The 71,499-nt window shown below is 55.8% G+C and overlaps 1 protein-coding gene across 1 annotated transcript; it reads left to right on the top strand.

The window, feature by feature from the left end:
• Positions 1–18,650: 18,650 nt before the first annotated feature.
• On the top strand, positions 18,651–65,438 carry LOC144735875 (type II inositol 1,4,5-trisphosphate 5-phosphatase-like). Its single transcript, XM_078618438.1, has 19 exons — positions 18,651–18,901; positions 25,588–25,658; positions 26,939–27,127; positions 27,567–27,668; positions 33,763–33,877; positions 37,893–38,009; positions 42,887–43,074; positions 43,665–43,776; positions 44,204–44,313; positions 44,687–44,822; positions 45,418–45,528; positions 46,766–46,931; positions 47,071–47,306; positions 49,704–49,733; positions 61,392–61,514; positions 61,701–61,785; positions 62,996–63,123; positions 64,347–64,458; positions 65,108–65,438. Exons 2-19 carry the CDS (start codon positions 25,606–25,608, stop codon positions 65,224–65,226), a joined length of 2,232 nt encoding a protein of 743 aa, XP_078474564.1. The 5' UTR covers positions 18,651–18,901; positions 25,588–25,605; the 3' UTR covers positions 65,227–65,438.
• The last annotated feature ends 6,061 nt before the right edge of the window (positions 65,439–71,499 follow it).

Genomic DNA, 71,499 nt, shown 5'->3' with positions numbered 1-71,499 from the left:
AGGATGAGGAGCGGTATTTGGTTTCACTGTTACCCAGGTGTAGTAACGCTTATGACTCGTTCACACCGGAGTTGGAGGCACACTTGTTTATTTAACACCAACGTTGTGACATACACATTTGAGGGGGTATCGGCCCCCTCACCCGTCTATCTGAGGACACACCTCTTAGCTAACCCTAGCCTGCCTCTGAGTCCTCCACTAATGGGCTAGGGGAGGCTATCTTGGCCCGACACTGGTCAGTCGGGCCCGGTACCCAGAGTCCAGACCAGCACTGGCTCTGGCTCTGGTACCACGCCACTGGCTCGAGCCTGCGCGGTCCTGATAAGGACGGCGTACCAGGGGGAGACCAGGGCTCTATCTAAGACGTCTTCCGTCTTCTCTTCTTAGCTAACACATCACTCCCGAGCCCCCCGATACATTCCCCTTTTATACTCCCCCCTCCCTGAGGGGTGGGGCCCCGGGGGATCGTAACGTCCGAATCGGCCCCCCAGGGTGCCTGGCGCGGACGTCGTAGAGGGCACCTGCCCGTGCACTCACGTAGCCCCGCCCACTGTGTTTGTTTACCATAGGCTGCCATGCATAACGGGCTCTCTCTCTAACACCCCTACATCACTCCCCCCCGCATAGCATGCAGCCGTCCCGGCTGCCAACATACAAAAATTTGACAATAAAGGTGCCTTCACCCCCTGACCGCGCGTGTGCCTCACTATTTTTGAACAATAACAGGAACCAGAACAAGAACGCAACAGCAAAATGAGAAAACAACCCGTCGCACCCCCCCCGAATAAATACGAATTCCGTAAAAAAAACAGCCTATATACAATCAGCAGGGAACCCACCACGCACACACAACACACGGTGAACCCAACATATGTACATCCGAGGAGCGGGGAACACACCACCCACACAACACCCAATGAACACAACAGCTATGTACACATTTTCCGGCCTCACAACAGTTTGCGCATTTTAGCGCGCGTCCTTGCAGCGGGCCCCTCACACGGGGTAACCGCGCGTGGCGGACCATCAGGTGGCAATTGTCCGTCTTGGGGTGAGCATTCATCCGACTCCGCGTGACCCTCGGTATCCGCAGGAGGGGTGATCGGGCGTGAGCCCGTCACTCCTGATGCACCTGAAGGTGGCACAGCCGGCAAGGCATTAGGTGAGAGCGACGGAGACGGACCCAGCGAGTCGGCCGACCCCCCACATGTTTGGCCACGCGCGTGTGAAGTGGAATTGTGTACCGCAGAGAAGGGTTTTAACCTCGAGGGGTGCACGAACCATCGCTGCTTCCCCCACTTGATGCGCACGCACTGCGGTCATAACACCTCCACCACTTCCACAGGGCCCCGCCACGGCCGCACCAGTTTAGAGGAGGTTGCCAGTGGCACCTGGGGGCAGTGCAGCCATGCCTTGTCCCCCGGCTTCCACTGCAGCATGTGCGCTCGACTCGATCTGAGGCACTCATTCGCCTTCTGACGGAGGTCAGAGTTTTGCATTGCAGCATCCCGTGCCTCGGTCAATTTGTCCAGATTAAATTTTACATGGTCAGCCAGATTAGTTTTTCCCTGCGGCACGGGGATCTGCAACTGGGCACGAACAGGCGGGTCTGGTTCTCGGCCGTACATGAGGTAAAAGGGAGAAAAGCCCGTAGCTGCATGGGGTGCCATCCGGTACGCCGCCAAGACCCCCTGAATTTGTAGGTCCCAATCCGTTTGCGAGTCCGAAACTTGTTGTGATAACATGGACGTGATGGTGCGATGCAACCGTTCGACCATCCCGTCAGTTTGTGGGTGATATGGGGAGGTCCGAATTTTCTTTGTGCCCAGGAGATCACAGACTTGTCTGAGTAGTTTACCGGAAAAATTTCTGCCCTGGTCGGTCAGCAGCCTCTCCGGAGCACCTTTGTCCAGGACATAACCCTGAACAAAGGCCTCCACGATGGCTGCTGCCGACTGGTTGGCCAGAGGCCAGGCCATAGGCCAGTGTGTAAAATACTCGACACCAGTCAACAAATATCTATTCCCCCTGGGGGTGGCGGGGAACGGTCCCAAAATGTCCAGAGCGACCAGCTCGTTTATCCTGGACACTTTGATCGATTGCAAGGGCGGGTTAAACTCCCGTGCCGGCGGTTTGCGTTGTGCACATTGAGGGCATGATCCCAACAAATCCCCAACATCCCTCGTCATGCCAGGCCAATAAAAATCAAGTTGCAGCAAGGCGAGAGTCTTTTGGGTCCCCAGGTGTAGGAGGCGCTCATGAGCGGCCCATACCACCCTGCCCCGCAACCCAGTAGGGACCACCAGCCGATGTCGACGTGACTTCCCGTCCCAATGCATCAGCAGACCTTGGCACATTTCCCATGCGTCAGAACCACCTCTTTTTCCCCCCGCCGCACCCCCAACGCGACGTCGCCACCCGAGGAGGGAGACATCCTCCATCTGGAGGCGCCCCCATTCAATGACGGGCAACCCCAACAGGGAATCTTTGCCCTGTTGTTCGATGGAATTAGTAACTACTGTATCGTCGTCGTTGGCGGCCGCCAAGACAGGAACCGATGTGTCCCCTGGAGGTCTGCAACGTCCAGACCCCAGGAGGCATGCACACTCGGAGGTGGTTGGCAAGCGCGACAGAGCGTCCGCGTTGGTGTGGCGAACGCCCTTACGGTATGTGGTTTGGAAATCGTAATCCTGGAGGACCTCCAACCATCGGGACAATTGTCCCGATGGCTGTTGAACCCTCAGGGCGTACTGCAGTGCCGCATGATCTGTGCGGACGGTGAAATGCCGACCGTACAGATATGGGCGATACTGTTGGATGAAATGGACAATTGCCAACAGTTCCCTACGGGTGACACAATATCGTTGCTCCGCTGGAGACAACACCCGACTGCCGTACGCAACCACACGTTCCACGCCGTCAACCACCTGGGAGAGCACGCCTCCAATACCCGTGTTGCTCGCATCGGTGTCGAGCAAGAATGGTTTTGAAAAATCAGGATAAATCAGGGGAGGAGCGTTTACCAAAGCGTCCCGAAGGGATCAAAAAGCAGCTTCCTCCTCCTGACCCCAGCAGAACCGAACCCCTTTTGATGTTAAAGCGTGTAGGGGTTTTGCTATAGTCGCAAAATTAGCGACGAAGCGTCTATAATACGACGCAAACCCAATAAAACTCCTAACCTCTCCCACTGAGGTGGGAGTCGGCCAGGAGCTTACACACTGCGTTTTGGCGGGATCGGTAGAAATACCTGAGCGCCCCACGATGTGCCCCAAATAACGCACCGACTCGCGTAACAAATGGCATTTTTGTGGCTTAAATTTCAAATTAGCAGCCCGCATCTTTAGGAAAACCGCCCGCAACCTCTGGAGATGTTCCTCAAAAGTTTTGCCAAAGACAATGACATCATCCAAATAAATCAGGCACGACTCCCATTGCAATCCAGCCAAAACCAATTCCATCAACCGCTGGAAAGTTGCCGGCGCTGAGTGTAAGCCCATCGGCAACCGGTTGAATTGAAACAGGCCATGCGGAGTACGGAAAGCAGTTTTAGGCTTTGAATCATCGTCCAGAGGAAGCTGCCAGAATCCCGAAAGTAAGTCCAATGTGGAGAAGAATCGCGCTCCCGCCAAGGCGTCAAGCAATTCGTCCATCCGTGGGAGTGGGTATGCGTCGGCAACCGTAATTTTATTAAGGCGCCGAAAGTCAACGCAAAACCGTAACGAACCGTCCTGCTTCTTAACCAGGACGATCGGCGCTCCCCAAGGGCTGTTGGAGGGAGAAATGATGTCGGCGGCTAGCATGTCATCAACAGCCGATTTGACATGGTCCTTTTCGGCGGGACTCAACCGAAAAGGATTCTGGCGTATTGGCGCGCTGTCACCCGTATCAATATGGTGACGCAGCAGATGAGTGCAGCCCAAATCGTATTTATCCCGACTGAAAACGTCGGAAAATTCCCTCAGTAGTGTCTTAAGACGTTGGCGCTCTAAATTTGACAGGTCCGTCGATCCCGCGCAAAGCGCCTCGAGCCACCCTTCATCGCTGTCCGAATGTGGTCGCGGTGCAGGGACAGCGCCGACATGACTCGCGACGGGTTCCTCACAGGGCACCGGCGTTGCGTGAGCAAGCACGGTCCCCTGTGGGACCACCACCGTCTGCGAGCCCACATTGAGGACCGCGATGAAGGGTTCTCCTTCCCCTCTCACTATGGTCTGGGCCGGGAGTAAATTAGGTCCACTGACCCCGGCCCTAGACGGTCCCAGCAGAACCCCTTGAGCCCCAATGCCCTTAGCGAAGGGCCGCCGAAGTTTCAAGGGAATCAACATTTGCGCCCCCGGAGGAACGCGCACCGTTCTATCTACGAACGCCGGCACCGTCGCGAACGCCGTCCGGCTCGTAGCGGGGGATGGCAGAAACGCCATGCGTCGGCCCGATGGGAGCTCAATGCATCCCTGGTCGATTAATATCCTAATCGGCATTTTGGCCAGGAAGTCCGTCCCTAGCAGGCACGGAACCGCCAGCGAGGAGGAAACAAAAATCGGCCCAGATAATTTAATATCCCCGACACAAATCTGGGCTCGAATTTGTCCGATGATGCCAAGTGAACCCCCGTTAGCAGCAAAGAATGGCACATTAACAGGCATCAAAGGATGGCTCTGGGCAGGGAGAATGTTATAAATCAACTCCGAAATAATGGTCGCCGATGCTCCTGTATCGACCAGGATGCGCACCTCGACCCCATCGATGTGACCCACAACGGCCGACGACCCCGACGACGCGGCTACAACCCGATGGGCCAACACGGACCACTGGCTGGGTTCAATGTGAGTACCCAGAGCGGTGCGTGTTGGTGCCATGGTACGCGATATTGGCCCCCCCTTCGCTGCGGTGTTTGAGTGTGTGACGGGCGTGTGCGTGGGCCAAACATGAGGGGTGCCGCGACTCGCCGGATTATGATGGTGGAGCTTGTGACGAGGGCCGGCGTCCCGTTGAGGTGTCGTCCCGCGCTGCCGAGGAGAGCGGCACCCCGAGGCGACGTGGCCCCGGATGCCGCAGTTGTAGCAGCGTGGAAGCGCTGGTGGCGACGATGGATGTTGTAGACGGCTTGAACCGGCCCGGTTCTCCCGCACTCCCGCTCCGTGCTGCCGTCGATGGTCGATGGCGCAAACCTCTTCCGCCGGGAGGGTGGCCGCAGCGACGGCACGCCCGCTCGCCGCCTTGCTGGCCTTCCGTCGTTGAGAGGACAGGTTTGCGTGGAGGAGACGGGCCGCTTGGAGGGAGCACATCTCTGCATCGTCCTGTGCGACAATGACGATGTCTAAATCGTCCGCCAGCAAAAGTATCTTTTCTGTCACCATGGCGTCGACACCCTCGTCGTCCATTCGTGGAAAGGCCTCCTTTGCCAGCGCCAGGAGGCTTGTGCGGTACGCCAGGGGCGACTCCTTCGTCCCCCGCTGGCGATCGTAAAAGAGTTGTCGACAGTCCGATGGTGGGCCATACACAGCAGACAGCACCTGCATCGCCTTCCGCAGCGTGGAACGCCTCTCCTTCGGCGCCGATGTTAGTGTGGCAAGGGCGTCGCTGTCGAGGAGTGCTGGCAGTGCTCGGAAAGCCTCGGCGTCTGTCCACTGTGCCATCTCCTGGTGAGCGAGGAAGCGCCGCTGGAAGCCGCCCCAGTCGCCATCCTCGCCCACAAATTCCTTGAGCGGAGGCAGTCGCTGATGTAAGGCAGCGGCTGCAGAGGACGATCGCGCTCCCTCGTCACCCTCACTCGACTCAGCGTCGGCCCGAAGCAGCGATGGCATCGCCGGTCGCACCCGTGGTGACGTTCCGCCCGTTGGTGGTGACGCGGCAGGTACTGTACTCCCGCCGTTGGACGCGATGCTTAGAGCGGCCACGCCCTCAACAGCAGCTGCGGCGATGGCGGGAGTTTCAAAATGTTGCTCCGTTGAAATGGCGGGAAGGCGCTGTGGTCGTTGGCTGCTGTCGCCCCGTGGCGGTCCCGCAGCCCCCAGCCGCGTGATGTTGTCGAGCATGGCGGCTGCGGCGTACAGCAGCTCGGCCAGCTTCGCGTGCGCCTGCCTCAGCCCCTCCGTCGACGGCTCCCCTTCCTCCAGCTGCTGTGGCGTGGATGCACCCAGCCCCGGCTGCTCGATGGCATCTTCAGCCGTCTCGGGCTCTCCAACTGCAGCGGTGTCCTCCGCCCCTGGTACTCCGACTCGAGTCGTCCGGCGTGTATCCATGTTCGTACTTTGTTTCACTTTTGACGCCAGATGTAGTAACGCTTATGACTCGTTCACACTGGAGTTGGAGGCACACTTGTTTATTTAACACCAACGTTGTGACATACACATTTGAGGGGGTATCGGCCCCCTCACCCGTCTATCTGAGGACACACCTCTTAGCTAACCCTAGCCTGCCTCTGAGTCCTCCACTAATGGGCTAGGGGAGGCTATCTTGGCCCGACACTGGTCAGTCGGGCCCGGTACCCAGAGTCCAGACCAGCACTGGCTCTGGCTCTGGTACCACGCCACTGGCTCGAGCCTGCGCGGTCCTGATAAGGACGGCGTACCAGGGGGAGACCAGGGCTCTATCTAAGACGTCTTCCGTCTTCTCTTCTTAGCTAACACATCACTCCCGAGCCCCCCGATACATTCCCCTTTTATACTCCCCCCTCCCTGAGGGGTGGGGCCCCGGGGGATCGTAACGTCCGAATCGGCCCCCCAGGGTGCCTGGCGCGGACGTCGTAGAGGGCACCTGCCCGTGCACTCACGTAGCCCCGCCCACTGTGTTTGTTTACCATAGGCTGCCATGCATAACGGGCTCTCTCTCTAACACCCCTACACAGGTAAGCGTCACTGAGACTACATAATCTTGGTTCTTTCGGTAAAGTCACGTAGATAAAAAAGACATTTAAATAAAAAACATTTTTAAATAAAAAATAAAAGCAAAAAACCACGACATTTCGATCGCAACACAAGCGGTCTTCATCAGGCGCTTGTGTTGCGATCGAAACGTCGTGGTTTTTGCGTTTATTTTGTTATTTATTAGTTGTATTTTCTATCTACGTGACTTTACCGAAAAAACCAAGAATATGAATTCCTGCAGTCACGAAAGTTTTAAGTCAAAAATTGAGGCTCTGGCTGTTTGAGGATGGTCCTGTCAAGTTTATTTCCCAGTAGGGGGATGATTGTTGTCCTTCCCTCGCACTTGGCTACGTACGGTGCGAAAGAAGTTCAACATATCAAACCACAATTGAAACAATATATGTTTTTAATTTGACCAGGTAAGGTCCCCACTGAGCTATGCGGCTCTTTGTCAGAAGCGGCCTGGCCACAAATGATGGCTCAACGAAGTGGCTTATCTCGTCGAAATGTAGAGCAGCCAAAATAGTCTAACACACATCTTTATACATGTGTAGTGGTGATACGCGCTGGGTGTATATGTCGTGTGCCAGCGCGTATGTACGGGTGTGTGTGTGGTGACGCGCGCTGACGGGGAGGAGCAGGCGTCAGTGCGCGGGTGGGGGTAGTGCTGCTGATTGGCTGTGTGCCGGTGACGCGCCCAGAGGGAGTGATCGGGTAGCAGCGCGGTGTGATTGGTCGGGGAGTGGAAACACGCGCTGAGCGGAACCGGATCGTAGGGATAGCGCGTGGGGATTGGGTAACTGAGGAGCGGTGCCGACGTTGAGGTCCGCATCCGCTCCGTCTCCCGGGAAGAAGAGGTATATAAGGTGATGCACAGAGGAGCAGGGGGCAGAAGTGGAACCATCTAAGAATGAAGACGAAGGTGCAGAGATAGAGCCCGGAGAGGAGAGTAAGGGAGAGTAGAGGAGAGTAATGGAGAGTAGAGGAGAGTAATGGAGAATAGAGGAGAGTAAGGTATAAGTGTGTAGCCAGCGAGAGAGAACGGTCTACACGAGCTGAGTAATGTATAGTGTGTAGCCAGCGAGAGAGAACGGTCTACACGAGCTGAGTAATGTATAGTGTGTAGCCAGCGAGAGAGAACGGTCTACACGAGCTGAGTAATGTATAGTGTGTAGCCAGAGAGAGAGAACGGTCTACACGAGCCGAGTATGCATACGGTGTAGCCAGAGAGAGAGGAAGGTCTACACGAGCCGAGTATGCATACGGTGTAGCCAGAGAGAGAGATGCAAAGTCTACACGAGGCGAGTGGAGAGTGTAGCAGAGGCGCAGAGTCTACACGAGGCGAGAGAAGAGTGTAGCCGAGGCGCGGAGTCTACACGAGGCACAGAGAGCCAGCAGCACAGAATCCAGAGAGTCAAGAGAAGCGTAGGGTGAAGAAGAAGAGGTCACGAGTTGTACCGTTGTATGGTGACCGCATTGTGAAGAAGAGAGGCCACGCGTTGTATTGTTACAAGTCAAGATTTAATATAAGAAGTGTGTTCCCGTCAAGGAGTTTCCTGCCGTCATTTTCCAATACTTCATCTGGCGTCAGAAGTGAAACGGGCTTCCAAGTATGGAGACAAGGAAGACCCGTAGGACCCACGGGATTGACCGCGAGGAAGACCTGGACGACTCGGGGCCGCTGGTGGCGGGGGGTGAGGAAGAGGACTTGCCCACGCTACAGGGTCCGTCGACGGCGCCGGCCGAGCGACCGGGGACCGACGCCGGGCTTCGTGAGGCGCACTCCCAACTGGCGGAGCTGCTGCTCGCCGCCGCGTCCATCTTGGCGGAGATCAGCTCGTCGGGAGGAGCGGGGACGGTGGGGGACATTTTACAAGGTCGCCCCGCAGATTCCCGCCAAAACGAATGGGGGATTCCCGCCATTGCGCCTGGGCCTACTTTTGGCGGGAACGGCGAGCGCCACGTGGTGGTGGGTTCCCAAGCGCGCGCATCGACGTCATCAGCGCGAGAGGGGGTCCGCCATCTTACGTCTGCTGCTGGAGCCGCCATCTTAGACACCGACGGACAGGCGGAGAGGAACCACGAGGCGGATGACTTCATTTTTCAGCAGCGCCTGCCCACGTTGTCAGCCTTCAAGGCGGAAGGCGGAGACTGGGGCCAATTTCAGCGAAGGTTTTTGGCGCATCAAGAGATGTCAGCGTGGTCCGATGCTACGGCGCTGCGGGCATTGCCCGCCATGCTGGATGACGATGCGCTCGCGGCCTTCAGGGCTGCACGGAAGTTGGACCGCTCCACGCTGAAGGATGCGCTGGGTTTGTTGGCCAGGGTCTACGGACCTCCCTCTACGTGCCGCCATCAGTTCTACGCAAGACGGAAAGCGGCCACGGAGACCGCGCTGGCCTATCGCACGGCGTTGCTGGCTCTTGCTGATGCTGCGTTCCCTCGGATGGACGAGGAGGGCCAAGACGCGATGGTTTTGGAGCAGCTGCTCAAGTTGGCGCAGGACCTGGGGGTCCCTATCAACACAGCTGACGAGATTGATATTTCTTCTTTGAGAGTCGCCACGAGTATTCAAGCGCACGAGGCCTTACAACGGAAGCAAGGCGTTGGTTGCAACGCTGCTGTCGTCGCAGCCCCGGGTTTGGTGGTCGCCGAACCCCAAGTCGTCAGCCCACGAGAGGAGGCGTTCGCCACGGGACGACCAGGGGACTGGAGGCCGGGGGCCCGGTCGCCTCTGCGATCGGGCCGAAAGTCGGAGCAACCAAGATCTACTCCGACCCTCGTCACGTGCTATAACTGCGGCCTCCGGGGCCACGTGGCGTCCGGGTGCCGCGCTCCGCGGCAGCGCGCCATGGGAGCTCGGCTGGACGACGACCGAGAGCCCAAGCCATCTCTACAATCCCCGGCAAGTCGCGGCACCTCACACGCTCGGCCTGTTTATTCGGCACACATGGGACGCCGCGTTGCGGCGGAGGAGGGCCGGTTAAGGTTCGGGGATTCGGTTCGGCGAGGGGGGTTCGGCCGGGACCAGGGAGACATTGAATGGGCGGAATTGGGGCATAGAATTGTGGCTGCTTCGGCGGGTTCGTCCGTTGTTACGGGATCTATTGATGGGGTTGAGATTAGGGTGTTAGTGGACACGGGGGCATCGGCAACTATTATATCGGACCTCATTTATAATATTCTTCCAGTCCAATGTCGTCCGCTGCTTCCAGTGGATGTGCCATTTTACGCCGCTAATGGGGGATCGTTGGGCATTATCGGTCAGGTTAGGGCGTCCATTTGCATTGGAGATATCAAATTGTCGGGACCCGTTTTCGTTTCGTCTTCTTTGGCTGTTCCGTGTCTTTTGGGCACTGATTTTTTGGCTAAAATGCCTATTAAAATTCTTATCGATCAACGATGCATTGAACTGCCATCGGGTCGCCGGATTTCATTTTTGACGGGCCCTACTGACATTCGGACGGCGTGCGCTACGATACAAGCGGTGGCGACGCAGACAGTGCAAGTGCCCCCGGGTTCACAGATGTTGATTCCCCTCCGGTTGCGGAAACCATGGGTGAGGGAGGCTTCGGGACAGAGTATGCTTTTGGGTCCTTCTAACAAGGCTGTCGGGGGTCTTGATTTATCGGTGGCTCACACTTTGGTGCGGGCTGACAGGGATCCGTTTGTGATGGTTTTGAACGCGGGGTCGCGACCAGCTGTCATTCCGCAGGGCACCGTGCTGGCTCACGCGGCGCAGGTCCCTGGGGATGATGGGTTGGTTGCGCAGGTGGGCTCGAGCCCCGCGCGGAACGTTGAGCCAAGGGAAGACCTCGAGTGGGTCCATTCGCTATGTGCCGCCTCGGACGATTTGTCGGCGGCGCAGTTGGGTGCGCTGCGCGAGTTGCTCATTGAATTCTCTGATGTATTCAGTAAACATAAGTATGACATTGGGTGCACGGATTTGTTGCACCATCACATTGAAACGGGCGATGCGGCGCCGGTCAGGCTAAATCCCTTCCGACTGAGTCCCGTGGAGAAGGAACATGTTCAGTCGGCTGTTAACGATATGCTAGAAGCCGATATTATTTCGCCCTCCTCTAGCCCGTGGGGAGCGCCTATTGTGCTGGTTAAGAAGCAGGACGGGTCCCTGCGATTCTGCGTTGATTTCCGTCGCCTGAATAAGATCTCTGTGGCTGACGCGTATCCGCTCCCCAGGATGGATGAGTCCCTCGATGCATTGTCTGGTGCGCGATATTTTTCGACTCTTGATTTGTTATCGGGGTTTTGGCAGTTGCCGCTCGACGAAGAGTCGAAACTTAAGACAGCATTTCGGACTCCAGGGGGGCTGTTCCAGTTTAACCGGTTACCCATGGGACTTCACTCCTCTCCAGCGACGTTTCAGCGACTTATGGAGCTGGTTTTGTCGGGCTTGCAGTGGGATACATGCTTGATTTATATGGACGATGTCATTGTTTTCAGTAAAACGTTTGAAGAACACCTCCGGCGATTGAGAGGGGTGTTCTTGCGAATGCGATCGGCTAAGTTGAAATTTAAACCGGCCAAATGTCACCTCCTTCGTAGGTCCGTTAGATACTTGGGTCACATTGTCGATTCTTCGGGGATCTCCACCGATCCCGCGAAGACGGATTGTGTCGGTTCGTGGCCGACACCTACGTCCGTTTCCGACGTGCGTAGTTTCATCGGGTTTGCTTCTTATTATCGGCGGTTCGTTGAGCACTTCGCCACTATTGCAAAACCCTTGCACGCTCTAACGGCGAAGGGAGTGAAGTTCAAATGGAGACCGGAGGAGGAGGCCGCGTTTCGCTCCCTCCGGGACGCCTTGGTGGGTGCCCCACCCTTGTGTTATCCCGATTTTGCCAGTCCCTTTTTGCTGGACACGGATGCTAGCAACACGGGCATTGGGGGGGTGCTATCCCAAGTCGTTGGGGGGGTCGAAAGAGTTGTCGCCTACGGTAGTAGGGTGTTGTCCCCGGCGGAGCAGCGCTACTGTGTCACCCGTCGCGAGCTGCTTGCCATTGTTTTTTTTGTGCAGCAGTTTAGGCCATATCTCTATGGTCGTCACTTTACAGTCCGAACGGACCACGCGGCGCTACATTATTCATTGAGGGTCGCCCAGCCCTCGGGCCAGTTGTCGCGTTGGTTGGAAGTCCTCCAGGACTATCAGTTTACGACTACGTACCGTAAGGGGTTGCGACACACGAATGCCGATTGCTTGTCGCGGTTGTTGCCTTGTGATGAATGCGCGTGTTTGTCGGGATCGGCGTGCTGTAAACCGACGCTTGCGGGGGAGATGGGGGCACTGGCTGCGACAGCGGGCGCACCGATCGGGGATGATTCCACTGCCTCTCAGGGTCGGGACTCGCTGCTCTCGCTGTCGCTCAGCGAATGGGGCCGCCTCCAGATGGCGGACAGCTCGCTGCTAGCATTGCGCCGCAAGGTTGGGGGTCCCGAGGGGGACCAGGAGCGTACCGGCTCCTATGTACTTGAGCAGGGCGTGTTATTGAGATGGGACAGTTTGTCCCGGCGGAACGCACTCGTGGTGCCTTCTGCTGTGAGGGGGAGGGTTGTCTTGGCGGCACACGAACGCCTCTTGCACTTGGGAGTTAACAAGACGCTTGCCCTGCTTCAGCGTGACTATTACTGGCCGGGAATGGGAAGTGATGTGGTACATATTCTGAAGGGGTGCGTTGAGTGCGCCAGGCGTAAACCACCGGCCGTGGCAGCTAATCCACCGCTGCAATCTATTCAGGTCTCGCGTACCAACGAGCTCGTTGCACTCGATATTTTGGGGCCCTTCCCAGTCACGCCGAGAGGGAATAAATATTTGTTAGTGGGGGTCGAATACTTTACCCGATGGCCTATGGCGTGGCCTCTCGCTAACCAGTCGGCAGCGGCTGTGACGGATGCCTTCGTCCAGGGCTATGTCCTGGACAAGGGGGCTCCCGAACGCCTGCTGACCGACCAAGGTAAAATTTTTTCGAGTAAATTGTTGCAAGAGGTGTGCGATCTGTTGGGTACCAAGAAGGTGCGTACCTCCCCGTACCACCCGCAGACTGACGGGATGGTGGAGAGACTCCACAGAACTTTGACTTCCATGCTGTGCCAGCAGGTGTGCGAGGCACATGTAGATTGGGACCTGCAGGTCCCGGGAGTCCTTGCCGCGTATAGAATGGCCCCCCATGCAGCTACGGGGTTTTCCCCATTCTATTTGATGTACGGTCGGGAAGCTGACCCGCCAATGGAAACGCAACTTGGCCTGTCCGCTCCACGAACTAATTCTAATTTGGCAGAACATATTAAGTTTAATATTCACAAGCTGACAGAGGCGAGGGAGGCCGCACGGCTTAATTCGCGGGCTCGCCAAATTGCTAATGAAAGGTTGCGGGCACGGAAGGTGTCCATGCACGAATGGAAACCAGGTGACAGGGCCTGGCTGCATTGCCCTCAGGCACCCTTGGCTACGTCGCCTAAATTGTTGAGACCGTGGAGGGGACCCGTGGAGGTCGTGCGCGTTGCACGGCCCCAGTGCGTTCAGATAAAGTGGGGAAAGCGCCGTTGGTACGTTCACCCCTCCCGACTGAAACCGTTCTCGCCTCCATATGGCCTCCCCTTGTGTCGTGATGGCCGGGCGTGTGACGTGACCGGCGACCCAGAGGGGGAAATGTCTCTGCCTGATCCACACGTATTTTCGCCTGATCTGCTCCCAGGTGTCTCGGAACTGACAGCTGCCGATCACCGGCGGCCGGATCTCCGCGGCGGGGCCGGCCCTTTCAGGCCCGTTCCGCGCCGTCTGGAGCAGCCGGAACCGCCGGACGGTCGTCAGTGTCCCGCCCCATACGATGGACCAGCCAGACGGACTCGCGCCAGGTCGTGCTACTTTGCATGACCTGCCTCGTGAGGAGTCGGGGCAGTTGGAGCGCCTCGTCACTGCGTGTAGTCGCAGGGACGTGGGGCGCGTTCGTTTTCAAATTTGCTCGTATCGTGTTATTGTTGACTTTTCGTGTTCATTGTCAATCTGTACATAGTTATTCTTGTTGTTGTTGTTGTTGTGTTATGTTACGGGGCACACTCGGGGGGTTACGGGGTTTTTTTTTGTTGGTTGTCGTTTTATCGTCGCGGTTGGTTGTTGTTAGCAGCCGGGCCGGCTGCGAGCTATGTGGGAGGGGGTGATGTAGTGGTGATACGCGCTGGGTGTATATGTCGTGTGCCAGCGCGTATGTACGGGTGTGTGTGTGGTGACGCGCGCTGACGGGGAGGAGCAGGCGTCAGTGCGCGGGTGGGGGTAGTGCTGCTGATTGGCTGTGTGCCGGTGACGCGCCCAGAGGGAGTGATCGGGTAGCAGCGCGGTGTGATTGGTCGGGGAGTGGAAACACGCGCTGAGCGGAACCGGATCGTAGGGATAGCGCGTGGGGATTGGGTAACTGAGGAGCGGTGCCGACGTTGAGGTCCGCATCCGCTCCGTCTCCCGGGAAGAAGAGGTATATAAGGTGATGCACAGAGGAGCAGGGGGCAGAAGTGGAACCATCTAAGAATGAAGACGAAGGTGCAGAGATAGAGCCCGGAGAGGAGAGTAAGGGAGAGTAGAGGAGAGTAATGGAGAGTAGAGGAGAGTAATGGAGAATAGAGGAGAGTAAGGTATAAGTGTGTAGCCAGCGAGAGAGAACGGTCTACACGAGCTGAGTAATGTATAGTGTGTAGCCAGCGAGAGAGAACGGTCTACACGAGCTGAGTAATGTATAGTGTGTAGCCAGCGAGAGAGAACGGTCTACACGAGCTGAGTAATGTATAGTGTGTAGCCAGAGAGAGAGAACGGTCTACACGAGCCGAGTATGCATACGGTGTAGCCAGAGAGAGAGGAAGGTCTACACGAGCCGAGTATGCATACGGTGTAGCCAGAGAGAGAGATGCAAAGTCTACACGAGGCGAGTGGAGAGTGTAGCAGAGGCGCAGAGTCTACACGAGGCGAGAGAAGAGTGTAGCCGAGGCGCGGAGTCTACACGAGGCACAGAGAGCCAGCAGCACAGAATCCAGAGAGTCAAGAGAAGCGTAGGGTGAAGAAGAAGAGGTCACGAGTTGTACCGTTGTACGGTGACCGCATTGTGAAGAAGAGAGGCCACGCGTTGTATTGTTACAAGTCAAGATTTAATAAAAGAAGTGTGTTCCCGTCAAGGAGTTTCCTGCCGTCATTTTCCAATACTTCACATGTGAAGGGGAAACCCGGAGGACGCGGATAAACTTCAGCGTTCAGTGCGCTAACCGCTGCACCACCAACTCTCCAACGAGTGACATCGTCGTTGTATTTCTCTGTTGGGGAGGGCAGCGTGTCGGTGAAACATGTGAAGAGTTGTGGTTGTGGTTCTGAACAACTGTTTTTGATTCGTACACCAAACCATGCGTGGGTTTGGTCTTCACTTGTTGTTTTTGCTCCTTGCGAGTCGACTACACATTCCATCCACCCTGCGACGGTCTTGGCCTGCGGTCTGTGCGTCTCTGTAACTGGATGGATCTATGTGTAACTCTGTGCATCTCTGTGTAACTCTATGGATCTCGGTGTAACTCTGTGAGTCTCTGTGTAACTCTATGGATCTCCATGAGTCTAACTCTATGGATCTCCGAGTAACTCTATGGATCTCTGTGTAACTCTGTGAGTCTCTGTGTATCTCTATGGATCTCCGAGTAACTCTATGGATCTCCGAGTAACTCTATGGATCTCTGTGTAACTCTATGGATCTCGGTGTAACTCTGTGCGTCTCTGTGTAACTCTATGGATCTCTGTGTAACTCTATGGATCTCGGTGTAACTCTGTGCGTCTCTGTGTAACTCTATGGATCTCCATGAGTCTAACTCTATGTATCTCTGTGTAACTCTATGGATCTCTGTGTAACTCTGTGAGTCTCTTTGTAACTCTATGGATCTCCATGAGTCTAACTCTATGGATCTCTGTGTAACTCTATGGATCTCTGTGTAACTCTATGATCTCCATGAGTCTAACTCTATGTATCTCTGTGTAACTCTATGGATCTCTGTGTAACTCTGTGAGTCTCTTTGTAACTCTATGGATCTCCATGAGTCTAACTCTATGGATCTCTGAGTAACTCTATGGATCTCTGTGTAACTCTATGGATCTCCATGAGTCTAACTCTATGGATCTCTGAGTAACTCTATGGATCTCTGTGTAACTCTATGGATCTCGGTGTAACTCTGTGCGTCTCTGTGTAACTCTATGGATCTCGGTGTAACTCTATGGATCTCTGTGTAACTCTGTGAGTCTCTGTGTAACTCTATGGATCTCTGTGTAACTCTGTGAGTCTCTGTGTAACTCGATGGATCTCTGTGTAACTCTGTGGATCTCCATGAGTCTAACTCTATGGATCTCTGCGTAGATGTGTGTCACTGCGTTGTCCTGTGACTGCCGTCACTGTCTTGTGCCCTTGTGAAATGGCTGCTCAACTCAATGGCGGCCCTCCCAGCTGAAATAATAAAGTCTGAATTCATATTTAACCCTACGTGCCTCCATGTAACTCTGTGTGTCTCCATGTAACTCTATGGATCTCCATGTAAATTTGAGTGAATGTGTCGGTGTGACCTGCAGTGTGGTGGCTGAGCGGATAGAAAGGTGAGTTAGATAAGTGAATACGTGGGTGAGTAGTTGGGTGAATGGCTGAGTGTGTCGGGGAGTGGGTGTGTGAGCGGGTGAGTGAGTGCGAGTGTTATGACCTGCAGTGGCGTTTGAGTGAGTCGGTGTGGAAAGATATGTGAGTGTATGGGTAAGGTGGGTGAGTGGATAAGTGTGGTGGGTGAGTGGATGAGTGAGTATTGTTGTGAACACACTTTGGGATTAGGCAAAACAAAGACAATTGGCCAACACCACGCCAGCTACAAACCACGTGACGGACATCGACTACGTTACATGCGATTAGACTATTTAGAATAGTATTCTGCTATAAATTTCGAAATGATAATCCACTTTATTGAGCGGTCATTTGTGGCCAGGTCGCTTCTGAAAAATGAGCTATGGGGCCGTCCATAAATGACGTCATTCGATTTTGGACGATTTTTGACCCCCCCCCCCACCTCGTCACACGGCGTCACAAAAAGTCAGAGCCCCCCCCCCCTCAAATATGACGTCACAAAGCTCTGCCCTCCCCCAAAAATAAAACCTGCTTCAAATCGCTTTAAACTATTGTCATTGTAGTGCGTATTCAATGTGGCGCTGCACTCTGATGTTGTAGGAGAAAACATTTATTAAAAAGTATATTTAATTAAGTAGAACGTGTTGTCTATATTTATTTAAAGTTGCGCATTTTGATGTGACGTCACATTTCTCAACCCCCTCCCCCCCTCGTCACAAATGTCTAACCCCTAGGTGCGTGACGTCATTTATGGACGGCCCCTTAATACTTTAGTGGGCTTTGCCTGGTAGTATGTGGATGGTTTCGTGTTGTATTTGTTTGTGTGTTGGGTGATTTGTTGACCTTTCTTGGACGTTGCACCCCTATCGTGTTTGTGTCTTTAGTGTTTGTTGTTGTGACGTCCTTACCCCGTGTCCCTACCGCAATCTGTGAAAAGGAGCTTCATAGCTCATCGGATTATCCCAATATAATAAATATTCGGATTCTGAGAACTGTTTACATCACTGTATCGTACAACAGCAACAATGTCAACTTATAAGGGAGCGCCACTCTGTCTTCGCTCGTTCTCGACGAGGACGACTCAGAGGCACCGGGAGGCAGAACCCGAGGCGAGCGGGAATGCAGCAGCAGCAGCACCAAAGCTACCAACGTTTGCCTAAGCTCTGCAGACCTCTATTTATTAACATTCATCCAATGAACGAGTGGTTTATACGTGTTATTGACAAATGTAATAATAGGGGGTTTCCCCTTTTTCTGGCGACAAAACTGAAACCTTTTGCAAGGAATCATGTTTACATTAACCACAATACTTGCAGCCAAAATGCAAACAAAAAACAACACTCATAATTAATGCATTGTCCTTGAAACTGATTGGTCCACACAATGCATTAATTATCAGAGTGTTGTTTTTTGTTTGCATTTTGACTGCAAGTATTGTGGTTAATGTAAACATGATTCCCTTGCAAAAGGTTTCAGTTTTGTCACCATAAAAAAGCGGAAAACACCCTATTATCATATTTTGACACTGGCAAAGGAGGCATCATGATGATGATTGACAAATGTGTTCAGCTTTTGTTTGTCCATTGTGCCTGTACAGCCACTGCCAACGCAGCAACAGCATCCCCAAATAACGAGTTGCTTGTTTACCCAGAGGAAGGACGCTATAACAGAGTGCTTAAAAAACATGTTCTAACACTTCCGAGAATTTGCAACAATACCACAAAAAGTGCCTCCTGGCTCTGGAGACCACCTGGAAAAGATTCCAGGCACGTGTTGAAGCTGCTAAATACGTTTGTTTTCAAGTTCCAGTGTATTATCCATTATTTTCCCATTAAAAACGATAGTTCCATGTAAATGTTAACATCTTTTTGAAACAGCCTGCAATTCTCAGGCGACAAGTTTCCGCCATCTTCCCCCCTGAGTAAGATGGCAGCACGCTTCCCCTAGGCAAGATGGCGGCGAGCAATTCCGCTGTGACGTCACCCAACCCCCCCCACGCCCCCCCCACAGGGCCAGTGACGTCACAGGGCAGCTTTAACATTCCGCAGCGCACACACGCGCAGCGGCGGTGGGGGGGGTGTGAGCTCGCACGCGGATTGGTCACGAGTAGGCGGAGCTCTCGGCGCCGACCAATGGGAGCGGTGCCCGGGCGGCCGGACGCGCCTGTCCGAGCTGGGGAATCCGAAGCGGGCGTCGGGCCCAGAGAGAGACAGGAGCCCGGGGCACTCCACAAATCCGCGACCGCCGCCGCCGGGTTCGCGGCCACCCGCCAGGGGCAGCGGCAACAGCAGCAACAACAACAGCAACAACAGCAGCAGCAGCAGGGGACGCCGTGGCCGGTCCGCGCGATGTCGCCAGCCTGAGAGACAGCGGCCACCGGTGACCAGGAGTCGCAGGGTACCCCGAGCACTCGACACACCACCCCACACCACATCACCCCACATCACCCCACACCACCCCACACCACCCCACACACACCACCCCACCCCACACACCACACCACCCCACACACCCCACACAACATCACACCACCCCACACCACCCCACACCACCCCACACACCACCCCACACCACCCCACATCACCCCACACACCCCACACCACAGCACCCCACACCACCCCACACCACCCCACACACCACCCCACACCACCCCACATCACCCCACACACCCCACACCAAAGCACCCCACACCACCCCACACAACACCACCCCACACCACCCCACACCACCCCACATCACCCCACACCACCCCACCCCACACCACCCCACACACCTCACACCACCCCACACCACACCACCCCACACCACCCCACACCACCCAGCGCGGTGCCCGGCTCGGGCTCCTCGCTCGCGGGGGGAGGCTGTGGGTCTCCGTGTGAGTCAATGGGTCACTGTGTCGGTGTGGGTCTCTGAATCCATGGGTCTCTGAGAATCCACAAGTCTTCGTATGATTCCATGGGTTTAGTTGTGAGTCTCTGGGTATCCGTCTTAGTCAATGGGTCTCTGTGTGAGACTTTGGGTCTCTGTGTGATACTATGGGTCTCTGTGTGATACTATGGGTCTTCCGTGCAAGTCTGCGGGTATCCGTGTTAGTCTATGGTCCTCTGTGTGAGTGTGGGTCTCTGTGAATCCACGGTCTTCGTATGAGTCCATGGGTTTATGTGCGAGTCTCTGGGTATCCGTGTTAGTCTATGGGTCTCTGTGTGAGTGTGGGTCTCTGTGAATCCACGCGTCTCTGAATCCATGGGTCTTCGTATGCGTCCCTGGGTTTATGTGCGAGTCTCTGTGTGTCTCGATGTGAGACTTCTGGTCCCTCAATCTATTTGATCTCTGTGTGAGTACTGGGTCACTTGAGTCCACGGGGTCTTCCGTGTGAGGCTTTGGGGGCTCGGTGTGAGTCCATGGGTCTCTGTAAACCCGTGGGTTTCTGTGCAAGGCCATGCGTCTGTATATGAGTTTTCGAGTCTTTGAAGTCAGAAACCTCAACGAGACTCAGGACTCGCTCTCAAGAGGGTCCTGCCACACAGAGAGGATTTGGCTTCGTGTTGGAGAAAACTATTAAACACATTTTTTTGTTTTACCAGGTAAGGCCCATTGAGCTATACAGTTCTTTTTTTCTTTCCAGAAGCGATCTGGCCACAAATGATGGCACAAATAAAGTGACTTATCGTGTCGAAATGTGTCGCAGTCAAATACTCTAAACGCACGATTCTAAATGTAGAGGTAAATCGGAGGATCTGGAGAAACATCCACGTGGCCACGAGGAGAAGAGACACGCCAACTCCAACCATGCATCGTCAGGGTCGGGATCGAACCCACGACCTCCTGTATACCAGACGATGGACCTAACATCTCGCCAGAGAAATCCCAGCACTGCCACCTCTTGGCCACCTCTTGGCCACAACACCTTGGCAAGCCCTGGTGGTGCAGGTGGTCACCCATCCACTAACTCGCTTTGGCTTCCCAGATGCGGCCGTGCCCATCACTCTGACGCGTGTCCCACGTCTGTCACAATCGCGTGCAGTGCTCACTCGGGGTCCCTCGCGACGTTTCTCCTCGCGTTATGTTACCACCGATGGGTTTTAGGAACCAATTTGTTCGATTTCTTGAAAAAAATTTTTTACAAAAAAAACTGTAAAAAAATGTACAGAATTTATATACATTTTTATGGCAGATGATTATTTATTTAGGATGTTAGCGTTTGCCTTTCTTGAATACAGGGAACGCAATTATTTTGGTGATTATTTATATTTGTCTGTCTCTGCTCTGATCTCTGTCTGTCTGTCTTTGCTCTGATCTCTATCTGTCTGTCTGTCTCTGATCTCTGTCTGCCTGTCTCTGCTCTGATCTCTATCTGTCTGTCTCTGCTCTGATCTCTATCTGTCTGTCTCTGCTTTGATCTCTGTCTGTCTGTCTCTGCTCTGATCTCTGTCTGTCTGTCTCTGCTCTGATCTATGTCTGCCTGTCTCTGCTCTGATCTATGTCTGCCTGTCTCTGCTCTGATCTATGTCTGCCTGTCTCTGCTCTGATCTCTGTCTGTCTGTCTCTGGTCTGATCTCTGTCTGTCTGTCTCTGGTCTGATCTCTATTTGCTCCGTCGTTATGTACTTAGTTTCTATGCTTTTGTCATTTGGCTGACTCAGCTCCCTCTTGCAAACGAGACCATGCTGTCCATAATAGTTGTTTTTGGGTTAGATCGTGTAAATATAAATATAAACCCGCCACCACCCGACACAGACAATTCGTAAGGTTTGTAACGTAAACAAAACACGCCAATTCTTTACTAGTTCAGCACACCGGTGTGTTGGAGAGTAAACCCACTTCAACATTTACAATTCGACTACGACTTTTTGCCAGTAATTACAACCAGCATCATCAGGTGACAACTCTGGCTGTCGACAACTCTGGCGATCGCCTGGTGATGCTGGTTGTAATTCCAGGCGAAACATCACGCTACTTGAATTGTAAATGCTGCAGTGGGTTTACTCTCCAACACAGTGGTGCACTGCACTATTAACTAACTGGCACGTTCTGTTTACGTGACAAACCTTACTAATTTGCTGTGTCAGGTGGTGGCGGGTCTAACGACACATTTATATTTACGCGATCTAACTGAGACCCTGCTATCTTGAGTGGTTAACACTTGAGTGGTTAAAACTAAATGAATTTAAACTTTTGTTGAAGGGCCAGTCACGTCCTGCTTTGTCACAATCCCTCCCACCGCTGCACACGGCCTGATAGCGGCGTTGCTCCATATCCGCAGGGGTTTGTTTCCCTCTTGGGTCATGTCCCTTCCCGTGACGTCTTCCTGCATAATTATCGCGCCCCACTGACGTTGCCTTCACGGTCTCAGCGGTGTGATACATCACGTGTTCTCCGATGCAGGTGTTCCTCTCCCAGTCTCTCGGTGTCAGTCCCTGCGTGGCGTCTCTCTCTCTCGACGCTTTCTGTGCGGAACTTCTCAGTTGTTTTTGTCCGTTTTCTTGGCTGCTGACCATTTGTCCGATGAGTTTGTCTTAGCAGGAAATGCGCACCAATTTCACTCTTTTATCATCGTCATCAGCCGTGATCTATTCCCTGCTGGATGAAGGCCTCCCAAGCCACCTCTCACAATCCTGCGATGCAATAACGATCTACCGGGCACCTGCTCCATGACACACGAGCTCACGTCATCGCTCCATCTCTTCCGCCTGGACGCGTTCCGTTTCCTCGGCTGCCACTCCTCGATCGTTCTCGGCCATCGTCCGTCCCTTCTCGCGCGTCATGCGTCCGGCCGTAGCAAAGCCCAAATGTTTCTGTTCCAAACCAGTCAACACAAGCTCGCATTGGGTCTGTCATCTGCATTGGGTCTGTAATCTGCATTGTTCCGCTTTTTGTCGCGTCGTCAGCGTGAGACCAATTACACGTCGACCGCCATGAATTTCCACTGCAACTTTTTTGGTTTGCGTTCCGTTTTCTTTGTGGGTTTCCGTTGCATCCGACCCGTCACTTCACAACAGGAAAGCACATACTGATTGGAAACTCGCTCCGTTCGACGCGCTGCGATGTTGCTATCCAGCGTCAGATTATCGATGTGCTCCGAGCTGCTATGGCTCACCTTTTAACTCCTGTCTCTTTGTTCCGTGTTTAATGTCTGTTATGCAAACTGCCTCTCTCACGGAGGCGGCGGAGAGAGTGGGAAAGTGGGGGGGGGAAAGTGGGGGGAGGGAGTTTTGAGAAACTTGTTTCAATTGCCATGCCGACAGATGTAATGGAACCGGCGACCTCCGGATCGCAAGCCCAGTGCAACGCCGACCACCAGCACTGTGGCAGCTGCTGTCTTGTGATTCTCGGTTCGCGAGGTTAACACCGTACGACACGAGGGTGGCTAAAATCATTCTCGTTTTTGCATTCGGTGCTGCAACAGTGTAGTGGTCAAGTGTCGCACTGGACTTGTGATCCCGAGATCGCCGGCGCACAGAGGTTTGGGTGAGACCCGTGCGATTTGGTGTGATGCGTGGCATTTGGTGAGACCCGTGGGATTTGGTGTGATGCGTGGCATTTGGTATGATCCGTGGGATTTGGTGGAACCCTTGGCATTTGGTAAGACCCGTGGCATTTGGTGTGATGTGTGAAGTTACGTAAGACCCATGGGATTTGGTGGGACGCATGGAGTTTGGTGAGACGCGTGGGGTTTTGGTGGGGCACGTGGGTCTCTGCGTGTGGAATGTGGAGCTTCTACGCTCGGGTCCGTTCCAATCTCCCCCCCCCCCAACCCTCCACTGGCCCTAGTGTAGACCCCGATCCGGCCTCTGCCGCCGCAAGTTGGCACGGGCTTGGCAAATTCACGCCAGGGAGGAGTTCACGCGGCTCGTTTACCGTTCGCACCGAGGTGGCGGCGAGAGTTTAATTAGCGGAGGGATGTTTTGACGTGGTCTCGAGAGGCCACCGGGCCGGGTCGCAGAGGGACGCGGTGCGGCTGTAGCGGCGATCCGCGGGGTTTGTCTCGGTCCCCTCGGTGTGATTATATTCTTTGTTGTGTATTCGAGAGTTTTGCGTCAAACTTTGGACCCATATCTGACAAGGCCCTTGACTATACACATCTGGCAGTCGATCAGCATTGGTTCGAGCGAGCCTGGCTCTGCTGGTGAGACACTGAATGTTGAAACCGGTCCAGCGTTTGCTTGTGCTGAATCAATATATGCAAGGCTTGAAATCAGTCCAGAGTTTGCTTGCTTTGAACCTGCGTTGAACCAATATAGGCAAGCCTGACTCTGCTGATCAGGACCCATAGACTTGCATAGGAACCCACAGGCTCGTACAGAGACCCATAGACTCACACAGGAAATCCATAGACTTGCACGTAGAATCCTTGGACTCCAAAAGAGACCCATAGACAAACAGAGACTCGTAGACTTGCACAGAGACTCGCACAGAGAGGTGACCTGCAGTGTGGTAATTGAGTGGTTGCGATTTTTTTGAGTTGGTGAGTGTTGTTGCGACCTGCAGTACGGTGGTGGCTGTTGAACACAGCGTGGGGTACAGACAAGGGGTGAAGTTCACGGGAACGGCCCCCGTGATGGTGGTGGCAGTCGTAGCGATGGAAGAGTGTTTTGGAGGCAACAGACCCATTGCCTCTATAAATAACTACACAAAGTTGGTTGTGCGACAACGTGACCGGGCTGGGTTAGTCTGAGTGGTTTTCGCGTGTATTTATGAGCTGCCCCGCTGGTGTTGAGACTTTGGAATCCAGGGGGTCGCCGGTCCGATTCCGTCTCCCACCGCAGGGGGATGAAGAGGTGGGGGCTGGTTTTGTAAATCCTCACGCCGCTCTCTGCGCGTGCAGTGGCGGTGGTGTAATCGTGTTGCTCGTGAGAGCTCGGATGTAAGGCACCATGCTGGTGGGGTGGGGGATTAGTACTCGGTGGCTAGGAGATGTTAACTACCTCGCCTGGTATGCAGGAGGTCGTGGGGTTCGATCCCGACCTCAACGCCTGAATATTTGGAGTTTGCACGTACTCCCCATGGTGGCGTGGATTTTTCTCCAGGTCCTCCGGTTTTTCCCTCCTCATTTAGAATCAACCTGCGTTTAGCGTACTTGGTTGCTATGAATTTTCACGTGATAAGCCACTTAGTTGAGCTGTCCTTTGTGGCCAGGTCGCTTCTGAAAAAGAGCTACATAGCTCAGTGGGCCTGACCTGGTAAGAAAAAAGAAATGTGTAGTTTTTTTTAGTGGGAGATGCGACTCAGCGACAGCGTGTCCGCTGCTTGTTGAAGGGGCTTCGCAGTTCGAATCTAGCAGGCTGCCCTGGTTAATACTGCAGTGTGTGTCGACCACGAAATACTGCCGACTGCGTACTACGCGCCGTCTGCTTCACTTACAATAAAGATCCCGCAACGCCATTCAGAGCGAGTAGGAGGCCCCAGCGTCACAAATCCAACTTTTAAGAAAAATTATGCCGCAAAGTCGTCCGTTGAGGTTACGCAGCAGCAGCAGCGGCAGTAGCGGTCATCGCCACGCACTGCAAAACGCCGGCCGGCTGCAGCAGCAGCAGCAGCAGTAGCGGCGCCCTCCTGCGTGGCGATCGCCCTGCAGCCCCATGGGAGCCACAGTGCCCACAGCGGCCGCGCGCTCCTCGGCTACCGCTGCTGACGACGTTGGGCAGACCGAGTCGCCCGGGGGGACAACGGAACCTGGTCTGGGGCTTTGAGCCGTCGCCTCCTCCGAGACCGCGTGTCCTCGCGTGGCAGACCGGCACCCGGATTTTCCATTACCTGGTTTTAAGTCGTGTTTGGTAAGATTCGGTTTGCGTGGCTCACTGAATGTAGTGTAAACGCCGGGTGGCTGGTCAGCGCTGGAGCGAGTGGCTTGCAATCGGAAGGTCGTGGGTTCAGTTCCTGTTTGCGGGGGTGGGGGGGTTGGGGACTTCGAGGTCGATAAAATCGCTAGTGCTTTCTGGGGTTGTCCTAGACGGAGAGACTCGTAGACCCTACCATAAGAATGTGGAATTTGCACCACTGGCTCAGGGCTGCAGAGAGGCGAAGTGTTACCAATGCTACAATGCCCCCATGTGTCTCTGCGTCCCGTGTGTCCCGCACCTTCAGGAATGGCCAGCCGGTGAGATGGACGGGAAGAGCAACGGGGACTTGCGTGGACAGCGCAGAACGCACAGACGGTGAGAGTGAGTCGGAGCGATGGGCCAGTTGTGGAGGGAGTTCCCCTACCCGAGTGCTTATGGCCAGCTCCGGTTCGACAGCGGAGGTCTCACTCCGGATTAGTCCAGCGGCATTATCTTTTCATTTGCTGCGTAGTCCTGCTGTGCGGAAGCTACCTGGTGTGTCGCTCCACACGAAGCTCCGGGTCTTTTTGACCACGGGAAATGCCTTCCCGTCTCTGTGCTCGTGAAGCGTGCAGCCCTTTTAAAGGTTCAACACATTCAGGCGGGCCTCCCTACTGTCCATCCTGGGTTTAACCAGGCTGACATTTTGTAAGGCGCTCACAGATGTAGACACGGCGCCATAAGTGAGCTCCTTTGGCAGGTGGGGCAGTGCTGGCTCGGTCATGTAGCCTGCATGCCCAGCCACTATGTGCCCAAGCAGTTTGCTCAAGCAGTTTGGTCGGATCGAGGGAGCTAAATGGGCACGGCAGGGGCTGGAGAAGATATTGGCTGATGTGGTACGGGAGGATATGGAGCTGAGTAGACTTGCCGATGACCGGTACCGGCTGTGTCAAGATCGGCCTCTGTGAATGAGGAGGCTCGTGAAGGATGCAGTCGCCCTCCAACGACAGCAGAGGGCAGAGGAGCGACGCTCGCAACAACGAGCGTAGTCACCGGGCGGAAATAAAACGCTGCGAGGTGGCACAGTGGGGAGCACGGGTGGTTCTTCGGTCATCTCGGTCAACCCATGGCACCTGGGTCTCGCCCGTGAGCTGTCGGTGAGCCCGCCGCACTTGACGTGGCCTCGAGGTGCAACTAGCCCTGGCACAAGCGCCGTGGTGACGTCACCGTCACTCATTGGCGAACGGTGCTTCTTTTGTTGTACACCTGTGTGTGTGCGTGTGTGCGTGCGTGTGTGTATGTGTGATCGTGTATATATGGTGAGCAATAGTACAGCGGTTAGCACGCTGCGCTACAAACCCGGCAACCCGAGTTCGACTCCCCGCTCATGGCCAACACCAGGGAAGATTATTTGAACCAGTCCTGGGCCTCCCCTAGGTGGACTCTGCCTTAAATGAGTTCCTGGTGCGGTCTGTAAAACATCGCCACTGGCGAGACAAAGGTGGCCGGGCGTGATGCTGGCCACCCGCTTCCTCGTGCGCCGTGCCGGCTTTTGTAGGTGCTCACTAACAGCACTTGCCCCAACAGTCTGTCAAGGCTATACAGGAGATCTGTCTTTGTATCTTGTATGTACACGTGTGCGTGTGGGTGCGTGCGTGTGCGTTCATTGAGCGCAGCCCCCCGCCCGTGCCAGGCGAGGGGGGGGCGTTGAAGGCGTCTGCCGCGGGGGGCGCGCCGCCCCCCCACATGGAGCCCCCCGTGCGCTCGCAGCTCTTCTCCATCCAGCAGTTCGGGGCTCGTGACAACCTCGTCAAGTGCCTCCTGCTGAGCCGCGAGAGGGAGTACACCACCCCCCGAGACTTCCGGTGAGCGGGGGCCACGCACGAGGGTGGAGGGGGGGGGGCACGGGGGGCCACGCACGAGGGTGGAGGGGGGGGGGCACGGGGAGTTACGGGGGGTCACGCACGTGTACCCCGACTCCTGAACGTTGAACCCTGACCCTTGATGTGTGAACTTCGAACTCTTGACCGTGAATCTGTGCGTCTTGACTGTTTCACTTTCTTGCGACTGTTCTGACAGATCCCCGTGTCCCCCCTGCGTCACTTCGTCCCCGCTTCTCCATGTCACCCCGTGACTCCCCCGTGACCCCCGTGACCCCCCCGTGACCCCCCCGTGACCCCCCCGTGACCCCGCCGTGACCCCCCGTGACCCCCCGTGTCCCCTCTTGCCCCCGTATCCCCCCCGCGTCACCGCGTCTCCTCGCCTTAATGCCCCCGCTTCCTCATGTGACCCCCCCCCGTGCAGGTTCCACGTGGGCACGTACAACGTGAACGGGCAGTCGCCGGGCGAGGCGCTCGGCCCGTGGCTCGCAGGCGACCCCGAGCCGCCTGACGTCTACTGCGTGGGGTAAAGGTGGCCTCGCAATCCATCCGTGCGGCTCCGCGCGCGTGCGCTTAGTTCCGTGCGGCTCCCCCCAGTGTCTCCGCATCCCGTGTCTCCCGTGTCCCCATGTCTCCACTGTCCCCGTGTTTCCCTGTGTCTCCCCCGTCTCTTCGCGGTGTCTCCACTGTGTCTCATACCTGGATCTCCTCGCTGTTTCCCTTGACCCGTGTCTCCTCCCCGTGTGCCTACGTCCCCGTGTCTCTGCCCTAGGTCTCAACGTGAGCTGAGTGGGTTTTCAAGCACTGTGATATCATCAATAGGCCAGGGCTCTGTGAATGAGTGTTTGAGTGAGTGTTTTGGCTCGTGTGTGTGTGTGTGTGTCGGCAATTGCCTGAGTCAGTGTGTGTGTGTGTGTGTTAGTGGGAGAGTGTGTGTGTTCGTGTGAGAGTGAGTGTGTTAGCATGAGTCAGTGTGTGTATGTTAGTGTGAGAGTGAGTGTGTTAGCGTGAGTCAGTGTGTGTGTGTTAGTGGGAGAGTGAGTGTGTTAACGTGAGTGTGTATGTTAGTGTGAGAGTGAGTGTATTAGCATGAGTCAGTGTGTGTGTGTTAGTGGGAGAGTGAGTGTGTTAGCGTGAGTCAGTGTGTGTGTGTGTTAGTGGGAGAGTGAGTGTGTTAGCGTGAGTCAGTGTGTGTGTGTGTGTTAGTGGGAGAGTGAGTGTGTTAGCGTGAGTGTGTATGTTAGTGTGAGAGTGAGTGTATTAGCATGAGTCAGTGTGTGTGTGTTAGTGGGAGAGTGAGTGTGTTAGCGTGAGTGTGTATGTTAGTGGGAGTGTGTTAGCGTGAGTCAGTGTGTGTGTGCGTTACTGAGAAAATGAGCGTGTTCGCGTGAGTGTGTGTGTTAGTTGGAGAGTGAGTGTGTTAGCGTGAGTCAGTGTGTGTGTGCGTTAGTGGGAGAGTGAGTGTGTTAGCGTGAGTCAGTGTGTGTGTGTGTTAGCGTGAGTGTGTTAGCGTGAGTGTGTGTTAGTGGGAGTGTATTAGTGTGAGTCAGTGTGTGTGTGTGTTAGTAGGAGAGTGAGTGTGTTAGCGTGAGTGTGTTAGCGTGAGTGTGTGTTAGTGGGAGTGTGTTAGCGTGAGTGTGTTAGCGTGAGTGTGTTAGTGTGAGTGTATTAGTGTGAGTCAGTGTGTGAGTGTGTTAGCGTGAGTGTGTGTGTGTGTGTGTTAGTGTGAGTGTGTCAGCGTGAGTCAGTGTGTGTGTTAGCGTGAGTCAGTGTGTGTGTGTGTGTGTGTTAGTGTGAGTGGGTTAGCATGAGTCAGTGTGTGTGTGTGTTAGTGTGAGTGTGTTAGCGTGAGTGTGTGTTAGTGGGAGTGTGTTAGCGTGAGTGTATTAGTGTGAGTCAGTGTGTGAGTGTGTTAGCGTGAGTGTGTGTGTTAGTGTGAGTGTGTTAGCGTGAGTCAGTGTGTGTGTGTGTGTGTTAGTGTGAGTGTGTCAGCATGAGTCAGTGTGTGTGTGTGTTAGTGTGAGTGAGTTAGCGTGAGTGTGTGTGTGTGTGTGTTAGTGTGAGTGTGTTAGCGTGAGTCAGTGTGTGTGTGTTAGCGTGAGTGTGTGTGTGTTAGTGTGAGTGGGTTAGCGTGAGTCAGTGTATGTGTGTGTTAGTGTGAGTGTGTTAGCGTGACAAAACAACCTCCTACCTCCTCGCGGTGCCGGACGGGCAACACTGTCGTGGGCAGTGCTGTGGGGGGAGGGCCAATGCCCATTGGCCTCTCCCCTCATGGCGTCTGTGACCACCACAGTGGCTAAACGGGGGCTCTGGACGGGTGCGAGGGGCTGGTAACCCCTCCACCTTCAATTAACCACCACTAAACTACGAATTAAACATGAACCTGTAATTAATAAGCTTGTGCCGGAGGCCCCGGGGGGTCAGGCTTTTATGACGTCTCCTGGCCAAACCCCATTTGGCGGAGCCAGGAGATTGAATTTTAACCCTCGGGGCTCCTCCAGAAACAACGAAAAACCATTGCGGATGGCCACGTGGAATGTTCGAACGCTCACTGCGGAGGAGAGGCTGCCACTCCTCTGTCGGGAGCTGGACCGGTACCGCCTGGATCTCTGTGGCATTCAGGAGGTCCGGTGGACCGGTTCTGGCTCCTGCCACCATGAGGGGTGGACAGTCCTCTACTCGGGGCAGGAGACTGCCAAACAACAGGGTGTGGCTCTTCTTCTGAACAAAAGAATGAAGGGGGCGTGGGAGCGTGGCGGTGAGGTGTGGGAAGCTGTAAGCCCCAGGATACTTTGGGCTCGCCTTCCCATCAACCAGAGGCGAGGAGTGGTGGTCGTGGTTACTTATGCCCCCACCGAAGACGAACATCCGTGGAGGGATGCAGGCAAAGCCGATGAGTCGGACGCTTTCTATGACCTCCTGTCACAGGTGCTGGCTAAAGTGGCCACTCGGGACAGAGTCATCTTGTTGGGTGACTTCAATGCCCGAGTTGGTCATGATGCTGGCACCTGGTCTGGAGTGATTGGAAGGCATGGGCCAGATCAGCTCAATAATAACGGTAGGAGGCTGCTAGATTTTTGTGCAGCCCATGGGCTTGTAATTACCAACACGCTCTTCCGGCATCGGCGCATCCACACAACATCATGGATGCATGCCGGGTCCAAGCAAGAACATCTGCTGGACTACGTAGTGACGGACCAGCGGATGCGAGCCCATGTCCTTGACACCAGGACCTACCGTGGAGCTGATCTGCCCTCTGACCATCGACTAGTCATCTGTAAGATGCGCCTGCCATTCTTCCACTCCGGTGGTGGGTGTACACCCAGGATCCCATTCCAACCAAAAGTGGCCTGGTCTAAGTTAGCTGATGAAAGTTGCAAGCGAGAATTTCATCAGCGCTTGCAGCTGGGGTTGGCATCGTCCCCCACTCCACCTGATGTCGAGGGTAAATGGGCGAGGTTTAAGACTGTGACTCATGCAGCTGCAATGGCTGCTTTGGGTACGCGGTCCAGACCTCCCCGGGAACCCTGGCTGACGGAGGAGGTGTTCAGGTTAATTGAGAAAAAGCGACAGGCCCACTCTCATCGCCTACAGCATCCCACGTCAGAGAATGAGGAGGTTTACCGCAGTCTTCGCTCGGAGGTTCGGAGAGCCGTGAGGCGCTGTAAGGATGGGTGGTGGTCGCGGGTTGCTGAGGAGATGGAGTCTGCCTCAGTAGCCCGCGATCACAAATCACTATTTAACTCCATCAAAAAAGTAACCTGTAGCGCCACACCTATTACCATCATTAGAGGAAAAAACGGTGATCCAATCTCCGACCCCCAGGAACAGGTTTGCAGATTTGCTGAGCATTTCTGTGAGGTCCTGGGGGAGGGAAAATCTCTCAGCCAGGAAAACATCATGGCACAAAGTGGGGATAACCCTGCTGAGGCTGCGGTGCCTCAAATATTGGAAGAGGTCACCCCCTGTGAGTGGCTGGCTGAGGTACCAGCTGTTGAGGAAGTACTGAGGGCGATCCGGAGTCTGAGACCAGGGAAGGCACCGGGCAGAGATGATCTCCCAGGCGAAATGCTGAGGGAGGGTGGCGTTTGTGCACAGACTGCCCTATATGACATCATAACAACAGTCTGGACCACTGGACGGGTTCCGCAGGACTGGAAGGATGCCCTGGTGGTCCCCCTCTTTAAGAAGGGGGACCGTACCGACTGTAACAACTACAGGGGCATCTCACTCCTCAGTGTGCCGGGTAAGGTCCTGGCAAGGATTATTCAACATCGCCTTGCTAGGCATGCTGAGGAGAGGCTTGCGGAGCCCCAATGTGGTTTCAGGAAAGGGCGGTCCTGCACAGATGCCATATTTTCTGTCCGTCTGCTACAGCAGAGGTGTAGGGAATTCCAAAAAGACCTACATCTCTGCTTTATTGACCTGGTCAAGGCCTATGATACCATCAGTAGGACTGGGCTCTGGGTTGTTCTTCGTGCTTTCGGAGTCCCTGACCCTCTGCTCACGATCATTAAGGACCTTCATGATGGTGAGCGGGCCCGGGTAAAACTACGTGGCCGGGAGTCGGAGCCTTTCCCTGTACACCTTGGGGTGCGACAGGGATGTCCTCTGGCTCCCACATTATTTAACATCTATTTCGACTGCGTAGTTCGTGAAGCCTTCAATAGCTGTACCGGGGGAATTACCATTTGGTACAGATATAATGGGAGGCTGATCGACGCCCGGGTGCGATCAAGGGATGGCTCCCTATTGGTCAACCACGTTATGTATGCCGATGATTTGGTAATAGCTGCTCATTCAGAAGAGGAGTTGGAGACGCTGCTGCTGAGACTGGAGTGTGCCACTAAGAGGTGGGGCCTTACCATCAGCCCCACCAAAACTAAGCACCTGCCTGGGTATTTTGTACCATCGGGCACTCCGCCCCCACAACTCCCAATCGGTGATGGGGCAGTTGTGGAGAGAGTAGAGAGTTTCCCATACCTGGGCAGTGTGCTCATGACCGGCTCCAGTTTATCAGCAGAGGTCTCACTCCGAATCAGTCGAGCGGCAATATCTTTTCATCGGTTGCGTAACGCTGTGTGGAAGCTACCTGGTCTGTCGCTCCGCACGAAGCTTCAGGTCTTCTCGGCCACGGTCATTCCCTCCCTTCTCTACGCTTGCGAAACGTGGACCCCCCTAGTGGAGCATCTTCGCCGGTTGGAAACATTTAGGCTGGCCTGCCTACGATCCATCCTGGGTTTAACCAGGCTGGATTGTGTGAGGAGCTCACAAGTCCTTGAAAGATCTGGGCAAAGTCCCATCAGTGAGCTCCTCCGGCAGGCAAGGCTGCGTTGGCTGGGTCATGTAGCCCGCATGCCCAGCCACCGCATGCCTAAACAGCTTTTGTTTGGCCGGATCGAGGGGGCTAAACGGGCGCGGCACGGGCTAGAGAAGAGATGGAGTGATGTGGTACAGGAGGACGTGGAGCTGAGTGGACTTGCCGATGACTGGTACCAGCGGTGTCAAGATCGGCCTCAGTGGAGGAGGCTCGTGAAGGACGCTACTGGGCAGTTGGAGGCAGTCGCCCTCCGACAACAACGGAGGGCGGAGGAGCGACGCTCACAACAACGAGCGGAGCGCCGGGTGGCTAAAGCACAGCAAGTTGGCACAGTAGGGGGCACAGGTGGTGCATCAGCCAGTCATCTCGGTCATCTCGGTCAGTCGACCCGTGGCACCTGGGTCTGCCCCGTGACCTCCTGCCAGCGGGCGTTCGACACTTCACGTGGCCTCAGGGTGCACATGGCCTGGCACAAGCGTCGTGGTGACGTCACCGCCACTTAGTGGCGAATGGCGGTTGTTATTGTTGTTGTGTTAGCGTGAGTGTGTGTGTTAGTGTGAGTGTGTTAGCATGAGTCAGTGTGTGTGTGTGTTAGTGGGAGAGTGAGTGTGTCAGCGTGAGTGTGTGTGTTAGTGTGAGTGTGTTAGCGTGAGTCAGTGTGTGTGTGTGTGTTAGTGTGAGTGGGTTAGCGTGAGTCAGTGTGTGTGTGTGTGTTAGTGTGAGTGGGTTAGTGTGAGTCAGTGTGTGTGTGTGTGAGTGTGTTAGCGTGAGTCAGTGTGTGTGTGTTAGTGTGAGTGTGAGTGTGTTAGCATGAGCGAGTTGATGCGTGGGAAAGTGACCGGCGCCTTGCCAAGTGCGTCACCTCAACTCTGGAGCTCGTTGGCCCTTCGAGGCAAGGAGACCTGCGAGGCTGCTCCACATCTTCACTTCTCCACGAAAAACGCCTGTGTTTGAAATGGCTTTGTTTCTCTCTTCAGTTATTTTCAAACCTCTCTCTCTCACTTCTTGCCATGCATAGCGCAATTTATGATTTTAAGTTATAATTATGAATTATTATAAGTGGGTGAGTGAGTGAACTGTTGGGAGAGGGTTGTAACGTGGAAGTGTGGTGGATGAGATGAAACTCTCTTGCTGGTAGAGCAGGTGATCTGGGATTGAGCAGCAGCAGCAGCAGGATCTGGCCGAGGGAAGGAAGCCGTGGTGGTGGTGGTGGTGTTGGTGGCGCAGACGGCATTGGAAGTCGCGGTGAGCCGACGACCCGTTGACCCGATGTGCGCGACCTCTGCGTGTGGTGCCGCAGGTTCCAGGAGCTGGACCTGAGCAAGGAGGCGTTTGTGTTCAGCGACTCCCCCAAGGAGGAGGAGTGGCTCCGCGCCGTTACCGAGAGCCTGCACACTGGGGCGCGATACGTCAAGGTGCTCGCCCAGCCGCTCGCCCACACGCTCACCCGCTCAGCCAATCACCCAGCCACTCACCTACACACTCACCCGCTCAGCCAATCACTCAGCCACTCACCCACACACTCAGCCACTCACTCAGTCGCTCACCCACACACTCACCCGCTCAGCCACTCACCCAGCCGCTCACCCACTCACTCACCCGCTCAGACACTCCCTCAGCCGCTCACCCACACACTCACCCGCTCAGCCACTCACTCAGCCGCTCGCCCACACACTCACCCGCTCAGCCACTCACTCAGCCGCTCACCCACACACTCACCCGCCCAGCCACTCAATCAGCCGCTCACCCACACACTCACCCGCTCAGCCAATCACTCAGCCGCTCACCCACACACTCACCCGCTCAGCCAATCACCCAGCCGCTCACCCACTCACTCACCCGCTCAGCCACTCACTCAGCCGCTCACCCACTCACTCACCCGCTCAGCCAATCACCCAGCCGCTCACCTACACACTCACCTGCTCAGCCAATCACCCAGCCGCTCACCTACACACTCACCCGCTCAGCCAATCACTCATCCGCTCACCCACTCACTCACCCGCTCAGCCAATCACTCAGCCGCTCACCCACTCACTCACCCGCTCAGCCAATCACCCAGCCGCTCACCTACACACTCACCCGCTCAGACACTCCCTCAGCCGCTCACCCAAACACTCACCCGCTCAGCCACTCACTCAGCCGCTCACCCACTCACTCAGCCGCTCACCTACACACTCACCCGCTCAGCCACTCACTCAGCCGCTCAGCCAATCACCCAGCCGCTCACCTACACACTCACCCGCTCAGCCACTCACTCAGCCACTCACCCACACACTCACCCGCTCAGCCACTCACTCAGCCGCTCACCCACACACTCACCCGCTCAGCCACTCACTCAGCCGCTCACCCACACACTCACCCGCTCAGCCACTCACTCAGCCGCTCACCCACACACTCACCCGCTCAGCCACTCACTCAGCCGCTCACCCACACACTCACCCGCTCAGCCACTCACTCAGCCACTCACCCACACACTCACCCGCTCAGCAACTCACTCAGCCGCTCACCCACACACTCACCCGCTCAGCCAATCACTCAGCCGCTCACCCACACACTCACCCGCTCAGCCACTCACTCAGCCGCTCGCCCACACACTCACCCACTCAGCCACTCACTCAGCCACTCACCCACACACTCACTCGCTCAGCAACTCACTCAGCCACTCACCCACACACTCACCCGCTCAGCCACTCACTCAGCCACTCACCCACACACTCACTCGCTCAGCCACTCACTCAGCCGCTCACCCACACACTCACCCGCTCAGCCACTCACTCAGCCACTCACCCACACACTCACTCGCTCAGCAACTCACTCAGCCACTCACCCACACACTCACCCGCTCAGCCAATCACTCAGCTGCTCACCCACACACTCACCCGCTCACCCACTCACTCACCCGCTCAGCCAATCACTCACCCGCTCAGCCACTCACTCAGCCGCTCACCCACACACTCACCCGCTGAGCCAATCACTCAGCCGCTCACCCACACACTCACCCGCTTAGCCAATCACTCAGCCACTCACCCAGCCACTCACCCACACACTCACCCGCTCAGCCACTCACTCACCCGCTCGCCCACACACTCACCCGCTCACTCACTCACCCGCTCAGCCAATCACTCAGCCGCTCACCCACTTGCCCAGCCACTTGCTCAGCAGCTCACCCTCAGCTCGCCTGGACGTCCGCTGTGCCCGCCCTCGCATCTCTCGGCTCTCATTCCGCTTCTCTGCTTTGCTTCGGCTCCCCTTGGCGCGCGGTTCATCTGCTTATCCATCTTGTGGTGCACAGCGCATCAAGTAGCTTTTCGAAAGGCGCTGTGTACATGTGACTATTATTATTACTACCTGCCTGTGTGCACCGTGACAGTCTTCATAGGTGCTCGCTAACATCACTTGCCCCAACAGTCTGTTACAGGCTATACAGGGGATCTTTGTCTTTGTGTGTGTGGGCATCTTCTTTGTGCGTGTGCTGGCCACGCTGAGCGTGAAAATGCGTTTACGGAGTTGATGGTCCCCATGAAACGCTCATTCATGTGACCTGGCAGTCAGCCCCAACTCCACCCACCCCCACTCACCATCTCTCCCTCTCTCTCTCATGGCCTAGCGGTCAGCCCCAACCCCCCCCCCACTCACCATCTCTCCCTCCCTCTCTCATGGCCTAGCAGTCACCCCCAGCTCCCCCACTCACCATCTCTCTCCCTCTCTCATGGCCTGGCAGTCAACCCCAGCTCCCCCACTCACCATCTCTCTCTCTCAAGGCCGAGCAGTCAGCCCCAGCTCCCCTACTCACCATCTCTCTCTCTCTCATGGCCTGGCAGTCAGCCCCAGCTCCCCTACTCACCATCTCTCTCTCTCTCATGGCCTGGCAGTCACCCCCAGCTCCCCCAGTCACCATCTCCCTCTCATGGCCTAGCAGTCAGCCCCAGCTCCCCCACTCACCATCTCTCCCTCTCTCATGGCCTGGCAGTCATCCCCAGCTCCCCCACTCACCATCTCTCTCTCTCTCTCATGGCCTAGCAGTCAGCCCCAGCTCCCCCACTCACCATCTCTCCCTCTCTCATGGCCTGGCAGTCATCCCCAGCTCCCCCACTCACCATCTCCCTCTCTCTCATGGCCTGGCAGTCATCCCCAGCTCCCCCACTCACCATCTCTCTCTCTCTCTCATGGCCTAGCAGTCACCCCCAGCTCCCCCACTCACCATCTCTCCCTCTCTCATGGCCTGGCAGTCATCCCCAGCTCCCCCACTCACCATCTCCCTCTCTCTCATGGCCTAGCAGTCAGCCCCAGCTCCCCCACTCACCATCTCTCCCTCTCTCATGGCCTGGCAGTCATCCCCAGCTCCCCCACTCACCATCTCTCTCTCTCTCTCATGGCCTAGCAGTCAGCCCCAGCTCCCCCACTCACCATCTCTCTCTCTCTCTCTCATGGCCTGGCAGTCACCCCCAGCTCCCCCACTCACCATCTCTCCCTCTCTCTCATGGCCTGGCAGTCACCCCCAGCTCCCCCACTCACCATCTCTCCCTCTCTCTCATGGCCTGGCAGTCAGCCCCAGCTTCCCCACTCACCATCTCTCTCTCTCTCTCATGGCCTGGCAGTCACCCCCAGCTCCCCCACTTACCATCTCTCCCTCTCTCTCATGGCCTAGCAGTCACCCCCAGCTTCCCCACTCACCATCTCTCCCTCTCTCTCATGGCCTGGCAGTCAGCCCCAGCTCCCCCACTCACCATCTCTCTCTCTCTCTCAAGGCCTGGCAGTCAGCCCCAGCTTCCCCACTCACCATCTCTCCCTCTCTCTCATGGCCTAGCAGTCACCCCCAGCTTCCCCACTCACCATCTCTCTCTCTCTCTCTCAAGGCCTGGCAGTCAGCCCCAGCTCCCCCACTCACCATCTCTCTCTCTCTCTCATGGCCTAGCAGTCAGCCCCAGCTCCCCCACTCACCATCTCTCCCTCTCTCTCAAGGCCTGGCAGTCAGCCCCAGCTCCCCCACTCACCATCTCTCCCTCTCTCTCAAGGCCTAGCAGTCACCCCCAGCTCCCCCACTCACCATCCCTCTCTCTCTCTCATGGCCTAGCAGTCAGCCCCAGCTCCCCCACTCACAATCTCTCTCTCTTTCATGGACATCGTTGGGCGAGTTGAAAATTCGTAAGCAACATCTGTACTCGGAGGTCCATAATTGCCGTGTCAGACGTTGAGACAGCGCCGCTGAGATGCTGCTGGGTATGATTCTGTGTTTGGGTATGATGCTCATGCACTGCTGCGTGCAGTCGACGCTGGTGGGGGATGACGCTGGTATGATTCTGTGTGTAAGGTGAGGCTGGTGCGGCTGGTGTGACGATTCTGATGGTTTCATGTCAGGAGTAGGTGAGCCGTGAAACTGGTTGGTGTGATGCTGTGTGTGGTATGACGCCTGCACGACGCCATGTGCAGGTGAGGCTGGTGAGGCTGGTGGGGATGATGCTGCTGGTGTTCGCTCGGGAGGAGCACGCCCCGTTCATCTCCGAGGTGGAGGCGGAGACCGTGGGGACCGGAATCATGGGCAAGATGGTGAGGGCGCTCACCACTCTCACCACACTCACCACACTCACCACACTCACCACACTCCCTACACTCACCACACTCTCCACACTCACCCTGCTCACCACACTCACCACACTCACCACACTCACCACGCTCACCACGCTCACCGCACTCATCACACTCACCACACAAACCACCACACTCACCACACTCACCTTGCTCACCACACTCACCACACTCACCTTGCTCACCACACTCACCTTGCTCACCACACTCACCACGCTCACCACGCTCACCACGCTCACCCTGCTCACCACACTCACCACACTCACCACGCTCACCACGCTCACCACGCTCACCGCACTCATCACACTCACCACACAAACCACCACACTCACCACACTCACCTTGCTCACCACACTCACCACGCTCACCACACTCTCCACACTCACCCTGCTCACCACACTCACCACACTCACCACGCTCACCACGCTCACCGCACTCATCACACTCACCACGCTCACCACACTCTCCACACTCACCCTGCTCACCACACTCACCACACTCACCACACTCACCACACTCTCCACACTCACCCTGCTCACCACACTCACCACACTCACCACGCTCACCGCACTCATCACACTCACCACACTCACCTTGCTCACCACACTCACCTTGCTCACCACACTCTCCACACTCTCCACACTCACTACGCTCACCACACTCACCACACTCACCACACTCACCACGCTCACCACACTCACCACGCTCACCATGCTCACCACGCTCACCACACTCACCACGCTCACCACGCTCACCACGCTCACCACGCTCACTACACTCACCTTGCTCACCACACTCACCACGCTCACCACGCTCACCACGCTCACCACACTCACCACGCTCACCACGCTCACCACACTCACCTTGCTCACCACACTCACCACGCTCACCACACTCACCACGCTCACCACACTCACCACGCTCACCACACTCACCTTGCTCACCACACTCACCACACTCACCACGCTCACTACACTCACCACGCTCACCACACTCACCACGCTCACCACGCTCACCACACTCACTACGCTCACCACGCTCACCAGGCTCACTACACTCACCATGCTCACCACACTCACCACGCTCACCACACTCACCACACTCACCTTGCTCACCACGCTCACCACGCTCACCACACTCACCTTGCTCACCACACTCACCACGCTCACCACGCTCACCACACTCGCCACGCTCACTACACTCACCTTGCTCACCACGCTCACTACACTCACCACGCTCACCACACTCACCACACTCACCTTGCTCACCACGCTCACCACACTCACCACGCTCACCACACTCACCACGCTCACCACACTCACCACGCTCACCACACTCACCACGCTCACCACACTCACCTTGCTCACCACACTCACCACACTCACCACGCTCACTACACTCACCACGCTCACCACACTCACCACGCTCACCACACTCACCACGCTCACCACGCTCACCAGGCTCACTACACTCACCATGCTCACCACACTCACCACGCTCACCACACTCACCACACTCACCTTGCTCACCACGCTCACCACGCTCACCACACTCACCTTGCTCACCACACTCACCACGCTCACCACGCTCACCACACTCACCACGCTCACTACACTCACCTTGCTCACCACGCTCACCACACTCACCACGCTCACCACACTCACCACACTCACCTTGCTCACCACGCTCACCACGCTCACCACGCTCACCACACTCACCTTGCTCACCACGCTCACCACACTCACCACGCTCACCACGCTCACCACGCTCACCACGCTCACTACACTCACCTTGCTCACCACACTCACCACACTCACCTTGCTCACCACGCTCACCACGCTCACCACACTCACCACGCTCACCACGCTCACCACGCTCACCACGCTCACCACGCTCACCACGCTCACCACACTCACCTTACTCACCACGCTCACCACGCTCACCACGCTCACCACGCTCACCACACTCACCACACTCACCTTGCTCACCACGCTCACCACGCTCACCACACTCACCACGCTCACCACGCTCACCACGCTCACCACACTCACCACACTCACCTTGCTCACCACGCTCACCACGCTCACTACACTCACCACGCTCACCACACTCACCACGCTCACCACACTCACCACACTCACCTTGCTCACCACACTCACCACGCTCACCACGCTCACCACGCTCACTACACTCACCACGCTCACCACGCTCACCACACTCACCACACTCACCACGCTCACCACGCTCACCACACTCACCTTGCTCACCACACTCACCACGCTCACCACACTCACCACGCTCACCACACTCACCACGCTCACCACACTCACCTTGCTCACCACACTCACCACACTCACCACGCTCACTACACTCACCACGCTCACCACACTCACCACGCTCACCAGGCTCACTACACTCACCATGCTCACCACACTCACCACGCTCACCACACTCACCACACTCACCTTGCTCACCACGCTCACCACGCTCACCACACTCACCTTGCTCACCACACTCACCACGCTCACCACGCTCACCACACTCACCACACTCACCACACTCGCCACGCTCACCACACTCACCACGCTCACTACACTCACCTTGCTCACCACGCTCACCACACTCACCACACTCACCTTGCTCACCACGCTCACCACGCTCACCACGCTCACCACACTCACCACACTCACCTTGCTCACCACGCTCACCACACTCACCACGCTCACCACGCTCACCACGCTCACCACGCTCACTACACTCACCTTGCTCACCACACTCACCACACTCACCTTGCTCACCACGCTCACCACGCTCACCACGCTCACCACGCTCACCACGCTCACCACGCTCACCACGCTCACCACACTCACCTTACTCACCACGCTCACCACGCTCACCACGCTCACCACGCTCACCACACTCACCTTGCTCACCACGCTCACCACGCTCACCACACTCACCACGCTCACCACGCTCACCACGCTCACCACACTCACCACACTCACCTTGCTCACCACGCTCACCACGCTCACTACACTCACCACGCTCACCACACTCACCACGCTCACCACACTCACCACACTCACCTTGCTCACCACACTCACCACACTCGCCACGCTCACCACGCTCACTACACTCACCACGCTCACCACACTCACCACACTCACCACACTCACCTTGCTCACCACACTCACCACGCTCACCACGCTCACTACACTCACCACACTCACCACGCTCACCACACTCACCACACTCACCTTGCTCACCACACTCACCACACTCACCACGCTCACCACACTCACCACACTCACTACACTCACCACGCTCACCACGCTCACCACACTCACCACGCTCACTACACTCACCACGCTCACCACACTCACCACACTCACCACACTCACCATACTCACCTTGCTCACTACACTCACCACGCTCACCACACTCACCACACTCACCTTGCTCACCACACTCACCACGCTCACCACGCTCACCACACTCACCACACTCACTACACTCACCTTGCTCACCACGCTCACCACGCTCACCACGCTCACCACACTCACCACGCTCACCACGCTCACCACGCTCACCACGCTCACTACGCTCACCACACTCACCACACTCACCACGCTCACCACACTCACCACACTCACCACGCTCACCACACTCACCACACTCACCACACTCACCACGCTCACCACGCTCACCACGCTCACCACGCTCACTACGCTCACCACGCTCACCACGCTCACCACGCTCACCACGCTCACCACGCTCACCACGCTCACCACGCTCACCACGCTCACCACGCTCACCTTACTCACCACACTCACCACGCTCACCACGCTCACCACACTCACCACACTCACCACGCTCACCTTACTCACCACACTCACCACACTCACCACGCTCACCACACTCACCACACTCACCACGCTCACCTTACTCACCACACTCACCACGCTCACCACACTCACCACACTCACCACACTCACCACACTCACCACGCTCACCACGCTCACCACACTCACCTTGCTCACCACACTCACCACGCTCACCACGCTCACCACGCTCACCACGCTCACCACACTCACCACGCTCACCACGCTCACCTTACTCACCACACTCACCACACTCACCACGCTCACCACACTCACCACGCTCACCACGCTCACCTTACTCACCACACTCACCACGCTCACCACACTCACCACGCTCACCACGCTCACCACACTCACCACGCTCACCACTCTCACCACGCTCACCACGCTCACCACTCTCACCACGCTCACCACGCTCACCACGCTCACCTTACTCACCACACTCACCACACTCACCACTCTCACCACGCTCACCACTCTCACCACGCTCACCACTCTCACCACGCTCACCACACTTACCTTGCTCACCACACTCGCCACACTCACCACACTCACCTCACTCACCACACTCACCACGCTCACCACACTTACCTTGCTCACCACACTCACCACACTCGCCACACTCACCACACTCGCCACACTCACCACACTCACCTCACTCACCACACTCACCACGCTCACCACACTTACCTTGCTCACCACACTCGCCACACTCGCCACACTCGCCACACTCGCCACACTCGCCACACTCGCCACACTCACGCTTGCCACACTCGCACTCAATCGCCTAAAACACTCACCAAACTCGCGCTCACCATGTTCACCATGCTCATTCACCGCACTCGACACTCGACACGCTCACGCTCACCAACACCCGCCGTCCGCCACTAAATGATGGTGACGTCACCACACTCGCTCACGTCTGTCTTGGCGTGCGCGTCGCTGTGCGTGCGGCAGGGCAACAAGGGCGGCGTGGCGGTGCGCTTCCTGCTGCACAGCTCGGCGCTGTGCGTGGTGAACGCTCACCTCGCCGCACACACCGAGGAGGTGGAGCGCCGCAACCAGGACTACCGCGACATCGTCTCACGCCTCTCCTTCCCGCAGATCGACGCCACCCTGCCGCGCCTCTCCATCCCCAACCACGAGTGAGTGGGCCACCCTGCGGGGGTCCGCCCCGGCCACGCGCGACAATCTGACCCGGCGTGGCCCAGCGGCAGGGGGAGTTGTTCGCCGCTCGTTGCAGAATTGGGTGGTTCGAATTCCGGCAGGCCGCCCTGGTTAATGCTGCGTTGCGTATCGACCGCGAATGACTCCCGCTCACCTTGGCATCTTCGCTCCCGGTGGCCCGTCGTGGGCGGCCGCCTAACAGTTCAGAAATTTGCCCATTTATGGAAGAAAGTGGGCGTGGCGTTGGCTGAAGGGCTGTGTCTTTGAGGATCGTTAAACGCGATTAATTGTATCGATTCTGCTCCATAGTAAACAAACATCAAAAAGAGTGGGTTAATCGTAATTTGCGGGTTAATCACCGTGCCGATTCATTGCCAATTGATCCGTGGATCGAGTGATGATGTGACACGCCCCCATTCATTGATTGCCTAATATTGGCGAGATCGGTGATTCCGTCGCAGTCCGGTTTTATTGTTACCGCAGCGCCGAGCCGACCTGCAGCCTGAGTGGGCTCCGCGGGGGAGGGGGGGGGGTAGCAAGTGTCACTTGGCCTTTGTCTCCCGGGCAGCATCATCCTGTGGCTGGGCGACCTCAACTACCGGCTGACTGAGGTGGACGTGGAGAAGGTGAAGCTGCTCATCGAGGACCAGGACTTCCAGACGCTGCAGCAGCATGACCAGGTTGGGGGGCGGGGGGGGTCGCCCAGAGCCGGCCATTGTGTGTCGAGCCTCAGCCGAGTCCACGCCTGAGCGATCGGTTACGCAACTCGGGTGTGCGTGTGTCTGTGGCCGTACGTGTGTGAGTTTGTGTGGCTGGCCGTGCGTGTGTGTGTATGCGTGTGCGTGCGTGTGCGTGCGTGCGTGTGTGTGTGTGCGTGTGTGCGTGCCTGTGTGTGTGCGTGCGTGTGTGTGTGTGTGTGCGTGCGTGCGTGCGTGTGTGTGCGTGTGTGTGTGCGTGCGTGTGTGCGTGCGTGTGCGTGCGTGTGCGTGTGCGTGCGTGCGTGTGTGTGTGTGCGTGTGTGTGTGCGTGCGTGTGTGCGTGTGCGTGCCTGTGTGTGTGTGTGTGCGTGCGACGGAGGGGCAACCTTTGTCTGGTGCGGCGTGCCAGCTGAGCCAGCAGAAGGGGAAGAAGGCGGCGTTCTCGGGCTACTCGGAGGGAGCCGTCACCTTCCAGCCCACGTACAAGTACGACACGGGCTCCAGCAAGTGGGACACGAGGTGCGGGGGGGGCGCGAGACACGCTGCACACTCGCCATGCAGTCGCTGCACAACGCTGTCCATTGCTGTCGCTGACTATGCTGATGACGTCACTCACTGCCTCTGACGATGCTGATGACGTCACTCACTGCCTCTGACGATGCTGATGACGTCACTCACTGCCTCTGACGATGCTGATGACGTCACTCACTGCCTCTGACGATGGTGATGACGTCACTCACTGCCTCTGACGATGCTGATGACGTCACTCACTGCCTCTGACGATGGTGATGACAATGCTGATGACGTCACTCACTGCCTCTGACGATGGTGATGACGTCACTCACTGCCTCTGACGATGGTGATTGCCGCTGTGCCCCCCGTGCGTGGCCAGCGAGAAGTGCCGGGTGCCGGCGTGGTGCGACCGCGTGCTGTGGAAGGGCCCCGGCGTGCAGCTGCGGCGCTACGGCAGCCACATGGAGCTGTGCGTGAGCGACCACAAGCCCGTCAGCGCCGTCTTCGACATCGCGGTGCGCGGGGGGCGGGCAAGGGGGGGAGGGGAGAGGGGGGCAAGGGGGGGAGGGGCAAAGTGGGTTAGGGGAAAGGGGGGCGGGCACCTGGTGGACGTGGTTGTGGTGGAGGTGGTGGTGGACATGGTGGTGGTCGACATGGTGGTGGACATGGTGGTGGTGCACGCAGTGATGGTTGACATGGTGGTGGACATGGTGGTGGTTGACATGGTGGTAGTGTACACAGTGATGGTTGACATGGTGGTGGTGGACATGGTGGTGGTTGACATGGTGGTGGACGCGGTGGTGGTCGACATGGTGGTTAACATGGTGGTGGTGCACGCAGTGATGGTTGACATGGTGGTGGTTGACATGGTGGTGGTTGACATGGTGGTTGACATGGTGGTGATGGAGGTGGTGGTGGACGCGGTTAACGTGGTGGACGTAGCGGTGGGCATGGTGATGTACGACGTGGTGGACGTGGTGATGGGCTTTGTGATGGACGTGGTGGTGTGCACTGTGGTTGTGGACGTGGTGGTGTACACTGTGGTTGACGTGGTGGTGGTGGTGGTGGTGTGCACTGTGGTTGACGTGGTGGTGGTGGTGGTGGACGCAGGTGAGCGTGCTCGACACGGGGCTCTACAAGCGCGTGTTTGAGGACGTCGTCAAGACCATGGACAAGATGGAGAACGAGTGCCTCCCCTCGGTGACGCTCAGCCAGCGCGAGGTGACGGCGAGTGCGTGTGCGTGTACACGCGTGTGCGTGTACACGCGTGTGCGTGTACACGCGTGTGCGTGTACACGCGTGTGTGTGCGTGTACACGTGTGTGTGTGCGTGTACACGTGTGTGTGTGCGTGTACACGTGTGTGTGTGCGTGTACACGTGTGTGTGTGCGTGTACGCGCGCGTGTGTGTGTGCGTGTACGCGCGTGTGTGTGTGCGTGTACGCGCGTGTGTGTGTGCGTGTACGCGCTTGTGTGTGTACGTGTACGCGCGTGTGTGTGTACGTGCGTATACACGCGTGTGTGCATGTACGCGCGTGTGTGTGTGTGGGTGTACGCGCGTGTGTGTGTACGTACGTGCGTGTACGCGCGTGTGTGTGTACGTACGTGCGTGTACGTGTGTGCGTGTACGCGCGTGTGTGTGTACGCGCGTGTGTGTGTACGTGTGTGCGTGAACGCGCGTGTGTGTGCGTGTATGCGTGTGTGCGTGCGTGTATGCGTGTGTGCGTGTACGCGTGTGTGTGTACGTGCGTGTACGCGCGTGTGTGTACGTGCGTGTACGCGCGTGTGTGTACGTGCGTGTACGCGCGTGTGTGTGTACGTGCGTGTACGCGCGTGTGTGTGTACGTGCGTGTACGCGCGTGTGTGTGTACGTGCGTGTACGCGCGTGTGTGTGTACGTGCGTGTACGCGCGTGTGTGTGTACGTGCGTGTACGTGCGTGTGTGTGTACGTGCGTGTACGTGTACGTGCGTGTACGCGCGCGTGTGTGTGTGTACGTGCGTGTACGTGTACGTGCGTGTACGTGCGTGTACGCGCGTGTGTGTGTGTGTACGTGCGTGTACGTGAGTGTGTGTGCGTGCGTGTACACGCGTGTGTGTGTGTACAAGTGGGACGATTATCTGAACCGGTCCTGGGCCTCCCCTAGGTCGATTCAGCCTCAAATGAGTACCTGGTGCGGTGTGTAAACATCGCCACTAGGGAGACAAAGGCGGCCGGGCGTTGTACTGGCCGCCGTGTGCCGTGCCGGCCTTCATAGGTGCTCGCTAACAGCATCAGTCAGTTAAGGCTACACAGGGGATCTTTTTGTAAACCTCAGCGTAGTTGTATACCATGTGTGTGTGCCGTGTATGTGTGGGGGTTGTTGTACCATGTGTGATACTGTGTGTGTGTGTGCCGGGGTGTAACGTGCGTTTGCGGAGTTTAATGAATGTGTGTGTGTGTGTGCTGCCTGTGTGCCCCAGTTTGTGTTCCCGGAGGTGAAGTTCCTGCAGCTGCAGGTGCAGTCGCTGTTCATCACCAACGACGGGCAGGGCCCGTGCCAGTTCGAGTTCATCTGCAAACTCGACGAGACCTCCTACTGCAAGGAGTGGCTCAGCGCCTCGCCCAGCAAGGCCATCATCAAGCCCGGTGAGTTCCCGGTGACGTCTAGCGGTGCCCGGCGAGTTTCCGTATCGATGCGGCTCCTCCTCGTGCGGGACTCGGGGGACACGGTCCCCGACTTCTCTCCTGCACCGCCCCGCTCCCCCCTCCCCCCTCCCCCTCTCAGGAGGCACTATGGAGGTGGAGCTGGAGGTCTACGTGAACAAGTCGACCGCCCCCCGCCTCAACTCGGGCGACGACCGCGTGGAGGACATCCTGGTGTTGCACCTGGCGGGCGGCAAGGACTACTTTGTGACCGTGAGCGGCTCCTACCTGCCCAGCTGCTTCGGCTCCTCGCTGCAGGCGCTGTGCCGCATGCGCGAGCCGGTGCGGGAGGTGCGGCCCGGCGTGCTGCTCGCGCTGGTGAGGCCACGCGGCGGCAACGGCAACGCCGCCACCGCCACCTACACCAAGTAACTCCACCGCCACCAGCAGCAGTTTCAACATGCAGCAGCAGCAGCAGCAGTTTCAGCAGTAGCAGTACCAGCACCATACACTTGTAGTGTAGTTAGAAGAACAGCCACCATCCCATAGAGACCCACAGCCTCACACAGAGACCCACAGACTCACACAGAGACACACAGGCTCGCACAGAGACACACAGACTCGCACAGAGACTCACAGACTCACACAGAGACCCACAGACTCACAGAAACACACAGACTCACACAGAGACACACAGGCTCACACAGAGACCCACAGGCTCGCACAGAGACCCACACAGACACACAGACCCACACAGAGACCCACAGGCTCACACAGAGACCCACAGACTCACGCGGAGACCCACAGACTGACACAAAAACCCACAGACTCACACAGAGACCCACAGACTCACACAGAGACCCACAGACTCACACAGAGACCCACAGACTCACACAGAGACCCACAGACTCACACAGAGACCCACAGACTCACACAGAGACCCACAGACTCACACAGAGACCCACAGACTCACACAGAGACCTGACTTGTCTCGGAAGCGGCTGTGGAGGGCGGCTCCTCATCAGCCAACCCGTGGCACTGAAGCTGCGAGTCGGCCGACTCCCGTCTGCGGCTGTGAGCTGCATGCGGTGTCTGCCGTTGCACGCGCATTGCATGTGTTGAATACTAACGTAACGGCTCGTAGCATGCAACTCCCACACCACCTGTGCGTGCAACAGTGTGAAGGACACACACACAAGCTATATCACACGAACACTGACCATCACACACAACAACAAAAACAACAACCGCCATTCGCTACTAAGTGGCGGTGACGTCACCACGACGCTTGTGCCAGGCTATGTGCACCTTGAGGCCACGTGAAGTGTCGAACGCCCGCTGGCAGCAGGTCACGGGGCAGACCAGGTGCCACGGGTCGACTGACCGAGACGACTGGCTGATGCACCACCTGTGCCTCAACCATCCCGAACACCTCCACTGTCAGGGTCTTTGGGGAGGTCTGGACTGTGTACCCAATGCAGCCATTGCAGCTGCATGAGTCAGTACTAAACCTCGCCCATTTACCCTCGACATCAGGAGGAGTGGGGGACGATGCCAATCCCAGCCGCAAGCAATGATGAAATTCTCGCTTGCAACTTTCATCAGCTAGCTGAGACCAGGCCACCTGGTCACAGGTTGGAGTGGAAGAATGGCAGGCGCATCTTACAGATGACAAGTCGATGGTCAGAGGGCAGATCAGCTTCACGGTAGGTTCTGGTGTCAAGGACATTGTCCCGTCACTATGTAGTCCAGCAGATGTTCTTATTTGGACCTGGCATGCATCCATGATGTTGTGTGGATGCGCCGATGCCGGACCAGCGTGTCGGTAATTACAAGCCCATGGGCTGCACAAAAATCTAGCAGCCTCCTTCCGTTGTTATTGAGCTGATCTGGCCCATGCCTTCCAATCACTCCAGACCAGGTGCCAGCATCATGACCAACTCGGGCATTGAAGTCACCCAACAAGATGACTCTATCCCGAGGGGCCACTTAAGCCAGAACCTGTGACAGGAGGTCATAGAAGGGATCTGACTCATCGGCCTTGCCTGCATCCCTCCACGGATGTTCGTCTTCGGTGGGGGCATAAGTAACCACGACCACCAAGGCGAGCTCAAAGTAGCCTGGGGCTTACAGCTTCCCACACCTCACCGCCACGCTCCCACACCCCCTTCATTATTTTGTTCAGAAGAAGAGCCACACCCTGTTGTTTGGCAGTCTCCTGCCCCGAGTAGAGGACTGTCCACCCCTCATGGTGGTAGGAGCCAGAGCCGGTCCACCGGACCTCCTGAATACCACAGAGATTCAGGCAGTACCGGTCCAGCTCCCAACAGAGGAGTGGCAGCCTCTCGTCCGCAGTGAGCGTTCGAACATTCCACGTGGCCACGCGTAGTGGCTTTTTGTTGTTTCCGGAGGAGCCCCGAGGGTAAAGATTCAATCTCCTGGCTCCGCCAAATGGGGTTTGGCCAGGAGACGTCATAGACACCTGTCCCCCCGGGCCTCCGGCACAAGCTTATTAGTGAGATATTTTAGACGTGGTTTAGTGGTAATTTATTGAAGGTGGAGGGGTTACCCCCCCCTTGCACCCGTCCAGTCGGAATTGGCTCTCCCCCCACGGCACTGCCCACAACAGCGTTGTCCGACCGGCACCACAAGGAGGTAGGGGGTTGTTTGACCAACACACACTCACCATCACACATACACACTGACCAACACACACACTGAACATCACACACACACACTGCCTGTCCTAACGCACTCCGGTCTGTCTGTCTGCAGGGTGATGAAGGGTTTCCCAAAGCAGAGCAGGTACCTAACCACACCCACTAACCACACCCACTAACCACACCCACTAACCACACCCACTAACCACACCCACTAACCACACCCACTAACCACAACAACCACACCCACTAACCACACCCACTAACCACACCCACTAACCACACCCACTAACCACAACAACCACACCGCTAGCTGAATAACTAACCACACCAACCGCACTGAAGATGTGGTGACGTCCCCACCGCACGCTAACCACACCTCCCCCCACTGCGGCGGTTGCCAGTGACTGTCTGGCTAGAGTGGTCAGGGGTGGGGTCAGAATCTGACTGGTGTGGTTAGGGTCAGTGTCTGGCTGGTGTGGTTAGGGTCAGGGTCAGTGTGTGGCTGGTGTGGTTAGGGTCAGTGTGTGGCTGGTGTGGTTAGGGGTGGGGTCAGTGTGTGGCTGGTGTGGTTAGGGTCAGGGTCAGAGTCTGGCTGGTGTGGTTAGGGTCAGGGTCTGGCTGGTGTGATTAGGGTCAGGGTCAGTGTCTGACTGGTGTGGTTAGGGGTGGGGTCAGGGTCTAGCTGGTGTGGTTAGGGTCAGGGTCAGGGTCTGGCTGGTGTGATTAGGGGTGGGGTCAGTGTCTAGCTGGTGTGGTTAGGGTCAGGGTCAGTGTGTGGCTAGTGTGGTTAGGGTCAGGGCCTGGCTGGTGTGGTTAGGGTCAGTGTGTGGCTGGTGTGGTTAGGGGTGGGGTCAGTGTATGGCTGGCTAGTGTCATGAACTCACACATACATGGGTTAAGTCACCTGCCAGGCTAATTCTCGTGCTTTTGTGGAATTTCCATCATGCGTGCGTGCGCTCACGGCTCCCCGCTGCCTTAAGTCCTTTCGGGGGGCTGCCCCCCCACCCCTTCGTCCATGATTATTTGAACGTTGGGGGGATGGTGAAATGACTGCTTACTGCCACCTGCTTTAGTGAACGTGTGCCGTGCGGCGGAGGTGAGCGGTGGGGCCGGTGATCTCTGATGGAGGGAGCGAGTTGATGAATTCCCATCACCTTCGGTCCCATTTCATGTTGGGATTGGATGTGTTCCCTTCCGACAACACGAATGCATTGCGTGTTTTTATATTCGTGATGTTTTTTGCGTTTCGGCCGCATGGAAGATGAAATGAATTAAATCCGTGACTCAATGTCACACGTAGCCTTACGCACACACTGAGAGCCGCACACCCGCACGCACCTTCACACAGCGCCGTGCACTTGAACCACCACAGTCTCATGCATAGCCAAAGACAAAGATCCCCCTTGTAGCCTTCACGGACTGTCGGGGAAAGTGCTGTTAGCAAGCACCTATGAGGGGGTGGGTGGCTAGCACGACGCCCGGCCGCCTTTATCTCCCCAGTGGCGATATTTTCACACCGCACCAGGTACTAATTTGAGGCTGAGTCGACCAAGGGGAGGCCCAGGACCGGGTGTTGGGGGGAATTGTTCTCTGGTCGCCCGGTTCCGTAGGGCGGCGCGCTAACCGCCACGCCGCCACTCCCCACTAATGCGCAGCCTCGCACAACAAAGACACACGCACAGACAGCCAGACAGCCAGACAGACACAGCCATACAAATTAGGCCAGCATAGCCTCAACTACGGCACAGCGCCGGTGTTTCTACACCACGCCAGGTACTCAATTAACACCGAGTCGGCCTCCTGTTTTGGGGGGGGGGCTCCAGGACTGACGGGGGGGGCGGTGGGTGAGTATTGAGGCGCCCTGGTGCTCCGTCCCGTGTGTACGGGGGAGGAGGAGGAGCCAGTGGTGGAAGTTCCACGTTCCTATGGCAGGGAAATCTCGACGTAAGACGACCACCGTTGACCCCCTCCCCCCCCCACAAGAGCGGCGCTTTGTTGATAGACCTCGGATGGGGGAGAGGCGCTGGCGTGGGTCGACTCGCCCCGAGCAAATATTTGAATCTCGCAACCTTCTCGTTGTGAGGAGCCGCTGTACCGCGTGGCGGCCACCCAGGCGGATAAATTACCCACAAGACCCATTGGGACATGGTGGGGAGGGGGGGGTGAGACCTCGCTCACCCCCCCCCCCCACCATCTTCCCCCCACGCTCTCTGCGCAATGATGGAACTGTGCTTTTCTATCCCATCCCATTCCATTGCATTTCAATTCAATTGAGCGCCCGATCCCCGGCAGCTCTTATCTGATTTAGGAGCCTCCCCCGCAGGGTGCTGGGCGGGGGGATGGGAGCTTGTGGGGGTCCCAGGGGAGGCATGGCGGGGGCCACAGACACCAACCGATGGTGCCCAACTCCCCGCCCCCCATCCCCGCGCACGCAGTGGCCGGGTTGGGGGGGGGCATGCCGAGTTATTAATTAGTTAATTAATTAATTAATTAGCTTAACAGCTCGCTAATGCGCTGGCCCTCTCGCCGGTTCACTGGCTCATTCATGAATAGAAATTGTAATGCGCACAAATTGGACTTAGAATGAAATTCCGAGGCACAGGAAAATTTATTGGAGAGAGACAGATTCTGACAGACGGGGACAGCGCCGACACCGATCTACAGCGCTGTCAGAGGAGCACACAGTGAGCTAAAGCTGCAACAGTGTCTCTGTGCGAGTCTGTGGGTCTCTGTGTGAGTCTGTGGGTCTCTGTGTGAGTCTATGTGTCTCTGTGTGAGTCTGTGTGTCTCTGTGCGAGTCTGTGGGTCTCTGTGTGAGTCTGTGTGTCTCTGTGTGAGTCTGTGTGTCTCTGTGCGAGTCTATGTGTCTCTGTGTGAGTCTATGTGTCTCTGTGTGAGTCTGTGTGTCTCTGTGCGAGTCTGTGTGTCTCTGTGTGAGTCTATGGGTCTCTGTGCGAGTCTATGGGTCTCTGTGTGAGTCTATGTGTCTCTGTGTGAGTCTATGGGTCTCCGTGTGAGTCTATGGGTCTCTGTGTGAGTCTATGGGTCTCTGTGTGAGTCTATGGGTCTCTGTGTGAGTCTATGTGTCTCTGTGTGAGTCTATGGGTCTCTGTGTGAGTCTGTGTGTCTCTGTGTGAGTCTATGGGTCTCTGTGTGAGTCTATGGGTCTCTGTGTGAGTCTATGTGTCTCTGTGTGAGTCTGTGGGTCTCTGTGTGAGTCTGTGTGTCTCTGTGTGAGTCTATGGGTCTCTGTGTGAGTCTATGGGTCTCTGTGTGAGTCTATGTGTCTCTGTGTGAGTCTATGGGTCTCTGTGTGAGTCTGTGTGTCTCTGTGTGAGTCTATGGGTCTCTGTGTGAGTCTATGGGTCTCTGTGTGAGTCTATGGGTCTCTGTGTGAGTCTATGGGTCTCTGTGTGAGTCTATGGGTCTCTGTGTGAGTCTATGTGTCTCTGTGTGAGTCTATGGGTCTCTGTGTGAGTCTGTGTGTCTCTGTGTGAGTCTATGGGTCTCTGTGTGAGTCTATGGGTCTCTGTGTGAGTCTATGTGTCTCTGTGTGAGTCTATGGGTCTCTGTGTGAGTCTGTGTGTCTCTGTGTGAGTCTATGGGTCTCTGTGTGAGTCTATGGGTCTCTGTGTGAGTCTATGGGTCTCTGTGTGAGTCTATGGGTCTCTGTGTGAGTCTATGGGTCTCTGTGTGAGTCTATAGGTCTCTGTGTGAGTCTATGTGTCTCTGTGTGAGTCTATGGGTCTCTGTGTGAGTCTATGGGTCTCTGTGTGAGTCTATGGGTCTCTGTGTGAGTCTATGGGTCTCTGTGTGAGTCTATGTGTCTCTGTGCGAGTCTATGTGTCTCTGTGTGAGTCTATGGGTCTCTGTGTGAGTCTGTGGGTCTCTGTGTGAGTCTATGTGTCTCTGTGTGAGTCTATGTGTCTCTGTGTGAGTCTATGGGTCTCTGTGTGAGTCTATGTGTCTCTATGAGAGTCTATGGGTCTCTGTGTGAGTCTATGGGTCTCTGTGTGAGTCTATAGGTCTCTGTGTGAGTCTATGGGTCTCTGTATGAGTCTATGGGTCTCTGTGTGAGTCTATGGGTCTCTGTGTGAGTCTATGTGTCTCTGTGTGAGTCTGTGGGTCTGTGTGTGAGTCTATGGGTCTCTGTGTGAGTCTATGGGTCTCTGTATAAGTCTATGGGTCTCTGTGTGAGTCTATGGGTCTCTGTGTGAGTCTGTGGATCTCTGTGTGAGTCTATGGGTCTCTGTGTGAGTCTATGGGTCTCTGTGTGAGTCTATGTGTCTCTGTGTGAGTCTGTGGATCTCTGTGTGAGTCTATGGGTCTCTGTGTGAGTCTATGGGTCTCTGTGTGAGTCTGTGGATCTCTGTGTGAGTCTATGTGTCTCTGTGTGAGTCTGTGGATCTCTGTGTGAGTCTATGGGTCTCTGTGTGAGTCTATGGGTTTCTGTGTGAGTCTATGTGTCTCTGTGTGAGTCTGTGGATCTCTGTGTGAGTCTATGGGTCTCTGTGTGAGTCTATGGGTCTCTGTATGAGTCTATGGGTCTCTGTGTGAGTCTATGGGTCTCTGTGTGAGTCTATGTGTCTCTGTGTGAGTCTGTGGATCTCTGTGTGAGTCTATGGGTCTCTGTGTGAGTCTATGGGTCTCTGTGTGAGTCTGTGGATCTCTGTGTGAGTCTATGGGTCTCTGTGTGAGTCTATGGGTCTCTGTGTGAGTCTATGTGTCTCTGTGTGAGTCTGTGGATCTCTGTGTGAGTCTATGGGTCTCTGTCTGAGTCTGTGGGTCTCTGTATGAGTCTATGGGTCTCTGTGTGAGTCTATGGGTCTCTGTGTGAGTCTATGTGTCTCTGTGTGAGTCTGTGGATCTCTGTGTGAGTCTATGGGTCTCTGTGTGAGTCTATGGGTCTCTGTGTGAGTCTGTGGATCTCTGTGTGAGTCTGTGTGTCTCTGTGTGAGTCTGTGGATCTCTGTGTGAGTCTGTGGATCTCTGTGTGAGTCTATGGGTCTCTGTGTGAGTCTATGTGTCTCTGTGTGAGTCTGTGGATCTCTGTGTGAGTCTATGGGTCTCTGTGTGAGTCTATGGGTCTCTGTGTGAGTCTATGGGTCTCTGTGTGAGTCTATGGGTCTCTGTGTGAGTCTATGGGTCTCTGTGTGAGTCTATGGGTCTCTGTGTGAGTCTATGGGTCTCTGTGTGAGTCTATGGGTCTCTGTGTGAGTCTGTGTGTCTCTGTGTGAGTCTGTGGGTCTCTGTGTGAGTCTATGGGTCTCTTGTGTGAGTCTATGGGTCTCTGTATGAGTCTATGGGTCTCTGTGTGAGTCTATGGGTCTCTGTGTGAGTCTATGGGTCTCTGTGTGAGTCTATAGGTCTCTGTGTGAGTCTATGGGTCTCTGTGTGAGTCTATGGGTCTCTGTGTGAGTCTATGGGTCTCTGTGTTAGTCTATGGGTCTCTGTGTGAGACTATGGGTCTCTGTATGAGTCTATGGGTCTCTGTGTGAGTCTATGGGTCTCTGTGTGAGTCTATAAGTCTCTGTGTGAGTCTATGGGTCTCTGTGTGAGTCTATGGGTCTGTGTGAGTCTATGGGTCTCTGTATGAGTCTATGGGTCTCTGTGTGAGTCTATGGGTCTCTGTGTGAGTCTATGTGTCTCTGTGTGAGTCTATGTGTCTCTGTGTGAGTCTATGGGTCTCTGTGTGAGTCTATGGGTCTCTGTGTGAGTCTATAGGTCTCTGTGTGAGTCTATGGGTCTCTGTATGAGTCTATGGGTCTCTGTGTGAGTCTATGGGTCTCTGTGTGAGTCTATGTGTCTCTGTGTGAGTCTGTGGGTCTCTGTGTGAGTCTATGGGTCTCTGTGTGAGTCTATGGGTCTCTGTATAAGTCTATGGGTCTCTGTGTGAGTCTATGGGTCTCTGTGTGAGTCTATGGGTCTCTGTGTGAGTCTATGGGTCTCTGTATGAGTCTATGGGTCTCTGTGTGAGTCTATGGGTCTCTGTGTGAGTCTATAGGTCTCTGTGTGAGTCTATGGGTCTCTGTGTGAGTCTATGGGTCTCTGTGTTAGTATATGGGTCTCTGTGTGAGACTATGGGTCTCTGAGTGAGTCTATGGGTCTTAGTGTGAGCTTATGGGTCTCAGTGTGAGTCTATAGGTCTCTGTGTGAGTCTATGGGTCTCTGTATGAGTCTATGGGTCTCTGTGTGAGTCTTATGGGTCTCTGTGTTAGTCTATGGGTCTCTGTGTGAGTCTGTGTGTCTCTGTGTGAGTCTGTGGGTCTCTGTGTGAGTCTATGGGTCTCTTGTGTGAGTCTATGGGTCTCTGTATGAGTCTATGGTTCTCTGTGTGAGTCTATAAGTCTCTGTGTGAGTCTATGGGTCTCTGTGTGAGTCTATAGGTCTCTGTGTTAGTCTATGGGTCTCTGTATGCGTCTATGGGTCTCTGTGTGAGTCTATAGGTCTCTGTGTGAGTCTATGGGTCTCTGTATGAGTCTATGGGTCTCTGTATGAGTCTATGGGTCTCTGTGTGAGTCTATGGGTCTCTGTGTGAGTCTATAAGTCTCTGTGTGAGTCTATGGGTCTCTGTGTGAGTCTATGGGTCTGTGTGAGTCTATGGGTCTCTGTATGAGTCTATGGGTCTCTGTGTGAGTCTATGGGTCTCTGTGTGAGTCTATGTGTCTCTGTGTGAGTCTATGTGTCTCTGTGTGAGTCTATGGGTCTCTGTGTGAGTCTATGGGTCTCTGTGTGAGTCTATAGGTCTCTGTGTGAGTCTATGGGTCTCTGTATGAGTCTATGGGTCTCTGTGTGAGTCTATGGGTCTCTGTGTGAGTCTCTGTGTCTCTGTGTGAGTCTGTGGGTCTCTGTGTGAGTCTATGGGTCTCTGTGTGAGTCTATGGGTCTCTGTATAAGTCTATGGGTCTCTGTGTGAGTCTATGGGTCTCTGTGTGAGTCTATGGGTCTCTGTGTGAGTCTATGGGTCTCTGTATGAGTCTATGGGTCTCTGTGTGAGTCTATGGGTCTCTGTGTGAGTCTATAGGTCTCTGTGTGAGTCTATGGGTATCTGTGTGAGTCTATGGGTCTCTGTGTTAGTATATGGGTCTCTGTGTGAGACTATGGGTCTCTGAGTGAGTCTATGGGTCTTAGTGTGAGCTTATGGGTCTCAGTGTGAGTCTATAGGTCTCTGTGTGAGTCTATGGGTCTCTGTATGAGTCTATGGGTCTCTGTGTGAGTCTTATGGGTCTCTGTGTTAGTCTATGGGTCTCTGTATGAGTCTATGGGTCTCTGTGTGAGTCTATAGGTCTCTGTGTGAGTCTATGGGTCTCTGTATGAGTCTATGGGTCTCTGTGTGAGTCTATGGTTCTCTGTGTGAGTCTATAAGTCTCTGTGTGAGTCTATGGGTCTCTGTGTGAGTCTATGGGTCTCTGTGTTAGTCTATGGGTCTCTGTATGCGTCTATGGGTCTCTGTGTGAGTCTATAGGTCTCTGTGTGAGTCTATGGGTCTCTGTATGAGTCTATGGGTCTCTGTGTGAGTCTATGGGTCTCTGTGTGAGTCTATGGGTCTCTGTGTGAGTCTATGGGTCTCTGTGTGAGTCTATGGGTCTCTGTGTTAGTCTATGGGTCTCTGTGTGAGACTATGGGTCTCTGAGTGAGTCTATGGGTCTTAGTGTGAGTCTATGGGTCTTAGTGTGAGTCTATGGGTCTCTGTGTGAGTCTATGGGTCTCTGTGTGAGTCTATGGGTCTCTGTGAGTCTATTGCTCTCTGTGTGAGTCTGTGTCTCTGTGTGAGTCTATGGGTCTCTGTATGAGTCTATGGGTTTCTGTGTGAGTATATGGGTCTCTGTGCGAGTCTATAGGTCTCTGTGTGAGTCTATGTGTCTCTGTGTGAGTCTATGGGTCTCTGTGTGAGTCTGTGGGTCTCTGTGTGAGTCTGTGGGTCTCTGTGTGAGTCTGTGGGTCTCTGTGTGAGTCTGTGGGTCTATGTGTGAGTCTGTGGGTCTCTGTATGAGACTATGGGTCTCTGAGCGAGTCTATGGGTCTTTGTGCGAGTCTATGGGTTTCTGTGCGAGTCTATGGGTTTCTGTGCGAGTCTATGGGTCTCTGTGTGAGTCTATGGGTTTCTGTGCGAGTCTATGGGTCTCTGTGTGAGGCTATGGGTCTCTGTGTGAGTCTATGGGTCTCTGTATGAGTCTATGGGTCTGTGTGCGAGTCTATGGGTTTCTGTGCGAGGCTATGGGTCTCTGTGTGAGGCTATGGGTCTCTGTATGAGTCTATGGGTTTCTGTGCGAGTCTATGGGTCTCTGTGTGAGTCTATGGGTCTCTGTGTGAGTCTATGGGTCTTTGTGTTAGTCTATGGGTCTCTGTGTGAGACTATGGGTCTCTGAGAGTCTATTGCTCTCTGTGTGAGTCTGTGTCTCTGTGTGAGTCTATGGGTCTCTGTATGAGTCTATGGGTTTCTGTGTGAGTATATGGGTCTCTGTGCGAGTCTATAGGTCTCTGTGTGAGTCTATGTGTCTCTGTGTGAGTCCATGGGTCTATGTGTGAGTCTGTGGGTCTCTGTGTGAGTCTGTGGGTCTCTGTGTGAGTCTGTGGGTCTCTGTGTGAGTCTGTGGGTCTATGTGTGAGTCTGTGGGTCTCTGTATGAGACTATGGGTCTCTGAGCGAGTCTATGGGTCTTTGTGCGAGTCTATGGGTTTATGTGCGAGTCTATGGGTTTCTGTGCGAGTCTATGGGTCTCTGTGTGAGTCTATGGGTTTCTGTGCGAGTCTATGGGTCTCTGTGTGAGGCTATGGGTCTCTGTATGAGTCTATGGGTCTGTGTGCGAGTCTATGGGTTTCTGTGCGAGGCTATGGGTCTCTTTGTGAGGCTATGGGTCTCTGTATGAGTCTATGGGTTTCTGTGCGAGACTATGGGTCTCTGTGTGAGTCTATGGGTCTCTGTGTGAGTCTATGGGTCTTTGTGTTAGTCTATGGGTCTCTGTGTGAGACTATGGGTCTCTGAGTGAGTCTATGGGTCTCTGTGTGAGTCTATGGGTCTCTGTGTAAGGCTATGGGTCTCTGTGTGAGTCTATGGGTTTCTGTGCGAGTCTATGGGTCTCTGTGTGAGGCTATGGGTTTCTGTGCGAGTCTATGGGTTTCCGTATGAATCTATGGGTCTCTGTATGAGTCTATGGTTGGCTCATCACTCAATCCACTTGTTTGCCAAGCCGCGTGTTGACTTGACGCTTCACTGGCCAGCTCACCGGCTCACCGGCTCAGTGGCTCACTCGCTAGTTGGGGCCAGCGGCCGAGCGGGGTGCCGTCGTGCCGGGGTGACTCACGTCGATCTGTTCCGTGCTCCGCGCCGGCAATTAGGGACCCACCGTCGCCCACCGCCACTGCATCTATAAATACCCGCGCAGTTCACCTCATTCTCTATTCAATTTTCTGGCAGCAATTTAGACGGGAGGTGAGAGTGTCTCCCGATGTTGTTGTTGTTGTTGTGCGTGTTCTGTGTGCGCGTGTTCTGTGTGTGCGTGTGTGTTCTGTGTGTGTGTGTTCTGTGTGTGTGTGTGTTCTGTGTGTGCGTGTTCCGTGTGTGCGTGTGTGTTCTGTGTGTGTGTGTTCTGTGTGTGTGTGTTCTGTGTGTGTGTGTTCTGTGTGTGTGTGTTCTGTGTGTTCTGTGTGTGTGCGTTCTGTGTGTTCTGTGTGTGTGCGTGTGTGCGTGTGTGTGTGTTCTCTGTGTGTGTGTTCTGTGTGTGTGTGTTCTTTGTGTGTTCTGTGTGTGTGCGTGTGTTTGTGTAGCGGTTAGCGCTGCGCTACGAACCCGGCAACCAGAGTTTGATTCCCGCTCGTGGCCAACACCAGTGGCGATTATCTGAACCGGTCCTGTGCCTCTCCTAGGTCGACTCAGCCTTAAATGAGTACCTGGTATGGTGTGTAAACAGCACTGATGGGGAGACAAAGGCGGCCGGGCGTGGTGTTGGCCACCCACCCCTTCGTGTGCCATGCCGGCCTTCATAGGTGCTACTCGCTGAAAGAACTTGCCCCAACAGCCTGTTAAGGCTACACGGGGGACCTTTGTCTTTGGGGAGCGTGGTCCCCGCGGTCCACCACTGCACGAGTTCCCCTCCACGGCGTTGCCACATCGCGAGCAGTCGCTGGGAGAGTGGCACGACACTTGGAATTTGGTACAACGGATATAAAATCACGAAAAATGTAATTGAATACTCATTGCGTGAATGGACCGGTGTATGAGAATTAGTTTATTTCTCATCAAATGTATGTTCTCTCTCTCTCTCTCTTGTGTGAGACAGTCGAGATCTTCCAGATCTTATCGGACCTCCGCAGCTTGGCCGTCAATCCCATGCTCCTTTTGTTTGGGAGATAAGGCGATAGTTTATGTGCGTCTGTCCTCGAGTTCCAAACCTCGCAAACGTGATCTGGGCCCTCCACGGCCTGGCCATCATTCTCATGGAGCGCTTCGGAGTTGGCGGGGGGGGGGGATGTTTTCGACACATTATGAGCCAACAACCTCCAGACGGCGAGATGTTAACTACCTCGCCTGGTACACAGGAGGTCGTGGGTTCGATCCCGACCCTGACGCCTGCTGCTGTATATTTGGAGTTTGTGTGTCTCTCTCACCATCATCATCACGGTGGCTAGGAGATGTTAACTACCTCGCCTGGTATACAGGAGGTCATGGGTTCGATCCCGACCCTGACGCCTGCTGCTGTATATTTGGAGTCTGCCTGTCTCGCTCTCATCATCATCACGGTGGCTAGGAGATGTTAACTACCTCGCCTGGTATGCAGGAGGCTGTGGCTTCGATCCTGACCCTGACGCCTGCTGCTGTTTATTTGGAGTTTGCGTGTCTCTCTCCCCGTGGTCGCATGGATTTTTCTCGGGGTCGTCAAGTTTTTCTCTCCACATTTAGATGAACAAGTTTAGAGTTTTTGGCTGCTATGAATTTCCACGTGATGAGCCACTTTGTTCAGCTATCATCTGTGGCCAGGTCGCTTCTGAAAAAGAGCCTGCATAGCTCTGTGGGCTTTACCAGTGGTGCCAAGTTTCCTTCACAAAATAATATTCTCGACATCCTCAAACGCCCATTAACTGATCAATTATAATTCTCCTCATTGTCATTGTGTTTAGTATGAAAAGACAATGCAATTTAGACAATTAGGATGCAATCCATCTGAACATGAAATGTTTTATAAGGGTACGTCCATGACAATGGGAGCATGATAACAGCACCTGCCCCAGCAGCCTGTCCCGTGGCTTTATGAGGGATGTTTCGTGTTATTTTGTACGTGTGTGAAACAGAATGGTTGTGTGTATACGTGCGAGTATTGTTATTGAGCGTGTACAGTTTGGCACCAAAGGTCTCCGAATCAGTCGAGTGGCATTTTTACTACATGAGCTGCGTCAAGCTTCGTGTAAGCTGCCTTGCCTGTCCCTCCACACGAAGCTCCGGGTCTTCCCGGCCACATTTCATGCCCTCCCTTCTCTACGCTTGCGAAATGTGGACCCCTCTAATGGTACATCTCCGCCGGTTTGAAACATTTAGGATGGTCTGCCCACGAACCATCCTGGGTTTAATCTGGGCTGTATTGGGTGATGAGCTCCGAGAGCCTTGAAAATATCCCCATAATTAGTGAGCTGCGTTGATGGGTAACGCGATGTGTGATGGGTCACGTGGTGTGATGCGGTGTGTGATGGGTCACGTGGTGTGACGTGGTGTGACACGGTGTGTGATGGGTCACATGGTGTGACGCGGTGTGTGACGCGGCGTGTGACGCGGCGTGTGATGCGGCGTGTGACGCGGTGTTCCGCAGGCCCAGCTGCCCCCGTGCGTGGATGAGCGCCTGGCTCAGTGCGCGTTCTTTGAGAAGCCGCTTCACGTCCCCAAGGAGCTCTGGATGATGGTCGACCACCTCTACCAGCACGGCTGCCAGCAGGTGGTCCACCTTGTGGTAGTGATGGTGGTGGTGATGATGGGGGGTGGTGGTGGTGGTGATGATGGGGATGGTAGTGGTGGTGGTGGGGATGGTTGTGGTGGTTGTGTCTGTAACATTGTGGTTGTGATGGTATTGGTTGTGGTCTATGTCACATGGTGATGGTTGTGGTGGTGGTTGTGGTGGCAGGAGGACCTATTTCAGCAGCCAGGGCTGCATGCGGAGATGGAGGAGATCCGAGACGCCCTGGACACGGGGTTCCCGGAGAAACTTCGTATCCTCTCTACAGCTACACACACACACAGCTACACACACACAGCTACACCCACACAGCTACACCCACACAGCTACACCCACACAGCTACACACACACAGCTACACCCACACAGCTACACAAAGACAAAGTTCCCCTGTATAGCCTGTAACAGACTGTAGGGGCAAGTGATGTTAGCGAGCATCTATGAAGGCCGGAACGGTACACGAGGGGGTGGGTGGCCAGCACCACGCCCGACCGCCTTTGTCTCCCCAGTGGCGATGTTTACACACCACACTGGGTACCCATTTGAGGCTGAGTCGACCTAGGGGAGGCTCAGGACCGGTTCAGATAATCGTCACTGGTGTTGGCCGTGAGCGGGAATCGAACCCGGGTCGCTAGGTTCATAGCGCAGCGCGCTAACCGCCACACCACCGCTCCCCTACACACACTGACACACACACACTGACACACACACACACACAGTGACACACACACACTGACACGCACACACTGACACGCACACACTGACACGCACACACTGACACGCACACACTGACACGCACACACTGACACGCACACACTGACACACACTCTCACTCTTACACGCGGCTACGCAGGCACCGCGATCCACAGTAGAACGCCGCAGGCCCCGGAACCCCCCCCCCCCACACCGCCCCAACCTTGACCACCCCAACCTTGACCGCCCCAACCTTGACCGCCCCAACCTTGACCACCCCAACCTTGACCACCCCAACCTTGACCACCCCAACCTTGACCACCCCAACCTTGACCACCCCAACCTTGACCGCCCCAACCTTGACCGCCCCAACCTTGACCGCCCCAACCTTGACCGCCCCAACCTTGACCACCCCAACCTTGACCACCCCAACCTTGACCGCCCCAACCTTGACCGCCCCAACCTTGACCACCCCAACCTTGACCACCCCAACCTTGACCGCCCCAACCTTGACCGCCCCAACCTTGACCGCCCCAACCTTGACCGCCCCAACCTTGACCACCCCAACCTTGACCGCCCCAACCTTGACCGCCCCAACCTTGACCGCCCCAACCTTGACCGCCCCAACCTTGACCGCCCCAACCTTGACCGCCCCAACCTTGACCGCCCCAACCTTGACCGCCCCAACCTTGACCGCCCCAACCTTGACCGCCCCAACCTTGACCGCCCCAACCTGGACCGCCCCAACCTTGACCGCCCCGTCGCTCCCAGCTGGCAGCAACCATTCGGTGGCCGAGGCGCTGCTCATCTTCCTGGAGGCGCTGCCCGAGCCGGTGGTCTGCTACGAGCTCTACTCGCGCTGCCTCGACGCCTCCGCCAGCTACGCGCAGAGCAAGCAGGTTCGCTGGGCGCGAGGGGGGCCGGGTTGGGGGTGGAGCAGGGTGGGGGGGGGGGTCACCCCCCCCCCCCACCCCGCACCCCCCCCATGAGTTACCATCGCGAACGTTAATCACGGAGCGCTGTGGCCGCTGTGGTTCTCGTGGCACTTGCGGGGCGATCGCCACTCGGTAGGCCCCCGTTGTGATCGTTTGACAGTGGGGAGGCGACGATTGCCGCGGCGTGGTCACGGTGGACTAGGCCTCTAGGGGCACCTCCAAGGGGACTCGGCGCCTGGCCTGCGAGCGGACGTTGATTGCTGCTGCTGTGTCCGTGTGTCTGTGATTCCAGACCGAGTCATTTGCAGTGTAATTTTTCAAATGTGTAAAATTTTGATTCGTGAAGTTTGCACGCGATGGCCGACCACTCGTTTCGAATGCCGTCCTGGTGGGCGTTTCATGTCCACCGTGAGGCGCCTGGTCCCTTGCGCACGGTTCACCAGGGCGGCCTGCCGCAGCCAAACCACGAACGGGCTTCTTCATGGAAGCCGTTGGGTCTCAGAGTCGATGGGTCTGGAACCCGGTGCGATCGCCGTGGCTGGGCGGCCAATGAACTTCGGATGGGAACCCCCGGGCTCATTGCAGAGTCTCTGACCTCAAGGCACCCTAAGGGGAGGAGGGAGGGGGGGGCCTCTCCAATGTCCATGGGTATGAAGCGTGGACGTGAGTGTGCCTCTCCAGACGCTGCGAGGCGCTTCACTCAGGCCTACCGCAGGCTTCCCCACCAGCGTCCATGGTGGCCGCCGTGCCGCTCCCCGCTTGGGGACGGCCAAGTTTGCCCGACGGAGTTTAAACCTCCGCGGATTTGGCTCTGAGTCACTCGCGTAGCTCACCTGAACCTCCTGGCTCCTCAACCTAACTCGCCCCTGGCTCACTCACTCTGACTCACCTTGACTCACCTTGACCCACCTCACTCACTCTGACTCACTCTGACTCACCTTGACCCACCTTGATCCACCTTGACTCACCTTGACCCACCTTGACTCACTCTGACTCACCTTGACTCACTCTGACTCACTCTGACTCACCTTGACCCACCTTGACTCACCTTGACCCACCTTGACCCACCTTGACTCACTCTGACTCACCTTGACCCACCTTGACCCACCTTGACTCACTCTGACTCACCTTGACTCACCTTGACCCACCTTGACCCACCTTGACCCACCCGTGCCCCTCTCTGGCAGGAGCTCTCGCGCCTGCCCGGGTGCCATGGTGGTGCGTTCCACTACCTGGCCGCGTTCCTTCGCGAGCTGCTCAAGCACTCGGACGCCAACCACACGGACGCTCGCATGCTGGGTGAGGGGTCGCTCACCACATGCTCACCACACGCTCACCACTCACCACACGCTCACCACATGCTCACCACTCACCACACGCTCACCACACGCTCACCACACGCTCACCACTCACCACACGCTCACCACTCACCACACGCTCACCACACGCTCACCACTCACCACACGCTCCCCACACGCTCCACACACACCACTCACCACACGCTCACCACTCACCACACGCTCACCACACGCTCACCACTCACCACACGCTCCCCACACGCTCCACACACACCACTCACCACACGCTCACCACTCACCACACGCTCACCACACGCTCCACACACACCACTCACCACACGCTCACCACTCACCACACGCTCACCACACGCTCCACACACACCACTCGCCACACGCTCACCACTCACCACACGCTCACCACACGCTCCACACACACCACTCGCCACACGCTCACCACTCACCACACGCTCACCACACGCTCCACACACACTGCTCACCACACGCTCACCACTCACCACTCGCTCAGACTCCCGGAGTGCCGGCGACGTTATGACGCGCCTCGCGGAAGACCGATCGCTTTCCGCCCCTCTCACCCTCGCGGTCCCCCCTGTGCCCCCCACGTTGATTCCCCATTACCCCCCCCTGCCCAGCCTCGGTGTTTGGTTCGGTGCTGCTCCGCCCGCCGCCCAACCGGCGCCGCCTCCCGGACGACCGCAGGAAGCACATCGCCTTCATGCAGCACTTCCTCTTGCACGACGACAGCAGCTGATTGGCCGCCGCCGCGGGTCACGTGACTCCGGCGGCCATGTTGCTGCCCCCCCCCACTTCGCACCGGTGTCCGACCTTGTGGGGCGGGGCGGGGCGGGGCGGGGTTGGTGGTTGGTGGTAGGAGGTTGGTGGTGCGAGGTCAGGGTTCAGGAAGAGGTTAAATTATAACGAGATTGGGTTTGTGAATGCTGGCGGTGGACGGGGGGGGGGGGTGGTGGGGGCTGGTAAGGGAGTGGGGTAGCAGTGGTTAGCATCAGTGCTCGGAGTCGTGGTAAATGTGTGTCCTCGAAATGACGTGTGTGGGTATCGCGTTAACGACGGTGACAATCGTGACAATGATCTCTGCATTTACATGGCAAGTCCGTCGTTGCTTCGGCAACTCCAAGCGCCTTGCGTCACAGCTCCTCTGTCACTCTCAAAGCATCAGCTGTTCCCCGTGGGAGACAAATGTGACATCGGCACGTGGCGTGCAAAATTGGGCGTTAGTCTGCCGGTAGAGGTGGGAGGGGGCATGATTGCTGCTGTGTGCTCAATCTAAGAGGTGATTTCTTTGAATTTAGCAAATTGCAGGTCTCTCACTTGGCCACGTTTTACAACCCAGCGACGCTGGGTTGGTCGGCGGAGCTGCGTTGGGACGCTCTCCCACGCCACGCGGTCCCAGTTGTAGCCCCGGTCCGAGTCATTTCGCTGCATCGAGTCATCGGTGCTCATCACCCGTTTGCAGCCTTGCAGAGCCATTGCTGTGGCAGCGGGGGCGAGTCTTTCCACGGGACAGCCGCTGTTGATCTTTCACAAAAAATCGGTTCTCATTTCTATTGACCCCCAGAGAGATAGGCGCGATCAAGTCGACAGCCTGGGTTTGAACTCGCAACGTTCCGCTTGCGAGGCGCTCGCTCTACCGCTAAGCCGGATAAGTACAGTGACCAGTGTAGCAGTGGATTAGCACGGTAGCTAGTGTAACAGTGGATGGAGCATCCACAGCGGTGATGTTAAAATCAGTGTCGGTAACATTAATTTAACCTTCATGGAGGTAGCGGGGTTTGGGTAAATAACGAACAAAGCAGGGCAGCGCCACCCTCGAGTGAACCCGGTGTTTTGAGGACACACTCTCGTACCAGCCACTGTTATAGGATGAAGGGTAAGGGCTGATGTGTGGGTTAGGGCCGGAGAGGGGAGCGAGATGAAAGGGGAGAGAGGTTGGAGAGAGAGAGAGAGTGTGGAGGAGGAGGGGGGGGAGTTGGGAAAGTGCAGGTCCATGGAGTGTCTCGAGAACGGCGAGTCGGGTGAGCTTCTAGTTGATCTGAGTGACGTGCTCTCGGTGGGACGTAGTGACCGTCAATCACCTGCGCTCATTACTCCGTTCGTTGCTCACATTTGATGGGGTCTCCATGGGTCGTGCGAGGAGGGCTGCAGGAGTGACAGTTCAGTGGGCGGTTGCATCTCCGCGTGTCTCCTGTGTCTCCCCCCCATGTCCACTCATCTCCCCGTGTCTTCCCGCGTCTTCCCATGTCTCCAAATGTCTCCCCATGTCTCCCCATGTCTCTCCTTCTCCCCGCATCTATCCACGTCTCCACGTATCTTCCAGCGTCTCTCCGCGTTTTCCTGCGTCTCCCCGTGTCTCGGTGCACATCGCCACATCTTCCTGCACCACACCACATCTCCCACGTGTGTCCTCACTCCTCCCCGTCTCCCCCCGCGTGTCTCCCCACGCGTCTCGCTGCGTTTCTCCGTTTATCCGCCCGTGTCTCCGCGCGCCTCTCCACTTCTCCCCGTGCCTCCGCGTGTTTTTAACATGGACGTGGTTTTTATCCAGCTGCATAAACTAATGGGGTTTGGGGTTGGGGGGTGGCTAGGGTTATGGTTGGGGTCACGGTGATTCCCACGCCGCCACCGTCGCCGCCGCGGTCTCGCGCGTTTGGGTATTTTCCAGGGCGATCCTCGAGGAGAATGATTCGTAATCATGGACCCGGCGTCACCGACGCCGATCGTTCGGCAGCGTAGTCCTGCGGGAGGCTCTCGGAGCAAGACACGGGGGCGCGTTTGAGACGACGTGGCTCGTTGGATGGACGATATATCCGAGGGGGTGATTGTAAAGCACGTTGTGACCCCCTGTGAGCTGGGGCGAGGATTATAACCCCCTCCCCTCGGCCACAGCTCTTCCACACACTTCAACTAAGGTCCCTACCGCCTCGGCTACAGCTCCCGTCCCTTCCTCTCGGCTAGAGCTTCACGCGGATAAACTAGACGTCCTGCCGTCCTACCCCGTGACCAACAGCTCCTTCGCATGGAGAAACGAAGCCTCCTCTCCCGTCGGCCGTAACTCGTGTCTATCGCCCTTCGTCCTATTTTGCCGGCTACAGCTCCGCAGCGAGAGCCGTTGGTCGTCGTCACCAAAGAAAGCGAGAGAGGAGAGGTGGTGGTGGTGGTGGAGCTCCGGCCGTGCGTCACGAGCCGCCCCGCAGTGGCGCTAGTCGCGCCGCGGCTTTGATCGTCATTGCCGGCTCGCGACCGCTTTGTCCGCATCCGCACGACCAGTTGCGTGCGCGAGGACATTCTTGCACGGCACGCTCGGGATCGTAACGGCCGATCGCACCTCGTGAGTCGCGTGCCGTGTGTAGCGCGCGACCCGCTCGAAACCGCCGGGCAGATCGACCGCACCGCGTGAAAGTCGAGTCTGGCCTGAACAGTCGGTTGCCTGCAACCGACTGTTCAACTGGGTTGTAACTAATTTTGGAGCTTTCTGGGTTGTAACTGGTTGTGGAGACGTTCACGTGGGCAGGTTGGGAGTCCCACCACAGGCGAGCGGTCACAGCCGTGTGGCTGAGCGAACCACGTGTCGGAGTTGGGTTTGTGTAATCAGGCGAGAACTCGAGAGACCGAGGATCGAGGCTCATTCGAGTCCACATCTCTGCTGTGAGCAACCTGTTTGCGAAGACGACCACGTGGAAGGGATGGAGTTGCATGCGACGGGTTTGTGTGTGTGGACTGGGCTGTAACCCCCCCCTCTTCCCCGTGCACACTGCAATAATAACAATGACAGCGGTGTTGTTTTAATGATTATGGCCTAGCCCGAAATGAAGTCACAGTCTATATTATATTATATGTGTACGTGTGTCACTCTATGATAAAGGTCTCATACGTGTCTATCCATCCAACCTGCCGATGCCGCACGTATGTGTGTGTTTAATGTGTGATTGTGTTGTGCGAACTAGTGTGCTTCATGGTGTAACGTCGTGAGGATAGTGTGTGAGGCGTGGTGCGATGGTGGATGTGGTGAGGTTAATGTGTGTGTGAGTAGCGGTGTATGTTGAGGCTGAGTGAAATGGTACAAGAGGTTGTTGAGCTGAGTGGACTTGCCAATGACTGGTACCAGCTGTGTCAAGATCGGCCTTTGTGGAGGAGGCTCGAAAGGACGCTTCTGGGCAGTTGGAGGCAGTCGCCTTCCAACAACAACGGAGGGCGGAGGAGCGACGCTCACAACGAGCAGAGCGGCGGGCGGATAAACGCAGCAAGTGAGCACAGTAGGGGGCACAGGTGGTACATTAGCCAGTCATCTCAGTCATCTCAGTCGGTCAACCCATGGCACCTCGGTCTGTCCCGTGACCTGCCAGCGGGCGTCCGACACTTCACATGGCCTCAACGTGCACATAGCCTGGCACAAGCACCGTGGTGACGTCACCGTCCCTTGTGGCGAATGGCGGTTGTTGTTGAGGCTGATGTGAGTGAGTAGGGGGTGTGTAAGCCTGCTTGTGTGTGTAGTTAGAGTAGTGGGGGGCTGGTAACCCCTCCACATTCGCACACCTCTTTTTTTCTAAACCAAGTTCCATGGTGGAAATAACCAACTAACTCAGCTTGCGCTAGAGGCTCACCGGGGGTACAGTTGTGTTCACGACCGTTTGCTGGCCTAACCACAATTTGCAGAGCCAGACTGGACTCATTGGTTCTTTCGGTAAAGTCACTAATGTAGAAATAAAATATAAATAAATCACAATTAAAATATAAAATAAATCACGACGTTTCGAAAGCAACACAAGCGCTCGCCATCAGGCGAAAATGGGGCAAAACATAGCGAGGGAACACAGGAACATCACACGCAGAGCACACAGAGAACGGCAAACTGCACGGAGGCAAATACAGCAAGAAGATGGAGAGACACGAACTCAACAAACCTTAGAAACATAATGCGATGCAAACCAGTCGGCCAACAGCACAGTTAGACACTAACCTGGTTGACCACGTATTTCAAAAGACTGCTACATGTTGTGTTCATCTTCTGGGCTGAACATACCAACGTGGGACTGAGGACGAGGACTCGTGAACAGACACGAGGTACAAGGTAGCAGAGATACATACACAGAGAAGACACAGAGGGACAAGCAGAGCAACACCACACCAAGAGACATACACACATGGAGAGGCACACAGAAAGATGCCCGGAGGGATAACGTACAGGAACTTATATAGGCTGTAGAGGTGAGGGAAGGGAAGGGGCGGAGAGAAGGACCAATGCAGGCAACAAATCGTGGGAAACGACAACGGAGACACCAACCACGGTAAACGAAGACGAAGCAAAATTACAACAAGCAGAGATACATACACAGAGAAGGCAACACAGGGAAAGTTGTTTTGGACATAATTGTAAGGACAACCTCCCCGTAGAGGTGGATTAATCTAGAATTGAAGCAGGAAATCACTGAGGTTTGCCACGTGGGATGTCCAAATGCTCGCTGCAGAGGAGAGGCTGCCATTCCTCTGTTGGGAGCTGGACCGCTACCACTTGGACCCCTCTGTGGCATACAGGAGGCCCGGTGGACTGGTTTGGTTCCAATTACTATGAAGGGTGGACAATTCTCCACTTGGGATAGGAAATTGCTAAACAACAGTGGCACGTCGTCTGAACAAACATAACAAGATTGAGGCAAGATGTGGGAAGCTGTAAGGCCCAGGCTGTTGTGGGCTTGCCTCCTCATCAGGAATGGTGGTGGTGGCTTACGCACCAACAGGAGCTGAACATCGGTGGAGGGATGCAGACAAGGCTGATGAGTCGGATGTCTTCTATGACCTGTCCCAGATGTTTGCTAAAGTGGCCCTATGGGATAGTTATCTTGTCGGTGACTTTTAAAACCCGAGTGAGTCATGATGTAAGCACGAGGGCCAGAGGGATTGAAAGGCATAGGCCAGATCAGCTCAATAACAACAGTAGGAGGCTGCTAGACTTCTGTGCAGCCCATGGGTTTGTAATTACCAACATGCTGTTCTGGCATCGGCGCATCCATATGTAGTGGGTCCCACGGAGACGCATACTGTAATCTGGAGGCACCACGTTTATTATACAGCCCAACAGGGCTACTACTTTAACGTTACAGCGGTTTAACTAGACCCCAACCGGGGTCACTACGTAACTGGGTCAGGACGGTAACTCTTCCTGACGCACATAACCTCAAATACCATCTAAACGGACGACCGAAGAGCGGAGAGACGTAACACGGTGAGTCCACTCTTCCAAACAACCACGGTCGCTCCGCCCCCATCCCTCTTGTCCTCTCGAGTGTGGCCTCGCTCCGCCTCCGGCCACGCCCCCTACTCGATCTCTCCAGAAGGAACCGGGGCCAGCGTCACATGTCCCTCAAGCCCCCTTTTCGGACCCCCTTGCTACTCCGTGTCGGTCGTTCATGTGCCCTCTCTCCGTTCAACGGGACCATGCCCTCTAGGGCCCGCTTCCTGCCATATTTTCGCCGGTGCCAGAGAGAGGCACGTGACCTAAGCAGTCGTGAACCTAGATGCCATAGAAACTATTTACATCTCTACACACACAACATCATGGATGCATGCCAGGTCCAAGCAAGAACATCTGCTGGACCACGTGATGGCAGAGCAAATGTAGGCCCATGTACTTCGCACCAGGGCCTACCATGGAGCTGATCTGCCCACTGACCATCGGCTTGTCATGTGTAAGTTGTGCCTACCACTATTTCACTGGTGGTAAGCGTTCATCTAGAGACCCGCTTGAACACAATAGCCTGGTATCGCTGACGAAGGTTACAAGTGAGATAGTTCATCATCACTCGCAGCTGGGGTTGGCTGCATTGGGTACATGGTGCAGCCTTCAACAAAGCCCCTCGCTGATGGAGGAGGCGTTCCAGCTCGATGGAAGAATGCAGCAGGCTACCTCCCACCGTCTACAACATCGCACGTCCAAGATTGAGGAGGCCTATACCGCAGCCTGCGCTGGGAGGTAACTTGCAGTGCCACACCCATCACCATCCAACCCCCA

The sequence above is a fragment of the Lampetra planeri genome, chromosome 57, assembly GCF_965212315.1.
Source record: "Lampetra planeri chromosome 57, kcLamPlan1.2.h2, whole genome shotgun sequence".
Taxonomy (NCBI): Eukaryota; Metazoa; Chordata; class Hyperoartia; order Petromyzontiformes; family Petromyzontidae; genus Lampetra; species Lampetra planeri.
This window is presented reverse-complemented; position numbering and strand designations above follow the sequence as displayed.

Excerpts from the sequence above, each read along its gene's own strand:
- LOC144735875 (XM_078618438.1), top strand. The coding sequence starts at position 25,606 with ATGGACGGGAAGAGCAACGGGGACTTGCGTGGACAGCGCAGAACGCAC. Across the intron at positions 43,777-44,203 it reads CGCTGCAGCAGCATGACCAG|CTGAGCCAGCAGAAGGGGAA; the intron begins GTTGGGGGGCGG and ends GCGGCGTGCCAG. Across the intron at positions 61,515-61,700 it reads ACCAGCACGGCTGCCAGCAG|GAGGACCTATTTCAGCAGCC; the intron begins GTGGTCCACCTT and ends TTGTGGTGGCAG.